The sequence below is a fragment of the Lissotriton vulgaris genome, chromosome 7 (assembly GCF_964263255.1).
Source record: "Lissotriton vulgaris chromosome 7, aLisVul1.2, whole genome shotgun sequence".
Classification (NCBI taxonomy): domain Eukaryota; kingdom Metazoa; phylum Chordata; class Amphibia; order Caudata; family Salamandridae; genus Lissotriton; species Lissotriton vulgaris.
In genome coordinates this window covers 664811457-664883545 of record NC_141695.1, presented here as the reverse complement: position 1 = coordinate 664883545, position 72089 = coordinate 664811457, and positions in this window count along the sequence as shown.

The following is a 72089-nucleotide window of genomic DNA, read 5'->3' as shown; positions in this document are numbered from 1 at the left end:
TATGAAATTGCCTTAAGAATGAATGGTGTGCCTGAACAGCATTGGGGGGTGGGCCTGTGGAAACATTTTGAGGCTTCTGGGAGGAGTGCTCTAGAACCCTAGAATTAGCAGGTGCCATGACCTGCCCCAATATGAAGGAGGCCATATGTCTAAGGTATGGACTTACTCCAGAGCCATAATGTTGGGGTTTAAGGGGGCCTGGGTCCTTCTGTCTAGTTCCCCGTTAGTGATTTATCCTTAAAAGTGCCAAGTGCATATGTGAATTTATGGACGCTCCCTAGGGCAAGCTTTAAAAGGGGGCTGCCAACAGGAAACAGGTGCTTGGTTTCTTTATTGGTCCCTTGCCGTGTGATTCCTGTTCCTGTGGTTCTACCTTGTTTCCCTTCCTTCGAGCTCCATTCCAGCGGTCTTTTCTAGTGCTGGGTTTTGACCCCGTTTTTTCCCTGCTCCCCTGTTTTCCTATGCCCTTGTGCATTACTGAACCCTTTTATTTGGGGACCTGTTTTTGATCTTTGGTGACGTTCTAGGATTCGCGGCTGCATTTCCTTGAGTTGTATCGTCCCGTAATTATCCCTTTTTTGTATCAAAACCCTCTTATCGGAACACATAAAGACTGCAGTTTAGAAATTCCAAGAAGAGAGAGTCTGAGACTTGGATGGAATGTGTGAATTTGTACTCACGTGAACTGGAAGGTTGGATGAAGGGCAGCAAGGTTACTGATTTTAAGGGGTTATTGCCTTTAATCAGTTGGGAGCACTTGAGTAGTCATTGTGTTTCAGAGCTGCGCCAGCATCTTTTAGACAGCAAGCTGACAGACCCCATTGAGCTTGCTAAGGAGGCGGACGGCTGGACCAGTACCAGGGTCCACAGAGGAACTGTGGGTACCACAGCCAAAGGTGGGCAGGGTCTCCAGCAGAAGAGTGGGGGGGGACAAGGGTAACCAAAAGGAGTTCTCTAAAGGGCCCCAAAATAGTTCCCAGGGAAAGGAGTCACACCCCCCAGACCTAGACAGCCATGGCCCCCTAGGGCCAGAAGGAATAACCAAGGGCCCTCTGCATGCTTTCACTGCAATGAGGTGGGCCACTTTTCATCCAGGTGTCCCAAGAAAAACCCAGCACCCTCTGGTGCTCCCGCTCCAGGGTTAGAAAGTGTAGCTTTGGGAGGGAATTTGGTTTCCAGTGGATGGGGAAGCTAGCAGTTATGACCCATGTCTCTTTAGGAGACCAAGAGGTGGTCCAAGAAACCTTACTGCCCCCTAACACTAAGAAATACGGGCAGAAGGTGACCTTCAATGGGAGGGAGATAGAGGCTTTGAGAGACACAGGAGCGAGCGTGACATCCGTGAGTTGCCAGTGGGTGTCTGAAGAGCAGTGTGTCCCCAATGTACTCCGCCCGGTAGTTGAATCTGATAGCTCAGTGCGCCTCTGCAAAAAGGCACATGTTCCCTTTGAGTGGGGGGGGGGGAGTCTCTGGTCTCTTGGAAGTTGTTGTCAGTGATGCCTTGCCTGTAGACTGTCTGCTAGGGAATGACCTGGAGAGTTCTCCATGGAAGGATGTAGAGCACCGAACTTATCTGGAGAAGTTAGATTTGCCTGCGTGGATCTGTGTGACCACGCGTGCTATGGCAGACAGTAGGGGTGATTCAGCAGAACTGGAGCCTGAAACAGTGGTCCAGAGACCTGTCAAGAACAAAGGAGGAAGGTGGCGGGGGAAACCCGCCCCATCGTTCCCACGGCCCAGGAGGAAGCAGAACTGGAGGGGGATGCCCTGGAGCCTACCGGGGAACAAGTGGCTGAACTGGGGGAACTGTCTGAGCTGACCCATTAAAACACACAAGATGATGGATGGAATGTTGCACAATGGCAAAACATTCACACGCAGGCACAGATATGGGTTTAATCCATCGTTATTTTTCTCACCAAGCCACCCAAGTTCAGACATGGCCATATGCAAATCAGTCTTGACCCTGTGCCTCATGGGAACAGTCCAGCCCGAACTGCCAAGCAATGTCTTCCCTGGACCAGAATCAAGCATCCTAGGACTGGTTTCTGGCTATCAGCTGTCTTCAGCCAGGATAGCTTGACTCCAGTGGCATAGTGAGCACGGGACCCACGTCTGGGTATAACCTTCCCACATAGGGTGAGCAGTAAAACACACATTGCAACAGGAAGGGGGCCCCTCCAGGGAGGAGTTCTGCAAGGTGCAGAAGGAGTGCCCTTCTCTTGTTGTATGCGGCAATAGGCCGCAGACCAGGCAGCAGGCCTAGGGGCCAAGGATCATTTCATTTACTGGGAAGATGATTTGCTTTATAGTGAGCCTAAGTTCTCTGAGCCTGTGTGCTGGTGGTACCCGAGTGCTTCAGGAACTTCCTAATGGGTCTGGCTCATGACGTGCATCTCGCAGGCCATCTGAGGCAAGAGAAGTCCCTACACAGGCTTGTCACCCACTTCCACTTGCCCCAGATGAGGAAGCATGTCAGGACATTCTGTAGGTCTTGCCGAACATGTCAGGCCAGTAGCAAGAGCGGAAGAAAGTGCAAGGCACCACTCCAACCCTTTCCTGTGGTGAGCACTCCTTTCGAGCGGATGGGCATCGACATCGTGGGGGCCCTGGCCCCCAAGACACCCTTAGTGTCATGCCTGCCGATCCACGGAAGCCGTGGTTGGCAAAGACATGGTTGGCGGAAGAGAAGGCATCAGGAAAGCGCATGCGCAAGCCTAGCGCATGCGCGTTATCGCTATATAGTTTCCCCTTTCCGTCTCGAAGACGCTTTGCGTTCCCTCCGGGTTTCCTGCATAGCTTCCGGGTCACGGTGGTGGCGTTTCGGGCTCCGATGGATTTCCTCTTGTCTCGGCGTTGGTCTTTGGTTCAGGACTCTCTTCTACTGATAAGATAAGTTAGAGAGTTGCTTATAGTTTCTAGAGTGAACACTCGTCAGTGTTTGCTACTCCGTGTTGTTTTACACGGTGACGTCTTTGTTTACAGACATTAGTTGCAGAGGTTATTGTTCTCGCTTTATTTTACCTCGGTGAGGTTTATCTCTTTGGTTTAACGGAGCATTTGATGTAAAATCCTGAAGTGATTACTAACTTCATTTGCATAGACAAAACAGGTACGAGCGATACCTTACAGATATATAGATGTATTAGACTTTGTAGAAGATTCCTGATAATATCCTTTATATTTACAGGGAATTACTTACTTGATGCGGGAGTTACTTTAGTGGAGAACAGGGAGTCAATATTCATAAAGGCACTGGAAATGTTAGGTACGCTCCATTACCTATACTTATACATATAAGCATTCTGTGGGCTCTCCCTTATTGATAACCAATGACCCCTATGTTATAGGAATATACATTGTTCATATATCACCCTACCTACCTTACTGTGAGGTCAACAGAAGGAAGATTGATTACAGGTAGAAGCACTGCAAGTAATCATCAGGTACCATACATCTCTGCGTTCTAGCATATACACTCACAGATAGAATTCATCATATTCCTAATCACTCTTTCTTTATCTACAGGAGGGGTTCAGAAGAGACAGTGAGTGTTGACCAGTTCTCTTTGCATCCTGGATTTCGGATTCCTGTGTCTTCCCCATCTTTCCTTGTTTTGTTTCCCTGTGTCCCTGACACTGGCATCTACTCTTTTCACCAAGTATATATATATCATTGGTGTAGAGTGAACCAGTGTGGGGGAGGTCAGGAAAGAGCTTCAACTTCATGGTGTTTCCGAGACATCCTCCTATCAGGCACGACACTTAGGCAACAGGTTAATCCTGGTCTTGGTGGACCATGCCACCCGGTACCTGGAAACAGTCCCTATCAGGACAATCACAGCACCCATGGTGGGCCGTGCATTGATGGGGATCTTTTCGCATGTGGGGTTCCCTAGAGAGGTGGTCTCCGACCAGGGTACCAACTTCATCTCTAGGTACATGAAGTCTCTGGGGGAGGAGTGTGGGGTAACTTATAAGTTCACCACTTCTTACCACCCCCAAGGAAATGGGTTGAGTTAAAGGTTCAACCGCATCCTGAAAGGTATGATTATGGGCCTAGTGGAGCCCATGAGACGGAAGTGGGACGTCTTGTTACCATGACATTTGTTTGCCTACAGGGAGGTGCCTCAGAAGTCCTTAGGGTTCAGTTCCTTTGAACTCCTAATGTAATGTAATGTAAATTGATACTTGTATAGCGCACTACTCACCCGCAAGGGTCTCAAGGCGCTTGTACGAATACCGCTGTGGAACCCATCCTGGCTTTCCCTGTGAGGCGTCCACTCCTGGGCACCCCCAAGGTGGAAGCCAGGCATCCTTAGCATTGTGGGGGCCGTTGTGGAGATTAAGCAAGCTATTGCCCAGAGTTGCAGAGTGGGACTCCATGATTGGAATAGGCACCGAGGCGAGAATTATCGAGTCCGTGGAATTTTGAGCCCAATACTCGCAGAGGCGGGGAATTGAACCCTGTTCCCGGGCTAGACCTCTGCATCAGGGTCTGCCGCTTTAACCATTGAGCCACACTTCTCCTGTATGGCCACCTTGTTAGAGGACCTCTCATTCTGGTGATGGAGGGATGGAAGAAGTCCTGTGGTAAAGCCCCCCAGGATGTGTTCAGATATGTGCTGGCCATCCGCAACCAAGCACAACCCTCCAGGAAGCTCGCTCAGGCGAACCTTGAAGCTAGCCAGGAAGAAATGAAAAGATGGTACGACAGGAATACCACTCTGGTGGAATTTCAACCTGGGCAGAAAGTGTGGGTGATGGCGCCAGTGGAGCCTTGTGCGTTCCAGAACAAGTGGACTGGGCCATATGAGGTGGTGGAGCGCAAGAGCGAAGTAACCTACCTGGTTAACTTGAGGACTCCCAGGCAGCCCCTAAGAGTCTTGCATGTGAAATCCCACTTTGAGAGGCCTGAAGTGACAATGCTTATGGCTACAGATGCTGGAATGGAAGAGGAAAGTAACCTCCTGGCAACCAAGGAGCAAGATGGGTCAGTGGATGGTGTGGTCCTCTCTCCCACCCTGACCCTATAACAGCAGAGGGACTGTCGCCAAGTGTTGGGTCAGTTTGCCCCCCTGTTCTCCCTGACCCTAGGTATCACTAACTGGTGCGTCCATGATGTGGACACTGGAGATAGTTTACCTGTGAAGGTCAGGGCCAGCATCAAGGAAGAAGTTTCCAAGATGTTGGCGCTAGGTGTGATTGAGCCCTCCAGCAGCCCCTGGGCTAGCCCAGTTGTCTTAGTACCAAAAGCTGCTGCGCCCGGTGCCACTCCAGAACTCTGGTTTTTGTGTGGACTACTGTGGGCTCAGTGCGGTCACGAAGACTGACACACACCCCATCCCCAGAGCTGATGAGCTTGTGGATCGGTTGGGAGCTGCCCAGTACCTCAGTACGTTTGATTTAACTTCTGGGTACTGGCAGATTGCCTTAGCTCATGGGGCCAAAGAGCGGTCTGCATTATCAATGCCAGAGGGGCACTTCCAGTTCCAAGTCATGCCCTTTGGGTTGAAGAATGCCCCAGCCACGTTCCAGAGACTGGTTAACCAGGTATGGACCGGGCTGGAGGAATTCAGCACCGCATACCCGGATGACATTGCTGTGTTCAGCCCCACGTGGGAAGAACACTTGCAACATCTCTGTGAAGTGCTGAAGGCTCTTCAAAGGTCAGGCCTCACTATCAAGGCCAGCAAGTGCCAGAAAGGGCAGGGATCTGTGGTGTACTCGGGACACCAGGTAGGGAGCAGCCAGGTGGCGCCACTACAGGCGAAGATTGATACCATTCTGATACCATTCTGACTAGGACCCCCGAAGAGCCAGACAGAGGTGAGAGCCTTTTTAGGTCTCACCGGGTATTACCGACGGTTTGTCAAGGGATATGGCGCTAACGTTGCCCCCTTGACAGAGCTGACTTCCAAGAAGCAGCCCAAGAAAGTGAATTGGACGGAAGCCTGCCAAACTGCTTTTGATGCCCTGAAGACTGCCATGTGCACAGCACCGGTGCTCAAGGTGCCTGACTTCTCCAGTGAGTTCATAGTGAAGTCAGACGCTTCAGAGCATGGTGTGGGAGCAGTACTCTCACTGATCACTGACAAGGGCTGAGACCAACCTATAGCTTTCATTAGCCGGAGGCTACTCCCAGGAAACAGTGGTGGAGTGCAATTGAAAGGGAATCTTTTGCTGTGGTCTGGGCTCTGAAGAAGCTAAGGCCCTACCTGTTTGGGACTCACTTCCGTGTTCAGACAGACCACAGGCCCATCAGATGGTTAATGCAGATGAGGGGTGAGGAACCAAAACTGTTGAGGTGGTCCATCTCCCTACAGGAAATGGACTTCACGGTGGAACACCACCCTGGTACAGAACACGCCAATGCTGATGGTCTGTCCAGGTTTTTCCGCCTTAGTGAAGAGAACTCCCAAGAGAGTGGGCAGTTCTCCTCACTTTCAGCTGGAGGGGACACGTGTTAGACCTGGCATCTTTGACGTGGCTGGTGCTTGCTTTTTGCCTCTACCTCCAGTATTTTTTATGCTGTGCTGGATTTCGTTTTTTCTGGTTTAGATGCTTTGGGCACTTTGCCACTGCTGTTCAGTGTCAAAGTGCAAGTGCTCTTTGTGTAAATTGTTATTATGGTTGGTTATACAGGATTGACATAGTTGTGTCACCAAGAAGTCTTTAGTAAAGTGCACTGAGTATGCCAGGGCTGGGGATAACAAATGCTACTAGTGGGCCTGCAGCACTGATTGTGCCACCCACATGAGTAGCCCCAAAAAGGTGTCTCAGGCCTGCTACCGCAGTGCCTGTGTGCAGTCTGTAAACTGCCATGTCCTCCTGGTCAGTGTCCCCACTGGCCAGGCCTAACCTTTCTGTACACATTGGTCACCCCTATGGAAGGCCCAAGGTACCCCCTAGGGCTGGGTGCAATGTATGTGAAAGGTAGAGCATGTACTTGTGCAGGTGACATGCTCTGGTAGTGAATTACAGCCATTTTAGTTTTTCACTATTGTAAGACTATCTTGCCCCATAGGCTTTCATGAGGAATGCTGGCTACAGTGGCTACCAGCATATCTTCCCAAAGGAGCAAGATAGGACATAAAAGTCTGGTATCCCTGAACTCAGAATTTAATAACACATCTTTTAGGAAACTTTGTTTTTAAATCCTGTGTTTGAGAACAGCACTTTTAGAAAGTTGCTGTTCTCTTGTCTGACCCTTCTGTGTGCCTTGGCCTGTTTGTGAATTGACTGTCTGTGTGAGAGGGGCAGGGGCAGGGTGGCTCCCAGAGTCTGAGTGGACCATCCCTGGGCTGAATAGCTCCATCGGCATCTAGAGTAGTGGAAGGGAATAGCACCTGGGCCTGAATAGGGCTGTGCCTGCCTTCCACAATGCTGGCTCCAGCTCCTGCTGGGTTGCTGATGACCCTGCCCCTCTCCCTGAAAGGAAAGGAGAAGCCAGAAAAACAAAGTGCTCAAGGAACACCCAGAACTGGTTCAGACCGGGCTCAGAGCCCTCCTGCACAAAGGGATCAAAGACTTTTAGGGGTATAAATACAGGACCCCTGACTACAGAAAATTAGATCATCCTGGAAACAAGAAGGAACCTCTGCCAAGGAGAAAGCTGGAAGACTGAAGAAGAAGGACTGCCCTGCAGTGTGATGCTGGACTGACCTGCAGTTGCTTCGCTGCCTAGGAGTGGGGAAGGACTTTGTTGTTGCTTTGTCCCCTTACTTTAAGGAATCTCCAAGGGTCTGTTGTTAGCTGGCTCCCTGTTTTGAAGTCCCAGGAAAAAAAGCACTTCACCCCCAGCTTCCCTGAGCTCTGCTGAGAGAGCTCTGTCCTTCCTAGAGTGCTTGGGCCAGTTGTGGTGCCTCTGGAAGTTGTACCTGTGCTGGGAAGCTGGAAACCAAGACTTTAGAGACTTTGCTACAGAACATTTATCTCATCGCTCGCTTGCGGAGCGCATCCCCGCCAGCGCAAGGAAATTCCTGCCGCTACTAAGACTGAGATCGTCACAGTGCCTGTTGCCGCTGCCGGATGCGTTGCATCCTTCGTTTACGGGAAGATCATCATCGCTGCTAGCATCGTCGCAGAGCCTGTCATCGCTGAGTGAGATCGCCGCACCGCCTCCTTGCGACTCACATCACGTCGCAGCGAACATCATCGCAGTGCCATCGCATCGAGGAGCTGCGAGAGGAAGATCGCCGCTGGATCACGCATTGTCGCCCAGTAGATTGTCGCACCCCCTACAGATCATCGCATCGTGCCTTTGCAAGACCAAACTTCCTACGGAACCGACGCACCGCAATCCATACAAGTCATCGCCTTCATCCCCATAAAGACCGGATTCGTCGCAACACGCCCACTGCTGCAGCAGGACTGTCGCCAACGCCTCCCCATAGTCTCAGGAGCAACGCGTCGCTTGTTTTCCACTGCACCAGCTTCTGCTTTGGAACTTTGTCGCACTTAAAGGTACTGTTGACTAAACGTGACGCACATACATTTTCATGCAACTGTGGATTATTTTTATTGCAACTTTAAGAACTCTTTCGCAACCATATTCTTGAACTGTGTATGTTGGATTTTTGTTGTTTTGGTCTTGTGTAGTTTAGATTAAATGCCTTTATTTTCCTAAACTGTTGTGGAGTCAGTTAGTGGTGTTTTCACTGTGTTACTGTGAGTGTTGGTACAAATACTTTACACATTGCTTTTGGATAAGCCTGACTGCTTGTGCCAAGCTACCAAGGGGGTGAGCAGAGGTTATCTAAAGAGTGTTTCCTCGTTACCCTGACTAGAAGCAGACAGTGGTACCTACCCCTGCCAACTTGAGACCCCCAGTTCTAACACTAGTCAACAACAGACATCTGACTCAGCTGCAGCTCTGGTATTTGTGCACTGCACACAAGCATTGTCTCGTCTTACAAATCATGCACCCATGATGCGCCCACGGATATCAGCCTCAACCTGGATGTATGTGCGAGGGGGGGTTGTGGGAGCAGGGTGAAGGTCTAATCTGCGTAGACCATATTAGGGTGAGACTGCACACAATAATGGCCAGTGCGCGTGTGTGAGAAAAGGATACTTTGAAGCTGCCCCCTCAGGAACAGATGCTCTTGCCCCAGAACCCCCACCGACCAAAGTCCAGAGACTGCCTTTTAGAGCTTGCAGTCCATAGAATTAGCCCGGGGGGAAAGGGGAAGTGGAAGACAAAACAAGAGAGACTGCTTCTCTTCTGGCACTGAGCCTGCCTCTGGACGAACCTGGCTACTCTCGCTCTGGAAAGGAATAGACAGTGATTAACTTCCCTACTTAACAGCCTACTCTCTCTTACCATGAATATTCTTTGGGTTTTTAATATCTTACCAGTGCGTGCAAGGAAGCTAGCTACTCTCCAAAATGTTTTGTCTGTTATGTATTGACAATCTGATTAACTGGAAGAAACCCTGGTGCTTGGTGTGTTAATCCTGCTTAACCTGACACTATAGTTCAAGTTCCTCTCTCAAAAGTCTTTTCCTCAAGGTGAAAAGATTGTCTTAGCTCAAGCCAAAATAGTTCTCTCAGTTTTTCTGAAAACAACGAGCTCTCACAACATCTCCTGGAATTTCTTGACAAGAAACTAACTCTGACACAAGTCTTTAGAAGTCTTGAAATTCTCTGAATAGATTACAGTCGTTTTCTCCGGTTATGACTGGCAGTACAAGAATAGTCTCAATAGGCTCGAGGCGTTGGATACTCTCAACTGTTCATATGAGAGCGAAGACGCCTCTGGGTCATAGTCTGAGACTCAACAAAAATTCTAAACACGCTTACTTGAGAATGTGGGGTCTTCTCTTAACTGAAGACGCCCCAGGAAAGTCTGCTCCTCCTCACCAGACTCTAGGAAGTGAAAACGCCAATAGAGCTTCTCTTCAACGATGAGTTCTGAGGAAAAAAGGTTTAATTAAGAAGCGCTTTTTAACATCTCACTAAAGCGCACTATTCTTACTTCCCTCTTAGTAGAAATTCTGAAGCCATAAACAAATATTCTGAAATGTATCGAATTCTTTGACAGAGAGCATGAGGGAAGCTCTCATTCAGGGAAAACGCCAGTTGAAGTGCGCAGCACGCAACGCGTGCATGCGCGAAGAAGGAACGCTCTTGAGGACCGAGGAAATCAGCTAGACTGCTGACTTCCACCGAGAACGGAACCACTTCAGCCTTCGTAAGATGGCAGAATGCTGCAATTCTGCCAACAGCTGCCGCAAGGAGGTCTTCCAACACGGTTACCTGCGCTTGCAAGGTTCTTTTAGGTAGCAACTTCGTTGAGAAGAAGGATGGATCCTGACAACGTGGCAGCCCGTGAATACAATGCACAATTTTTTTAGAATGGGCATGATGCATGTAGGCAATTTTGGGGAAAATTGTATTGTAATTGCATTTATATAGTGCTTTCAACCCCTGACGAGGCGTCAAAGCACTTTTTCGGCGAGTAGCAAGCTATTCTGGAACGCTACTCTGAACTGATTATTGGTGAATTAGTATAGTGAAATATGAAAGTAATATGAGTAGTGGATATGTTACCAGAGGAGATGATGGACGGAGCGCTTGAGCAAATCAAACACTCATCCCCAGTCAACTGATCTGGGTTTAATCCATCATCATTCTTTAGCTCACTCCACCACCCCAGTTCAGACATGGCCATAGGCAAATCAGTCTGACCCTGTGCCGCTTGGGAACAGCCTAACCCGAACTGCCAAGCCATGTCTTCCCTGGACCGGAAACAAGCATCCTGGGACCGGTTTCGGGTTCATAGGATGCATGATTCTGGTCCAGGGAAGACATGGCTTGGCGGTTCGGGCTGGACTGTTCCCATGAGGCACAGGGTCAAGACTGATTTGCATATAGCGGTACAAAAGGGGGTGGTGATGGACGGAACATCTGAATCAATCAAACACTCACACCCAGTCAAAAGATCTGGGTTTAATCCATCACTGTTCTTTAGCCCACTCTGCCACCCCAGAGGTGGCCTACTTGTAGCTATTCTATGAGCCTGCTGTGATGGTCAGAGCAGGGTCATACAATTGTTGCAACTAGCAACTGAACTCTGGAGGGGCCCCGGTCAGGAAGCACTACAGGGAATGGTTACTAATGATGAGTTTGAACTCTTGCACCTGCTGAGTGCTTTCAGTTTTGCAAAACTTGTTTTTCTGCAATTTTGTGGGATTCGCGGGGCGCGAACTTGCGCGAGATCGGATTCGGAAGACGCGAATTCGTGTGAATATGCGATTTGTTTTTTTGCGGCGTGTTAGTTCGCAAGGTTTTGTGCGTTTTAGCGAGCCGCTTGTAGCGCAAGGCGCGAAGTTACCCTCGTTGTCGTTCTAAGGCGGGGCCATCTTGTTTGCATGACGTATTTCCGTTTCCGGGCGCGAAGTGTAATCTCGCAAAGTGTGCGGCTCGCTAGTACAATTTTGCGGGTGTTCGCGAGGAAAATCTCGCGCGAACTTACCCGCGCGGTCGTGAACGGGCGCGCCCATCTTGTTTCTCATTCATTGCTATGGTTCTGGGCATGCTTTTGGTATCCTCTCTGTATCTCTGCCATCCTTTGCTTGTTTGAAGTTTTTTTTGATCTATTTTACTTATTATCTATCTCTCTATTTTTCTTGCTCTATATTTTTGTGTTTTCTGCTACTTTTGGTTAGTTTTAAACTACTTTTTTCAACTCTTTACTTTTCTTCTCTTACCTATTCTATTTTCTTTATTATTTAGCTTCCTTTCTGCCCAGACCATGGTGTAGGGAGCCGGGAAGCATCCCGAGAAGGGGAAGGGTCCCGCACCGCGTGCCTGGCTCCCGTGCAGGCGTTTGAGGGGGGAGCAGGTCGTGTCGGGGAGATCTTCAGCCCGGAGGAGGTGGCCGCACTAATTTTTTATGTTCAGCGCCGCCTCCACAGGACCATCATGGCAGACGACAGGATCGGTAGCGGGTACGGGATCCGGGAGCACCGGAAGCGGTGGGAGAAGGTGTGCCGGGCCATGTACCACCATTCTCGGGTCCGGCGCACCTACAACCAGGCCACCCACCGCTGGACGGATGTCCTGGACCGTGAACGCGATCTGCTCGACCTGCTTGGCCTTGAGATCACCGGGCTTGGTGAGTAGTAGTAGCTATTTCTTTACTACTCTGTTTTCTCCTGCTCTGTGTGTTATTATATTGCAAACTTTTTTTTTTTTACCAAGAGCAATAATGCTGCTCATTACATTGTAGGTAAATTATATTTCAAAATCTTCTGTGCATTTCAGGTGCACTGCTCTCCTTCTCAGTAGTGTTGCTACTATGCTTATTTGTTTTCGATTTTGTGTTCATTTCATTGGGCTGTGAAATTATGTATGAGTGTAGTTTAAAGAACTGCGTAATGCTAGACACTAAGGTTCAGATTTTTAATTACCGGCGCATCCCTGCAAAAGTAGCAGGGATGCGCCAGTAATTGTGCGCCACGCCACCATCACCCATGGTGTGCTGTATTTACAATTCGGCGCACCATGGGCCCAAAACGTCACCAAAGCGTTACGCATTTGTGCCGTAAAGGCGGCGCTTTGCTGGAGTTGCGTCGCAACGATGGCGCAGCTCCATCAATGCTCTGGGGTGCCCTATCTCCCCAATGCTGCGTCAAGCCGTACGTCTGCTTCAAGCAGGCGCAGGGTTTGAGTCACGTATCATTGTCCTTAAAATGACTGATTGAAATCTTGTAGATTTCCCTCAGCCACTTTTAGGATGCGTTCCTGCGCAGGAATGCCCTCCCTTGCGCCGGAACGCCCCCTGATGGCGCAGGGCTTTACAACGTGATGCATCTCCCATATGCGTCATGTTGTTAATATACGCCGCACCATTGCGCCTCTTTTGTTCTGCCGCTGCGTCACAAAAGTCACGCAATAATGGAGCAAAAGAGCCGCAAGGTGCTTCTAAATCAGCCCCTATAGACTCAAGTCCAGTCCTTCCTTTGTACACATGGCGATAAGAAGAAATAGTGGTGGTGGATTTGATAGTTTGAGTATTTTAATTACTGGTTAATGTAGTAGGAAACTTTAGTGTTGTCGCTGATCTGCAATCACGATGGACTTTGTCTGTCACTTCGCGTGCTGCGGACTGCTGCCTGTCAATCCTAGGCAAACCTTTTTAGTACTTTGTTTAGTGAGTTACATAAGAACTTTCCAATTCGACAGTCCGCAAATCAAGCAATACTAATAACGTAGTAGACCACATGAGATCGGTCAATATAGCCAGTGGAATAGTTGTCTATTTGCTATTTCGCCAAAATATGTTGTTATTGTTCTTTTGAAATGTTTGATTTGGTTGACAAATATCATCCATGTTTTCTGGTTTTTCTTTCTTTCATGTTGTACATCAACTCCCCCCAGGGGCAAGAGGACACAGGAGGAGGAGGAGGGTGCTGTTCAGGATGCAGGCCAGGATCGGGCAGGCGAGGGCTCCTTTGCTGGCCCCAGTAAGTTTTAATTTTAATATAGAGTACTTATTTTTTCCTAGCGTTCCTCATTCAATTTTTTCTAAATCGTCTTTGATCTTCTTGTAGACTGGATCTAAATTCTTATCCTGCCTCGACTATGACTCCCTGTGGTATTACTAGATTATTCTTATTAGTCTGTCTGTGTAGCTATTCAAACATCAAACATTTGGCAATTCCATTGGACTCCCATTCTAGTCAGCAATAGCTCTATGCACTGAGTGAAGTCCTCTGGGATTGTCCATAATGTCTTTTCAAGTCTTCTAAATGTTTATGCTTTGACAATTGCCAACAATAAAAACGTGAATGACCACCAAGAAAGAATAAGATACTACTTTACTTTTGGTTTGGATAGTAGGACAATCCATTCTACTACTGTTGCAGGGACAACTCTGCACAAACAGAACTATGGACACTAAATAATGCATTGCTTAGCTTATCAAGTATAATAGGTGCTGTTAGACTTTCCAGATACCTCAGTGATAACAGACTTTGTAGTTGAACCCCCAATCTCCTTACTGACTAGATAGTGTGGCAGAGTCATTTAGCTCCCAAAGTCACCGATGATTGATCCCCAATGATGTCAGAGGCACGGACTCATGCTTGCAAAAATTCCAAAACCTTTAGCTCATCTACTCTAGTCTGGAGGACCAAAAACCACAGAGTCTATTTAAGTTTAAAAGCTTTATTAAAAGTAAACACATTTATTAAAATCAAGTTTGTCATAAAAGTAAACGTTTAACTGAAAATGGAAAAGTGCTTAGTGCTGACGATTAATTGGACACATTTCTTGTGGTCGAGCCGAGCTCTCACCTGGTTTGAACTTGATCCTGCTCGTGTTCTTAGAAGTCAAGCTTCTGCCTGTTAGGAGAAAAAGTGGTGCGTGTTAAAAATAAAAAGCAAGCATTCATCAGTTGTGCCAAAAAGTGCAGCAAGACAACAGCCTTCCCTGGAAAAAGGGACATTTTTACTTTAGAGTAGACAGTCACAAAATATTACATTGTATTCTGTTTTTTTCACATTTCTTTCTTCCTCCTAGACCAAATATTATATAGTAGTGAGTGGTGTATTCTCTAACATTCTTAAATGTACTTTGTAGGTGGAACATCTGGAGGCGGGGCCAGTACGGAGGTGCTGGTATTGGACGAGGGGAACAACTCTGGGGAGGAGGCGGTGCAAGTGCCGGACAAGGACATGCCTGTGAGGGATAACGCGGTGGTGGCGGGCATAGGTAAGCTATATATTCCTTACTTATTGAGATTGAAGACTGCAGAGTGTGCTTTCTGCACGGGTGTATTATAAATCAACCAGGTAGTAGCCTCCTCTAAATGTACTTCGACTTAGCTGTGAAGTTTTTGGCGAGAAGAATCCCAATCAGATCTGAGATGAACTTGATGGATGGGATGAACGAAAAGCGAAAGAAGGGTGTAAGTAAGTGTGGAAGGACGAGAAATGTAATGATGACTGGCAAAGAAGAATGATATGTGTTTGCTTGGTCCCCGAGGTGGCTGGGAAGGAAAGAATATGGTATGGTGCATGTCTGGGTGAATGATGAAGCAAGGATGGGTGGAAGGAGAACAGCCTGGGTGGGTGAAACAGAAACTGTATGTGTGCATATACTTTGAATGGATGGATGCCTGGATCATGGTACTATCTGACTCTTAGATAGCATATGTGTATCTAGAGAGAGTAGACGGTCACTGGATGAACTAAGTGTTACTTTGAAGAGCATGTAACACCGCACCCGCACGTCCGTTCCAGTGTAGGAAAGGCGAGGAAAAGAAGTTGTAATTTTGTCCAAATACTACCATGAATAGTAGCAGTAGTTTGTATTGCAACTGCAAGCACAGCATATATCTGGTTATTACGGTGGACACTCCCTACCTCTCTTAATAACTTTGGTTTAGTAGTAGTACGTCATTCATGTGTGGGTGTATCACTGTTCACTCAATAATAAGCAAAGCACCTAAAGTCATCCCATATGTCATCAAATACATCCCATGTGAAGTGATAGATAATCAGATTATTTAGCTTCTTCATTTCCCTTTTCTAGTACTCATTTGCACTGTAGGGTGAAAGCTAAATTAATTAAGCAGTAGCCCTTTTAACAGAGTATTCTCAGTGCCACCCGTAATAGAAAAGTAAGAGCTTCACCACCTGCATGTACTGGACCGGTACAGTAATGCAAGTCTGTCTCACTCATCATGGTGTGCGTCTGTTTTTCTCCGATGCAAGTTCACTGCGCTGGCATTATGCCGGCTTGCATAAGATAACGTACCAATTTTCCTAAACAAGAGAGAAGAAGAAGAAGAAGACTGGTGTACTGTCTTAGTCGACTGTAATGGAAGTCCATAGTGCTCGTAGAATTTGTTCCTTAAACTCCCACTAATGTTAGAGCAAGGATGAAGAAGTAGGAGGTTACATAGATACTGTCCTCAATAGTTATGTACTGTGCTTTCAATTTGCTACTTGTACTGTGACATAACTTTCTGCTCAATCAGTTTGTGTTAATCTTAAGGAGCATTGGTTACAGACTATGTCTTTCTTTCTTCATATAGTTGCTCCTTCCAAATCAAACAGGCCATCAAAGAGGAGGGAGCTGGCTCGAATGGCCCGGCAACGGAGGCTGGATGCCACTGTCGCCGAATATCGGCGGCTGGTGGCCCTGGAGGAGGAGGACATGCAGTTTACTGGTACAACAACAACATCCACTGGGACAGCTGCATCCTCCTCCATGCCCCCACGGGCTGCCAGCCAGTGCAGTGCTCCAGCGGTAAAGTGCCGGGCTACCAAAGCCAACCTCCACCGCCGAGCAGCAAAGACAACAGCTGCCCCCCACAGGATTTGCAAGGCACGCCAGCGCCGCTTATGCCTCAGAGTGTCCTACCTGGAGCAGGAGGTCCTAACCTATAAGAACTTGGTGGAGGGCCTCCGCTTCGACCATGCCACCCTCCACAAGGAGCATGATGCCCTGGCCGCTAAAGTCAACAGCACCCTGCCGTAGTGTCCCTGGCCCCTTTTTTAGAGACTTTTGGGGGGTGAGAATTGGGAGTTGGGTTGTTTTTGGGACTTTTGAAGGACAATCGTTGGGGTTAGGGAGGGTCTTGCGGGAGATTATTTTGTTAGGGCTACAAAAATATACTTTTTGAAACTTTATCTGACCATACCTGTTTTTTACTGCTTTTGAGTCTGGTGGGTGGGGGTTTAACAGTAAGTTTGTTTTCCTGAATAGTCCTAGGACTTTAGTAGTACTACCATCAATCTCTCGTCTCTCCTAATACTCCATTATACTACCTCCAACCAAACGCTTATCTTACCTGTAATTTGTGTTTGAAAGTAGGGCTAGGCCTAGGGCTGGCTCCACGGGAAATGGCGATTAAGGTTGGCAATCCTGGGCGGATGAAATGTCCTCCTCATTGCGGTGGTACTAGTGGTGTGACACAGTGGCAGTTGCATGCCTATGGAAAAAAAGAAAATGAAACCTGCTTTGTCCTTACTGTAGCATTACAACGGTACGATAGAGAATATAGCAGGTGACAGTACACTAGAACAGTGCCACAATGTAGCCTAACAAATGGTAAAGTATTGAAAGTATAACTTGTACTTGTGTTGGATTTCTTTGACATTGGCTGCTACTACAAGAAATAGTACTGAAGCTGAGTAAGTTTAGAATATATCCTCGGATTCCTTCACCAGCCTGTTGCTATGACCTTATCCTCCCCAGCAAGTGTGTGGAATTATTGATGTCATTTAGTCACACATCAAGCAAAACCACACAGCCCGGGGGAAGAGGGCTAGGGTTTGGAAAATGGATGGGAATGGGGGTTTCTTTTTGGGTAGGTTTTGTTGAGAGAAGAAAAAAAAGCACAGCATGGACAAACAATAATTGAAGATAAAGAAATCTTTGGGTACAAAGCTAACCATAAATCTTTTAAGTGACATAAAGGAAGTGCATGCACTACTGCATGCATTGTTACTGAAAAGTAAGTAGTACTAGAATGCGACAGTACAGGGCTGCAGCGTTTTCACTTGCCTATCTCTGCACTCAGAGAAACACTTCTTACATTAAATTAGGTTTAAAAAATAGCCGTAGTAAAACCTATAGAATGGCTGTAGGGATCAATTTAGAAGCAGAGAGAGATCCAAGAAATGCAGTCACACTCATAGAAGAAAACAATGGATACTGTATCTGTATGTTGTTGTAGTGGTCCTGTTAAATTTGGTAAGTAAGTTGCATGCAGCAAACAATTCCTCTTATTAGCGGCACTCCTCCATTCCAGCTGACGCTTCGCCCATCAATGTTGGTGACCAGAAGACACCCTGTCCACTGCCTGCCTGGCGGATGCTGAATTGCGGCTCGCTAATGTGAAGCCTGACTCCATCTTTTTTTCCCCATTGCACAGACAGAAACCCGGCCTGTAATTATTGAACGAAAAACAGGAAGTGATATATTACAACACCACTGATAAATAAATATAAGGTATGTACGCTGTGTAGTGAAAAAAGTCACACTTTGATTTTCCTAATAGACAGTACAATATTTTTGAAAGTGCGTACTCTGTCTAAGTCACCTTTTGAAGGATAAATAAGTATGGGCAAATTAATTTAGCGGATCTTTCCCCTCAAGCTAGGTGTACTGTAAACTGTGTTTTAGAACAAAATTAGACCTTCCCAGCAGTGCTCCCACCCAGTCCCTTACTAAAGCCAGTCTCAAAAATGTAGAAGACCCCAATCAGATCTCAAAAAACGAGGCCTAGCAGAAAACTGGTGACAAAACGTACTTTGAAAGTAAAAGTAGGCCCAAATACCCCCTTACCCACCGTGGATTGTATTCAAACCACTTGCAAGCAAGCAAAAGTATCCACATCGCTCCAAGACTCGAAAACCCCCCCACCCAAACACATGCAATAGAAAAACTGCTAACCCTAACGAGCCCTAAGTTAAGAATAGTGGCAAAGGCTTTCTTTAACTATGCCAAATCCCCCCTTTCCCACCACGGACTTTCTTCAAATGACTTGCAACCAAAATTACACGTTCTCACGAGTGCTCTAAGACCCCAGAACTCAGTTGCAAAAATCTAGAACACCCCGAAACACATGCAATCCTGCTACTAGGGCTAACCCTAACGAACCCTAAGTTACAAAAAATGCCAAAAGCCTTTTCCTTATGGATTTTGTCCCAACCACTTCTATCCGGTATTAGACCTTTCCAGGAATGCCCCAAGACCCGCCAACCCACCCGCCAAAAAGCACAACACCCCCAAACAGCCAAAAAGGAAAATCTCATACTTACAATATTTCTCGGCCTTCGGTCCAAACGCGCTGTGCAGCTAGGTCATAACTTCAGTTTTCCACCACAAATTTCCTGAAAAGCAAATGCAATCATGATTAGACTGTCCCAGCAGTGCTCCCAGACCCCAAAACTCACCCACAAACACCGGAATCCCCCCAAAGAACACCTCAAAGGCAAGCAAGTCAGCAAAAACACACAAAAAATTCCGCCTCCGATTTGGTCGAAACCACTTTTATCCGGTATTAGAGCTTCCCAGCAATGGCCCCAGAGCCGTCAACCCAGGAGAAAACTGGTAGAAGACCCCCAAACAGCCAAAAAGCAAAAGTACAAAAATGGGGACTTAGTCATTTTCTTGCCAATTTCCAAAATCACTCCGCGCGCGCTCTGCAGCTAGGCCCTAACTCCCCTCTGCCACCATGGATTTGCTTCAAACCTCTTGCAAACTAAAGTATCCATAGCCAGCAGTGCTCCCAGACCCCGAAACCCACCCACAAACACCAGGAAGCCCCCCAAACAGGCCCACGAAAACGCGACATTGAGCAAAATGTCAGAAATAGCAACAAAAAAATTCTGCATGGATTTTGTCCCAACCACTTCTATCCGGTATTAGACCTTTCCAGGAATGCCCCAAGACCCGCCAACCCACCCGCCAAAAAGCACAACACCCCCAAACAGCCAAAAAGGAAAATCACATACTTACAATATTTCTCGGCCTTGGGTCCAAACGCGCTGTTCAGCTAGGTCATAACTCCCGTTTTCCACCACGGATTTCCTGAAAAGCAAATGCAATCAAGATTAGACTGTCCCAGCAGTGCTCCCTAACCCCAAAACTCACCCACAAACACCCAGAACCCCCCAAAGAGCACCTCAAAGGCAAGCAAGTCAGCAAAAACACAAAGAAATTTCCGCCTCCGATTTGGTCCAAACCACTTTTATCCGGTATTAGAGCTTCCCAGCAATGGCCCCAGAGCCGTCAACTCACCCGCAAAGAAGTAGAACACCCCCACAAGTGCTGAGTCTTTCTTCATTGGGCGTAATCCAGCCCTCTGCTTTGAGGGAAATAGGAGTCTGGAGGAGGAGGATAGAGGAGCATGTTCTTCTGAACTTGTGAACCTGAGGAATGCAGACTGCGGCACCTTCAAATCAATAAGCAAACAAGTGAAGACAGTTCTGCTGATGGGCTTGTTTTTGTGATTAGGTGATTACAGTTTTAATTATAATAACTGTGCACAACAAAGAAAGACAGACACACAGGAATAAAAGTGAATAAGGACAAAAAAGAAAGTTATTGATTCATTGTCTCATTTTCAGGGCTCGGTGTCAGGGAATAAGAATAAGGCTTCGTCATCATACTCTGCGAATTCAGGCAGGGTGAGCTCAGTGTCACCTAACAGAGAAGAAATTCCCTCATCTACGTTGCTGTCCACCTCGTCTCCATCCGGCGTGCTTTCTCGTACTTTGTAATCTGGTGGTATGAGGTGCTGATTCATCTTGATCATTGTTAACCTCTCCACTTTTTTGGGCGAGAGGCGGCTCCGTTTGGGAGTTACAATGCCACCAGCAGCACTGAAAACATGTTCAGAAGACACGCTTGCGAGTGGGCAAGACAAGTAGTTTAAAGCCAGGTTGGAGAGCTGTGGCCACAATTCTTTTTTCCCATGCCAATACGCCAATGGGTCAGCATTAACATAGACCTCTGTTGAGTCATTCAGATAGTCCTGCACCATCAACTCAAGGTCCTCCAAGGTTCCTCCACTTTGCTTAGCTTTTGCTGTGACCTTTTGAGAACCAAACCCAAGCCGAGTTAGCCAATCCTCTTCAGCATCCAATGTTACTGTTGTGTCTGGTGCAGATGATCCGGTTGCCGGTGTCTTTAACGGCTGAGAGGTCACTTGTGCCACAGCCACAGGTGCAGAAGTGGATTGTTTTGACTGGGGATGGCCTGCTGATGCTGATGTACTGCCTTTTCCTTCAATGAGCTGCCGTTCTCTTTCAAACCTCTTGGCTGACAAGGCTAGCCAACGTTTGTACTTTGTAACATCTTCATCAGCAAAAGGAAAGAATGCTCGGCCTGCCAGCGCCTTTTTGTAGCGTGGATCCAGAATAGTAGCACAATTGTAATGCTGTTCTGAGTGGATCATTTTAAGACGTTCATCACCTTGTAGGCCCTCTAATAATTTCTCCGCCAAAACAAAAGGGTCTTGGTTTTTTTCATCTTTTTGAAACACAGAAGACAGCGCCTTCAGTTGGTGCTCCAGCATGTACAACAATGGGATAGCTTTTCCCAAATTACAGTCCTCCTTGCTGACTGCACGCGTGAAGACCTCTAAAGGACGAAGCATGTCTGTCAGGCTTTTAACTATTTCCCATTGCGCCGCATCCATCCTCTGGTCCTTCTGAGCTGTACCCTGTTTTAAGAAATAGTGATCGAGTACCGTATACTGCTCATACAGACGCTCAAGCATGTAGAAGATTGAGTTCCAACGTGTTGCCACCTCCTGGATGAGTGATTTCACTGGCATTCGACGTTCATGCAGCAGGCTCCTCAGATGCTTCCGGGCCTTAAAAGAATGGCTAAAATGGTTGCACATTTTTCGGCAGGTGTCCACTACCACGCACGCTGGACCGTCTTTATCACTCAAGAATTTTTTAACAACCAGGTTTATACAGTGCGCCAAACACGGCACTCTGAAATAGTCACCCAGCTCCATGGCCTTAACTACATTGGCGCCATTATCTGTGGAAACATAACCAATCTGGCGTTTTTTGGGGGACAGCCAGTGAAGGACCTTTGTGTTAAACTCATCCAAAATGTTTTGTGCTGTGTGACGTTTCTCCAAGCCAAACATGGCTAGTGCTGCATGTTTCCGAGCAGCTTTAAAAACTTGGTCCGGGTCAACACCTGCATTTAGCTTTCCTTTAACCCCTGAAAAAGAGACCCAGTGTGCAGTGATGCACATGTAATCAGCGCCTGTGCCACTGGTCCACATGTCTGTTGTCAGATGTATAGTGTGAACAGCACTCTTCTGCAAAGCTGCCCCAATCACCTCCAGCACATCTTCATGTAGTGCTGGAACCGCAACTCTGGCAAAATAGAACCGGCTAGGAACCTTCCATTTAGGGCAGAGCGCTGCCACTAATTCTAGAAAACCAATCCCTTCTACAAAAGAAAAAGGGAGAAGGTCCAGAGCTAGCATTTTAGCCAGCTTAGTGTTATACAGACGCGTCAGTGGGTGGTTGCGTTCATATGGCGCTTCTGTAAACAACATGTTTCTAATGTTGCCCTGGACCAAGCATTTACGGGATGATGATGATGACTTCTTCGACCCAGTTACGCTCGCTGATGAACTTTTTCGCATTGGTGTGTCACTCTCTCCCACACTCTTAGTGTGGCTCACATGGTGTGTGCTGTTGACAGGGGTACTGGGTGTAAGTGAAGTGTTTGACACGTCTTCTTCCTCCTCGTCATCATCAGATGAAACATCAACGTTTTCTTGACTTGCAATTCGGGCTTCCTTGATCTCCTTTAGGTGCGCAAACCATTGGACAGCGTGCTGTCCCTCAAGATGACCTCTCTGGCCACCGGTACCATAGTTGGTACCAAACTTACCACGACTAACTGCATGCTTACAAATGCTACAAATGGCGAAGTTTTCCTTTTTTGGGCAAACGCTAAAGAAGTCCCAAACTGTGGACTTGAAATGTCTGTGGGGGCCGGAGGAGGCGGCGATACTGGTGGTGGTGGTCATGCTGCTAATGCCAGATGTAGTGGAGGATGTGGATTGCCGAACTTTAGTACGTTGTGCACTTTCACCACCACTAATTGAGGTCGAGGTGGATGGAGATCCCTTCTGGCGAGGAAGAAATATGGAAGCGGTACGTGTTGGTGTACTAGTTAACTCCAATGATTGTGGTGTTTCCATTGCCTCCTTGTCAACAACATCATCACGCTCAGCAGCTTCTCGGGCTAGGGTCAAAATGTCTGTTTGCTGCATGCCCGCTGGGGCTGCAGTGACCTTTATGATGACTGGGTCGTCGTCGTGACAGTCTTTATCAGCAGCAGTATCCGCAACTTCTTGTTGAGCCTCATCACACTCCATAACTATGAGTTTTTCGACGACCTCCCTTTTACGCTTAACTACCTTTGTCAGATCATGGTGTGCCTCACTCTCAGACGGCAGTGGTGGGTCCCAAGTTTGATCCATATTATCAGAAGGAGGTGGGCTTGAAGAAGATGTAGACACCATCCTTGATCTTTTCCTTGCTAGGGATGTGGAAGACAATGAATGATCAGGAGTGGCTTCCTCAAATGATACCTCGGCTTGAATGTCGATTCCCTGATTTGCCCCTATTTAGGGAGGAACAACTATTGTGGGCACTTGTGCCCCTCCATGAACCTCTGCTTGCGCATCTCCTTGCGCTGCCTCTCCTTCCACATGTACTTGGGCTTGTACTTGCACATGTGGTTGTTGTTGCGGCTGTGGTTGTTCAACACTCGTCAGATGAGTTACAACAACCTGTGTTGATTGAGGGACATTGCTGCTACTTTCTTGCGATGAGCCAACATCACTGGTCGATGGTGATTGAACAACTAGACTAAGTGCCTCTGCAGCACTCAAGGGCTTGGACTTATGTTGGCGTGGTGGTGGTGGTGGCCCTGAGCCCAAGGGAGCGGGGGTGCTGCTCCCAGCTTGGTCCCCAGCAGAACCCGCTGCTGCTGCAGGCGTACTTTTTTTTTTACTCCCAAAAAAGGTGGCGGGCGGCACACCAGTCTCCTTGGTAACTTGCTTCTTCTGCTCCTTACTGGCAACTTTCTTGCTAGAGGAGCTACGGGGAACTTTTTTGGGGGCCATCTTCTTCAGAGCAGGTCAGAACAGCAGGCCGCAGTTGCACGAGTTGCAGAGTTGTCTGTGGCCAGATGTGACGTCGCGTGACGTTATGCTGCACACACACACCGCTGCAGGACTTCTTCCTGGCACTGGTGGTTCTCTTGAGTCTTGTGCACCTAAAAGCAATGGAAGACAGAGGAACACCAGTTCAGTTATACACCCCAAAAAAACGAAAATCACAGTAAAATCAGCACAATCCCAACCCAACCATGATGTTTGAATTCAAGACACCCCACAGAAAGACTAGGCCTATGCACCACTCACTACCCCTGGGCATAAAGGTTGAAAGCTAGGCAAAATGATTGCAGACCTAAGAACACTGCCTGCATTCAAAATGGCCCCCTGCCTCCCAGCACATGGCCAGGGCCTGCCTGTAGCAGCACTCAAAATGGCCCCCACCCACATGGCCTGTCCCCATGAACACCCCAAAAAATCGAAAAACACAGAAAAATCAGCACAATCCCATGCCATCCAGGCCCTCCATGATGTTTAAATTCAAGACACCTCACAGAAAGACTAGGCACATGCACCACTCACTACCCGTGGTGAAAAGGCCACAACAACAGCCCAAAAAAACGAAAATCACAGAAAAATCAGCACAATCCCAAGCCCTCCATGATGTTTAAATTCAAGACACCCCACAGGAAGACTAGGCCTATGCACCACTCACTACCCCGGGGCATAAAGGTTGAAAGCTAGGCAAAATGGAGACCTAAGAACACTGCCTGCATTCAAAATGGCCCCCTGCCTCCCAGCACATGGCCAGGGCCTGCCTGTAGCAGCACTCAAAATGGCCCCCACCCACATGGCCTGTCCCCATGAACACCCCAAAAAATCGAAAAACACAGAAAAATCAGCACAATCCCATGCCATCCAGGCCCTCCATGATGTTTAAATTCAAGACACCCCACAGAAAGACTAGGCACATGCACCACTCACTACCCCTGGTGAAAAGGCCACAACAACAGCCCAAAAAAACGAAAATCACAGAAAAATCAGCACAATCCCAAGCCCTCCATGATGTTTAAATTCAAGACACCCCACAGAAAGACTAGGCCTATGCACCACTCACTACCCCTGGGCATAAAGGTTGAAAGCTAGGCAAAATGGTTGCAGACCTAAGAACACTGCCTGCATTAAAAATGCCCCCCTCCCTTCCAGCACATGGCCAGGGCCTGTAGCAGCACTCAAAATGGCCCCCACCCACTTGTCTGTCCCCATGAACACCCAAAAAAATCGAAAAACACAGAAAAATCAGCACAATCCCATGCCATCCAGGCCCTCTATGATGTTTAAATTCAAGACACACCACAGAAAGACTAGGCACATGCACCACTCACTACCCCTGGTGAAAAGGCCACAACAACAGCCCAAAAAAACGAAAATCACAGAAAAATCAGCACAATCCCAAGCCCTCCATGATGTTTAAATTCAAGACACCCCACAGAAAGACTAGGCCTATGCACCACTCACTACCCCTGGGCATAAAGGTTGAAAGCTAGGCAAAATGGTTGCAGACCTAAGAACACTGCCTGCATTCAAAATGGCCCCCTCCCTCCCAGCACATGGCCAGGGCCTGTAGCAGCACTCAAAATGGCCCCCACCCACATGACCTGTCCCCATGAACACCCCAAAAAATCGAAAAACACAGAAAAATCAGCACAATCCCATGCCATCCAGGCCTTACATGATGTTTAAATTCAAGACACCCCACAGAAAGACTAGGCACATGCACCACTCACTACCCCTGGTGAAAAGGCCACAACAACAGCCCAAAAAAACGGAAATCACAGAAAAATCAGCACAATCCCAAGCCATCCATGATGTTTAAATTCAAGACACCCCACAGGAAGACTAGGCCTATGCACCACTCACTACCCCGGGGCATAAAGGTTGAAAGCTAGGCAAAATGGTTGCAGACCTAAGAACACTGCCTGCATTCAAAATGGCCCCCTGCCTCCCAGCACATGGCCAGGGCCTGCCTGTAGCAGCACTCAAAATGGCCCCCACCCACATGGCCTGTCCCCATGAACACCCCAAAAAATCGAAAAACACAGAAAAATCAGCACAATCCCATGCCATCCAGGCCCTCCATGATGTTTAAATTCAAGACACCCCACAGAAAGACTAGGCACATGCACCACTCACTACCCCTGGTGAAAAGGCCACAACAACAGCCCAAAAAAACGAAAATCACAGAAAAATCAGCACAATCCCAAGCCCTCCATGATGTTTAAATTCAAGACACCCCACAGGAAGACTAGGCCTATGCACCACTCACTACCCCGGGGCATAAAAGTTGAAAGCTAGGCAAAATGGTTGCAGACATAAGAACACTGCCTGCATTCAAAATGGCCCCCTCCCTCCCAGCACATGGCCAGGGCCTGTAGCAGCACTCAAAATGGCCCCCACCCACATGGCCTGTCACCATGAACACCCCAAAAAATCGAAAAACACAGAAAAATCAGCACAATCCCATGCCATCCAGACCCTCCATGATGTTTAAATTAAAGACACCACCACAGAAAGACTAGGCACATGCACCACTCACTACCCCTGGTGAAAAGGCCACAACAACAGTACCAAGAAAACGAAAATCACAGAAAAATCAGCACAATCCCAAGCCCTCCATGATGTTTAAATTCAAGACACCCCACAGGAAGACTAGGCCTATGCACCACTCACTACCCCGGGGCATAAAAGTTGAAAGCTAGGCAAAATGGTTGCAGACATAAGAACACTGCCTGCATTCAAAATGGTCCCCTCCCTCCCAGCACATGGCCAGGGCCTGTAGCAGCACTCAAAATGGCCCCCACCCACATGGCCTGTCACCATGAACACCCCAAAAAATCGAAAAACACAGAAAAATAAGCACAATCCCATGCCATCCAGGCCCTCCATGATGTTTAAATTCAAGACACCCCACAGAAAGACTAGGCACATGCACCACTCACTACCCCTGGTGAAAAGGCCACAACAACAGTACCAAAAAAATGAAAATCTCAGAAAAATCAGCACAATCCCAAGCCATCCAGGCCCTCCATGATGTTTTTATTAAAGAGACCCCACAGAAAGACTCAGTCCACCCACCACTGAGTAACCCTGGGCAAAAGGCCCCAACAACAGCCCAAAAATCGAAAATTACAAAATTCGTAGTTCCAGCAACTGTAATGCCCCAAACAAACTTACTTGTGAAATTTCTAATCCAAAAGTGATCCAAAGAAAGTCAAAAAGGTCTCAAATCCAAATATCCAGAAGCATCCACAAAAAGTAATCCTTCCAGGTGAAGAATCCGAATGAAAGTGACCAGCACATGAAGAAAGCACTGGGAGGAGTCTGCTGGACAAGAACAGGAAGTTGGAGACTGTGGGGCACTTCCTTCCTCCCCCCCCCCAGAAATGGACTCCTTGCAAAAAAAAGTGCAGGCAAATGTCAACTTGAGGAGTTATTATGATTAAAATCATCATTTTCAGAAGGTTTATGCTGCTTGCTGGTGGATTTCTTGTGCAGAATTGCAAATTTTGTATTTTCGCGAGTGCGAGATTGTTGCTGCCCGCCGCATGTACGGGTTCGCAATTGCGAACACCCGCGATACGTGATCACGGCGTACTCGCGTTGACAAACTCTCGCTGTGCAAGGTGGCGGGCGCGATGACGTAATCGCGGTCGCCAAACTCCTGTGGGATCTCGCAGCAAGATCCAAAATGGCGCAGCACTCGCAAAATATCGAGAAAAACAACTCGGCAAACGCAGAATGACGGTAAGTGAACACCGTGCGCCGCAAAATTGTATCACCAAGAAAAAAAAATCTGCTGCGTGCGAATTTGCGGATTTTCGGTAAATTCGCGAGCGTTTGCGGATTGCGAATTTACCGAAAATCCGCAAAATCCGCGAGCGGAACGGATTTTCCGCCCATGCTTAGCAGTGGACTCTCTCATCGGGTACGCTGAGACTACAGAATATAAATATTGGATCTTTCCCCAACAAGGGGAGAAGGAGTGCTTAGTCAAAGGCAACAAAGGACAGGGTGCTAGGCAGATTAGCAGGCAAGGTGAGAGATTCAGGGGAGAGTGGATAGGAGCTATGGAGGCAGACAAAGGGAGAAAGAATACTAAATGGGAACAAATTTAATAAATGAGTAATTATGTAGCGCTGGCTAGACCCGATGGAATCAGAGCACTTTACATGAGGGACAATAAGGTTGCAAATTACATCAGTTAAAAGTTACATAGGTATCAAGAAAAGCATTGAAAGAGCATAGGGGACAAGGTGAATGGAGCAGGAAGGGTAAGGGGATAAGGGGATAGGGTAAAGGGGTAGGAGGAAGACAGGATGTAGAGACGAGGGGAACATTTGCCCAAGTTCCGGCTGGGTAGGTGACGACAGGGAGGGGGAGTCCACAACCCATCTTCTCTTTGGCTATATGGCTATATGATAGTTCCACCCGGCATCAGCCAAATCGCTAGGTCTCCACAGTCTGGGGTAAGTTCCGGACGTTCCAAGTCCTGATGTGTAGGCAGGTTAGGGGATAGGTTACCTGAGGAAATGGGAGGATAGATACATACCACAAATGTTATGTACTGTGCTTGCTAGTGCTACTGTGCCACTATGTGTAGAATTAATTTGTCTTACTGTTTTGCTAAGAGTATATATTGTTACAATAGGCTTTTTTCTTCTTGATATAGCTACTCCTTCCCAACCATAATCGAAACTGGAGAGGAAGGATTTGGCAGCCATGGATAGGCGCCGAAAGCTGGAGGCCATTCTCACCGAATACCGGTGGCTGGTGGCTCTGGCAAGGGAGGAGGGGGCAGCAGCTTCCTACAATGCCCCAGGCCCCAGCAAGGCTCCTCTAGTGGTACAGCACTGCGGTCTTGCAGCCACCCGCTGCCACACTTCATCCAACACTGCTGTGGGAGCAATTGTAGAGGATTCAAGCACCGCATGCTCCTCCGAGAGATGCGCCTAGAGGAGCGGATAATGGTCCGGGAGAAGCGAGCCCGCCGATAAGAGATCCTTTTAGATTGCCCCTTTTTTATTCCTTTTTTTGGTGGGTGGGAATTGGGAGTTGGGGTTTATTATTATGGACAATTCACCAGACATTGGTTGGACTCTATCTTCTTTATCTTTTTGGACATTGGTTGAGGTTAGGGAGAGGGGTGGGTCAGGTGTGGTGGGTTTTAGTTTATTTTGTTAGGGGATTAAATTGTATTCTATACTTTACATACAATGTTACTGTTTTGTAGGGAGGTTACTCTTTTACGTCACACAGTTTCCTTCCTTTGCTGCTGCAGGGCCGCAGCCAGTTTTTTATTTAAATAAGCTGCCAATTTTGTAACACACGAACAGATAGATGCGGTACCCTCACTGAGTGACTTGTCCTACTAATTCTGTCAGTTTATCCTCCTAGTCTATGCAGTTTGCAACTGGACTCAACGGTGTGTGAATTAATGAATCAAATAATTTCCATTATTAAATATACCTTCCCTAAACTTTTCTTACCTGTGATTGGTGTTTAAACGTAGGCACAGCGATGGCTGCATGGTGATAATGGTCTGGTTTCCCAATATGCCATGGTTTTGGTGGTAGTAGTTCAATAACAACAACACACAGTCGTAATGATTGAAGAGAAAAAATTAATCAAATTATTTAAAAGATGACAATACTAAAGTTACCGTATGTTATCCGGGTCAAATTGGGCAGTTGCATCTCAGCATTCCTCTTGGTCCTCCTGTCAATGAATGCGGTGTCCGTCAGTCTTGGGTGCCACTGCCTGTAAGTCGGTTGCAGATTTGTAGGTGAGTATGAGTTGTTTTTGTCTGTTTTACACTGGGTAAAGGCCGGCCTGTAAGTGTAGATGGAAAAAAAAACTGTATATGGAAAAATCAAGGAGAAAAAAGCATGATTTACGGAGCAGTGCAAACACTTTCGGAGGCGGCATGGCTAAATCATGTCTACTCTGTTGTATGTATCCAGCATTAACCTACAACAGCAAGAAGACACAGCAGGTCCTCAGCGCTGACCCAACCTCGGCTTAGCTTAGGTTTTGACTCAGACAGTCACAGAGCAGACATACAGCAGCATAGTAAGTAGTAGTAAGTAAGTAAATCAATGCATGGCTGTCAGTCATACCACTACAACAGAGTCATGACTACTCAACTCCACCACTACTACACACACATGTAGGTCTGTTGTTGTTGACTTGTTTACCTTTTATGCCACTTCGTAAATTGTAACCCCATGAGTTATTCCATCAATCATCTCCGATCCAACTGACTGACTGCGAAGATACTATGTGGTCATCCTCATGGTGTTGTCCAACTCAGTCTGTAGTCTACCGAGTGAGTCCAGATTCCATATTCAGAAATGCAATGGATTGACCTGCATTAGAGGTACAATTTTGTTATTAAACAACCAGAAGGGAAACATTTACTTTTTTTTTTGTAAACCTTTTTATTGGATTTCAATCTTATACATGTCATACATGAGACAAACCGTACTCGTCTGTTACAGCATTACAATCGAAATTATCATTGTCATTTCAAATAGCATTGTGGGCAGTCTTCGAGTAGGCATGGAGGACGACTGACTCTGCAGTGCAATCTCCCACTAACTCTACGGGGGATGCTGGGAATCAGCGTGGGCGCAGTCGCTGGCAAGGTTGCCATCATTCCCCTCCTGTATGACAGTCTCTAGCCCGAAGTCACCTGCAAAGGGTAGCGGTAAGTGGAAATCTGTTAACGTAACAGAACTTTGGGAAGTGAAAGGGGTCATGAGGGAAGTGGGGTGCGGGGCGCAAACGTTAAGGACAAATGCAGTGGAGCTCCGTAACATGCTATCAAAAGCATGCAGACTATTCTAGTTTGTGCATTGACGCATGGTTCTGGGGAGAGGACCGGGTGGGTACATTGGTGTAGCCGGGGGCGGGGAAAGAGTAAACAGGTGGCTCAGACTGCACTTGGTCCAGGCATCGCTTGCGTGTCCTGTGGGGGATCCGAGCCATCTGTTTGTGCTTGCTTACAGTCATGCAGGAGCATCACACATTCTAAGAAGATAGGACTAGGCATGAGCGGATTTTGCGGATTGGCAATCCGCGAATTTGCGGATTTGCAAACTCGCAATCCGCAAAATCCGCGAATTCCCGCGAATATGCGGATTTTTTTTTTTTTTGTGTTCGCCCGTGTTTCTGCCAGTTCGCGAGGGGTTTTTACAATTTCGCAATTTGCGAACTTACCTGTCGGGTCGCAAGTTTTGCGAACTTGTTGTTTCTACGTGTCCAACCTGTTTGGGACACTCTTCTTCATCACTGCCACTCTCTGTCACCACTGCCACTCTCTGACTACTCATGCCACCCTCTGGCCCACCCATGCCACCCTCTGTTTCATCACCACACCCTCTGGTTGTCCAGTGTACATTATTTTCGGCAAAGCAAAGCACACCTTCCCTGCCTCAAGTGACCTGAATTAATTTGGGGCTGATTAATGTGTCACAGAATATTTTTTTAGCTGGCACCTGCTTCCTTAGTGCGCCCTGATTAGTGATCTTTTGCACTTGCTAAGTGCTTTCATTGTTGCAAAATTAGTTACAACACCTGCCCTGCCCCAACTGACAATAATGAATTAGGGGCTGATTAATGGATTTTAACTTCCAGCCTGGCTCCTGCTTGTCTCCCTTAGCTGTAATTCAGGACCTTTGTGGCATATGTGTAACTATTCTGAGGTTCAGAGCAGGGTCACATAATAGTTGCAACTGGCAACTGAACTCTGGAGGGGCCCCTCAGGAAGCACTACAGGAAATGGCTACTAATGATGTGCCTGAACTTTTGAACCTGGTAAGTAGTTACTTTCAGTTTTGCTTAGATCGTATTTCTGCAATTTCGCACTTATTCGCGGGGTGCGAACTCACGCGAACAGTGCGAGCAGTGCGAGCAAAATCCGCTGCTCGCGGATTTGCGGATTTTGCAGGAAATTCGCAAATCTCGCGGATTGCGGATTTCCCGAAAATCCGCAAAATCCGCGAGCGGAACGGATTTTCCGCCCATGCCTAGATAGGACGCTTCCTTTTGCCTCGAGCTTCCTCCTGGCGAATAAGGGCTTCTTCCACCACTGCCCACTTCTTTACCGCCCCCCACCAGGCCGCTATTGGTGGACCCTCTGCTGTGCGCCAGTGCATAGCAATACTACCTTTGGCTAGTAGGATGGCCAGCAGGGCAAATTTGGTCTCTGCCTGCTTGCGTTTCTGGCACCTAAAGATGCCTAACGCGCATGCTTCCCATGTGTGGAAGTCGGTAAGACCTGTGACTGTTTGGAGCGTGGTGTGTACCGTGACCCATAGGGATTGTATTACCCGGCACGTCCAGAACATGTGTATAAAAGGGGCATCTGGTGCACAACAACAGGGGCATTCGAAGTGGGAGGTCGGGAAAAAATTCTTAAGCTATGCTGGTGTGAGATACGTGCGGTGTAGCACATTAAAATGGACATTTTTGAATCGTTGGTTGCGGGACACCTTCTTGTGATGCTCTAAGGCTCGTGACCACTCTCTGTCATGGAAATAGCGGCCAAAGTCTTCCTCCCAGTGGAGCCGTAAGTGTGTCAGTGGTACATGTGTTAGTTCCATGATGGATTTGTATATCCACGTGATATGGTGCCTGCCCGCCCCCATACGTAGCAGTGTGTGCAGTACCGGATGAGTCTTGGGGTCCCCATCCTCTAGGTTCCAGATCTGTCTGCAGTCTGCCACCAGCTGCCGGTGGAATAGGAATTGACCGGCTGGAAGCTCGCTGCTCTCGGTCAAGCCTGCGAACGAGAGCAATTGACCATCGGAGAACAGAGCCTCTGTTTCGGTGAGCTGGTGTTCAGTCCAGATCCTGAGATACCCCGCTGAGTAGAACTCTCGGCCTTTAGGGAGTCCCACCAGTGGCAATAAAGGGGAATACAGCAGGGAAACCCCTGGACATGCGGTGGATCTGCATGATACAGGCCCTGGCCGCTTTGACCAGTAATGGTGAGTCGGGTTAGGGGTGGAACCTGGAAGGAGCATTCGAGTCAGCTACGGGACTGTTATCTGACTTGCTGGGGCTTCTGCTTCCACCAGGTTCTGGTGCGCCGTTCAGCGTGACATCCACTGCAGCTGTGCCGCTAATAAATAGGCCTCAAAGGACGGGGTGCCCATCCCTCCTATATCACGAGGCAGTTGCAAGGCCGAGAGGGCCACCCTGCAACGTCCCTTCCCCCAGATCAGGGAGATTAGTAATGAGTTTAGCTCTTGGGAAAAGGACCGTGGGGGCCAAACCGGAATATTAGCGAAATAGTAAAGCAGACAGGACACCATTATCATTTTGGATAAGGCCACCCTCCCGTTGGGAGCCAAAAATAGGGTTCACCAGAAACTAACTTGGCTTTTAAGTCCATGGAGGGCTCGGTAGTGGTTGCCTTCCAGGAGGTCCCGGGGTTCATTGTAGAGTCTGATACCCAAGTACTGCGGGGCGTCACCCGTCCATGCCAGTGATGCCTCTCTGATTCAGTCAGTCAGTCGAATTTCCCTTTGTGGGGAATTCAGGTGCAAGGGATAGATAGGGGATTTTCCCCAATTCACACGCAACCCTGCGGCCCTCTCAAAATCTGTGAGTGTGGACCATAGGTAGGAGAGGTCTGCCGTGATGTCTCTAACATAGATGAGAAGATCATCCGCATAAAGGGAGACACAATGGGTGCGACCTCCCAGTGGGATGCCCCAATGTACGCTCACCTCCCGTAGTTGCACAGCCAGCAGTTCCATGGCGATGGCAAAGATAACTGGGGACATGGGCCACCCCTGGCGTGTGCTGCACATGATCGAGATGGGAGAGGACATGTGGCGGCCTATTCTGACCCTTGTCAAAATGGTGGTGTATAATAGCTGAGTATATGCTATAAATTGGGGTCCAATGCCCACCCGCCGAAGTGTTTCAAAGAGGTACTGCCACGCCAGGGTGTTGAATGCCTTCCAGAAGTTCAGCACGAGGCACGCCGCGTGAGGGAATCTGTCCCGGATCCCGTCCTGGACCTGAAACAGGCGGCGTATATTTTGGGAGCTGTTCCTCCCAGGGACAATCTGCTCTGGTCCATGAGTACCAGTCTAGGCAGTCTAGGCACCATCTCTGTAAGTCTATCTGCCAGGAGCCTCCGACATCAGGAAAGTGATAGGGCGGTAGGAGGATAGGAGTAGAGGATCCTGATCGGGTTTTGGAAACGTTACCAGCAAGTATTCACGCATGGATTGGGGGAGTTGTCCCACCTCCACCACCTCCTGAAAGTTTTTGTCTCGCTGTTGAACCAGCTGCTGAGAGAATGCAGAATATAGTTCTATTGGGAATCCGTCATGTCCCGGCACCTTGTTTTTGGCTAGGTGGCGAATGGAGGATTTGAGTTCCGACGGTGTGAGAGGATTGTCCAATGTTTTGCGTTCCTCTTCCGTGATTTGGACTATAGCTTCCGTGGCTAATATGTGTTGGATGTGTTCTCCCCGGTCCGGGGTCGGTTCCTGGTAAAGCTCAGCTTAATAGTCATGGAAGGTCGATAAAAAGTCGGCCTGCACGTATACTACATCCCCCAAGGTGTTACAGATGCCTGTAATCGATTGTGTTTGTGTTTCTTGGTGAATGAGCCAAGCTAGTAGGGTGCTGGCGTGATTCCCTTCCTTGTGAACTCTAGTGGTGTATGTGCGAAAATTATAGTGTCGGAGATAAGCACATGCCTCCTGGTACATGGTTTTGGACTCCGTCAGCTGCGCCGGGGGAAGAACCTGTTGATCCTCCTCTTTAGATAACTGTGCTAGTCGTTGCTCTGTCCTGAGTACCGCCCTCTCTAGTGCCTGTGTTTTCAGCAAAGTAGTTTTGAATAGTGTCTGATTGCTCTGATAGTCAGTCCCTGGGGAGGCGCCAAGTGGGGATCGGTGGGACGGGTGGCCACCATGTGAGGGAAACCCTATGTGCGTCGTGATCTGAGATGACCCTGCCCAGGTAGTCCGAGAGTCTGATGCGTGGAAGGCGAGATTGAGTGCACTTGAAGCGGTCCGAACGGACCCGTAAGTTGTGAGGGATCGAGTGGGAGGAGTAGATTTTGGTGGTCGGATGTATGTGTCACCACGCATCTGCTAGAGACCAGTGTGCTGTCCAGGTGTGGAACGTGGCCGCGTGGGCTGGGGAGTGGGTGGTTGGAGGGTAGGACCTATCCAGTGCAAGGTCTAGTGAGCAAATTTAGTCTCCTCCTCGTAACCATGGGAAGCTTGTGAATCTCGCCACTTTATTCGTCAGTGTTTCCCAAAATGGTGCTTGATCTATGTTAGGGTCGTAGATACTGCAGACAAGGATTGGTTGGCCATCCAATAACCCCTCCAGGAGCGCATAACAACCCTCTGAGTCCACACACCTCCCGGTCTCGCGGAAGGGCACCCAGGGCCGGATCCAGATCAGTACTCCCCTCCCGAAGACCGAGTAGGTTGTGGCACAGAAGTGTCCGCACCATTTGTTCTGCAGTTTGCCTAATTCCTCCTTAGTGAGGTGGGTCTCTTGAAGAGATATGATTTGTGCCTTCTGCCGCTTAATATATGCATACATTGCATAACGTTTCCTGGCTGTGTGCATCCCCCGAACATTTAGGGTTAAAAATTGAAAGTCTGCATGCGCCATACTGGATATGATATTATGTCCCGATCGCTCTGGGACCCTGGGAGGGTGGTTCCCCCACCTCAAGCTGGTGGATGCTGCGTGCGAAGCTGTGTGGAATCGTAAGTGTGCGCCCCTGCCCTGCAGATGGGAGACAAGGAAAGAACATGGTGTATGGAGTGGGTGTACGATGAACTGGGGTCAGCGAACCTTCCCAATACCGGGGACCTATCGCCGAGGCGATACATCCAAACTAACGCTCTGGAGAAGGGAGAGCATGAACAAGCTGTTAACAACAATGGGGTGGCGGTATGTGCATGCGAGGACAGTCCAGGGGTGGGTTGTGAAGGATTAGTGTGTGTTATCTGGTCCTCGGTCGATACGGGACATTTGTACTTCATGTCGTCTTGATCGGCCTCTAACTTATGAGATCCGCTGTTTGGGGGTTGACTTGCGGTAGGGTGATCGAGTCTCCCCTGGATAATGCTTTGTTGCTATCATCCTCGCCTGCCGAGGAAAAACAGCCGTGGGGGTCTGTCCAGGTCATCTGAATGCTGCGAGGTTTGTAAGGCTGTCACAGCCCACAGGGCGTCACAGCACTCTTGCATGATTTGCTCCAGATCTGGGGAGCCTTGCGTGGGGCTCTGCGATGAAGTGTTCTTGCCGTTGCCTTTGTTTGGAAGACTTTTCCTGGGTCTTGGCGCCCTGTGTCTCTGTCTCCGCTCAGTTCCTGATACGGGTAGTTGCGGCCAGTGCAGGTCTGCCCGGTCCCTGGCTTCCTCCGCACATGTGAAAAATAAAGTAGAGTCCTTGTAGATGATTCTAAGTCTGGCGGGGAATAGTAGGGAATATTGGATGTCATTGGCCCAGAGTCAACGCTTCCCTTCTAGGAAGAGCGATCTCTGCTGTTGCACCGCTCGGGCATAATCCAGAAAGACCAACACCTGCTTGTCCTCGACTCAGAGGGGTCCCGCACGTCCGGCCGCTATGAGAACTGCATCCCGATCTCTGAAGTGAGGAATTTTGCAAGCATCGGCCAGGGGGCTCTCCTGGTTGGGGTCTGTGCGCCGGAACTCTATGGGCACGCTCAATGGAGACAAAGGGCGACCGGTCGGTGGTTGAAGTGAAGTATTTCACTCATGTTTCCATGTGACCCACTGGATCTTGCCCTTCAATCCCTTCTGGCAGTCCGAGCACCCGAATGTTACAGTGCTTTGAGCGCCCCTCTAGGTCAACCAGTCGCTCCTCCACGGGGGATAGGTGGGACAGGACCTCTCACATCATCTTTTGTTGGTCCTTGACTATAGGTTGCAGGTCTGCCATGATCTTTTCTCCATCGTGGACCTTATCAGCCGAATTCCGATGATCATCCTTGATGAGGCTGATGTCACTCATTAGAGTGCCTAGTCTCTCCTCCATAAATGTTCTGGAGAGCTTGATGGCCACCAAAACGTGGTCTAATTTGTCCGAAATGGATATATCGGATGGGTCGCTGCCAACTTGATCCCCAACTTGGGTTAAGGCATATTTTCTGGCACAGTCTCTGGCACCGTGGTGTGTTGCAGGGCCCTGGGCTTCCCCATCGCGCGTCCTGGGATGTCTTACCGCCCTCCGCTCTTGGGTCCGGGTGTGTAGGTGCTGGCGTCAGCGGTCTCCCTGTAAAGCCCAGTCACCTCTATCGCTGTATCAGGGTGGGCACCTTCTCCTGTCAGTGCTATTGGGTTGGGTGGGCGACTCCAGTGTCCGTTTGGGGGTGATTAACCCAACCCATGCCCTGTGGGGAGCACCGTAAGGGTCACTCAGCGGGGCCCGGCCGCCTTGGGTGCAGGAGCCCCCTCTGCCGCGCCCGCGCCCGCGCCCGCAGTCCACATCTGGAAGTGGCATGAGCAGCCAGAGGGGGCCCAGAGCAGTGTGACACCCCCAAGATCTGTGGGCCAATGGGTGCGTACTGTATGTCCCTGTCCGTGGGCCCCTGGCTGGTGAGAACTGAGCATGTCTCAAGGATCCAGGCGACCTAAAAGTCCGCGATCTTAGGGTCAGGCAAGTGTCTAAGAATGTTTCGGCGTGGCCGCAGTCCTCCGATAGCCTGCATCACAGGGGGGACCCCGATCGATGCTCCAGTCCAGCGCTGCCTCTCTCCCTCACGGTCTCCGCCGGCCGCTGTACTCCGGGAGGTTAGCACAGCCGTCTCCGCCCGCTTCAGTGTGAATTGCAGGGACACAGGGACCCAAGTCACTTGCGAGTTGTACACTGCGGCACCGAATGTGTCGGGAACCGCTGCCAGGCACCCTGGCGGTTCTAATTAGTCCCGGTCCAGCCTCTCCGAGCTCATAAGAGGCCCTGCGGGGTGCGACTTGTGGTGTGCAAGCACCTCAGAAGGTGGAGAGAAACTCGGGCGGTCGCCATCTTTGCTGCCTGGTGCTGGGGCTCACAGCTGCAGGGCTCAACTCGTTGTCCTGGTTCTCTTCTGCGGGGGCCCTCCACACCAGCAGAGGCCGCGAGTATTCCAGAGCTTGGACGCTCGTTTCTGCACCGGGGCCGACACTAGAAGGCAGCCAACCGTTGCGCCCGGTACAGAGCCTCAGCAAGGCACGACCGCCATTGTAGCCTGACTGGCCACGCCCCGCAAGGGAAACAGTGACTTGAGTCACTTTTAGTGTGTAGATTAAATACCTGTACACTTTGACTTCACTTCATGCACAACAAACAACAACACACAAACACCAATCACCCAGAGTCAGCGTCCAATGCATGCTATCATCATTACCTGTTCCTTCTCATCGGGACAGTCTCTCTCGGCTCAGAAAGGAGGATAGCTATAGTCATCATGTCCCACTTCTTTTGGCGGGACTCAAGGAGGCAACAGTTTGTGTACTGTAATCTCCATCCAATTATCTAGCTTGAGGGAAATGGATTGAGGGCGAGCCAGGAGGATGGAACAGGACTTGGAGGAGTGGACTGAAATGCACACAGCTGCAACTCCTATATGGCAATAAAAAGAGAAGATGGTGGTGATGGATTTGTTTTGATTTGAACCAGAAAGACAGAGACACACACAAATAATAAAATATGGAAGAAAGCATGTTGAAAGCCTAGTTGTTGTCATGGAAGTATAGCTCATCCTCAAACTCTGGTGGTTCAACCAGAAGTAGGCTATCATGTAACTACTTCCGTCACCTAAGTCAATGTCCCCCTCTTCCTGCAGTGATTCATGTATTTTGTAATTAGGTGGTGTAAAGTGCTGATTCGTTTTGACCATGGTTAACCTCTCCACGTTTTTGGGTGAGATACTGATCTTTTTCACTGTTACAATGGCACCAGCAGCACTGAAAACACGCTCAGAAGAGACACTTGCGACAGGGCAAGCCAGATAGTTTATCGCCAGCCTGCTGAGCACTGGCCAGTGGCGCAATTTCCCATACCAATACACCAATGGGTTTTGCTCAATGTAGACCTCTGTTGGGTCATCCAGATAGGCCTGGACCATCCACTCAATGGTCAGGGGTGCTCCTCTTGGCTGGGCCTCTTTTGCCTTTGCATCAGCACTGGACCTAACAAGCCCTTGCTGTAGATAGATACCAATTCTGTGCCGATTTAACTGGGGCTTATCATCCGGGTCTTGCTGTTGTTGATAGCTGTTGTTGGTGACTGCTGTGAGCCAAACGCACTGCCCTCAGGCTTGAAGCTGAACTTGACGCCCGATGCCCTGCTTCAGTACTTGTGATGGTTTGGAGTAACAGGCCTTTCCCTTTCATTACCAGCTGTTCCTTTTCAAAGTCATTGGCTGCATCAGCTATCCAAGTTTTGTACTTGGCAACATCCACTTCTGAAAAAGGAATTAATGTCTTAGTGGTCACTGCTGATTTGTACTGTGGATCCAGAATTGCGGCACAAATCTAATGTTTCGTGGACACAATCCTAGTATGCACCCTTGTATTTTGAGCTAAGTGAAAGGCTAAGCTCTGCACCAACTCATATGCTTCTTGTTTTCCCTCCACACCTGCGTATAAATCAGACACCTCCTTCAGCTGTTGCTCTGGCATGTGCAACAATGGTATAGCTTGGCCCAAGTACAGTCCTCCTTGCTGACTTCACATGTGAAGAGCTCGAAAGGATGTAGCATCTCTGTCAGGCATTTAACTAGGACCCATTGGTCCATCTGAACGGTCATGCCTTTCACAGTTGCATCCCCTCTTTGCATAACATATTCAATGATAGGTCTGTGCTGCTCAAACAGACTTTGAATCATGTAATAAGTTGAGTTTCAACGTGTTTGCACCTCTTGGATTAGTGCTTTGACTGGAATTTTATGCTTACATTGAATGATGCATAGCTGCTTCCGGGCTTTAAAAGAATGGCTGAAATGTGTGCATATTCTTCTACAGGTGGTCAGTAAGTTGCTGACTCAGGCTTCTTTGTTCAGAAAGTCTTGAACAATGATGTTAAAGCTGTGCGCCAAACACAGGCCCCTGAAATAGCCACTAATTTACGTTATGTTATGTTATGTTATTTATTATTTGTTAAGCGCGCATACGCCCTGGGGCTTCTTGGCGCTGGTGAGAGAATCAAACATAACAGTGCATAAAAGAAATACAATTATTTTTTACAGTAGGCCTGGGAAAAAAGAAGAGTTTTAAATGCCTTCCTAAAAGCAAGGAGATCCTTGCTATGTCGCAGGGTCAAGGGGAGGGAATTCCACAGTGAGGAGGCTAAGAATTGAAAACTGCTGCCCCCTTGACGTTTCTTTTTGAAACGAGGGCTATAACATGGCTATAACTATATTACTGCCATTATCCATGGCAACAAAACCAATGTTAAGCCCAAACCCAAAACCAATGTTAAGCCCTCTTGAGTGCAGCCACTCAAAGACCTTGCTCTTAAACTCTTCCAAAATGTTTTCCGCAGTATGAGATTTCTCCATGGAGAACATGGCTACAGTTGCTTGTTTACGAGTAGCATTAAAAATCTTGGAGATGTCAACAACTCTTGCTCTGCACTACTGGGGGTCAGGGCTAGTTTGTGTACATGAGAAAATGTCTCCCTCTTGTTCACCTTCCACCGTGATTGGATCTTCTTCGTCTTCTACTCCTTTATCCCCACCAACAATGGGTGCATTTTTTTACTATGCCGCTAAGAAGCTCCTCCCACTGGATCAAGTGTTTTTTCAAATGGGTTGCTTGGCCTCCAGTACCATAGTTTGCACCAAGCTTACCCCAGCTAACACAATGTTTACAAATGGAGCATATAGCAATTTTCACCTCCTTACTGCTATCCGAAAAGAAGTTCCAAATAGGGGAGCTCAAGTGTTTGCTGGAGGTGCCAATTGCAATGCCGGATGAAGTGGAGGATGTGTGTGTAATTTGACTCTGTGCAGTACCACTACTACCTACATCTACTGAAGTGGTGGTTGTGCTGGGTGTAGGTCACGGCTGGGCCTTTGCAAATATGGAAGCTGGAGGTGGTGTGTTATTCGTGCCACATCCCTCACAGCAATTTGGGATGGAGTAATGTTGGTCTCCACTGGGGCAAGACTAATGTCCATGATGACTGGATCTTCATCATCCTCTTCTTGTACATCTACCTCCATAACTCTAAGGCTTTCTGGAACCTTCCTTTTCCCTAGCCTTCTCTCGTGGCGTGTCTCACCTTCAGACTGAGCTGGTGGCTTCCAAGTGGCAACTAGATCATGAGACGGGGGTTTGAAAGAGAAGCTAATGGACTAACCCTCCTTTTCCTTGCTGGTGTTCTGGAAGACAATGGATCTTCTGAAAGAGTGACTTGCTCTTCTTGTTTGTCTGCAGGAAGCTCGATTTCCTGAACTACCCCTACTTCGGGAGGAACAACTGCTAGCCGCATCCAGTTTAAGGTCCTCACTCTCACCTACCGAGCCGTCAACAATTTCGGTCCCACTTATTTGAAAAATCGGGTCTCGATATCCCGCTCCACCAGATCCCTCAGATCCAATGACCTCCGCCTCCTGATCTCTCCCCGTTTCAGACTGTCCAGAACCGGTGGCAGAGGTTTCAGTGTCATTGCTGCCCGACTTTGGAACTCCCTTCCACTTGAGCTGAGGTTCTGCCCCTCTGAAACCATTTTCCGAGCCAAACTTAAAACCTGGCTCTTCTCCGAACTCTAGTCTCCCCCAATTTTCCTTCTTTTTCACTTCCCCTTTCACTTGGGAACCCCTGGATTTTAGCGCCGGGACACCCCTTCGGGGGTAGCTGCGCGCTCTACAAACTCCATAAAATAAAAATAAATAAATAACTACTATTGTGGGCTATTGTTGCAGCTGTTGTTGTGGCTGTTGTTGCAGCTGTTGTTGCGGTTGTTGTTGCCCACATATCTGCTGAGTTTCTTCCTGCATTAATTGGGTACTACTTTGCGATAATGATAAGCCAATTTCAGCATCACTGCTCGTTGGCGTTTTTGAGATTAGACTGGCTACCTCTGCGACACTCATGGGCTTGGGCCTAGGTTGTTGGGCTTGGCCCACTGATGCGGAGGGGCTGCTCCCAGCTTGATCCCCAGACACCGCTGCTGAAGGTGCAATTTTTGGTTTCCCCAAAAAGATATTGGGCATACCAGAAGTGGTGAGTGGCACTTCCTTCTTCTTCTCACTGGCAACTTTCTTGGTACTGGAGGACCTGGTAGCTTTCTTTGGGGCCATCTTCTTCTTCAGATTTCAGTAGCACTCAGTGGCACAAGTTGAAGAGATGTCTGTGGTCACACGTCACGTCGGGCGCAGAAGGACTTCTGCCAAGCAGTATAATTTGTGTTGACGCCTCCTCCTCTTTTGTGCGCCTAAAGGCAAAGGAGCAAGAAGCAGTGAAATGTGGCCTTAATATTGTGTGGTTCAATTTATTACTAGTACAAACAAACACATACAATATATTACTTAGTGTGTGGTCACACTTTTTTAGTGCTATTCTTATTAATATTATTAGATTTGATTAACTCAGTTATTCAAAAAACATAACAGTGTAGCCATTTGTGAGACTTTGACAGCAAGGGCTGTCAAGGTATACAGGTGTACTGTGTATACTCAGGAAGGATGGGAAAGAACAAAATCAAAAATACAAATGTAGTGGAACCTGTTGGGCATTAATTTGTGCATCACATGGGATGGATGCAGCATTAAGGGAGCTGCAGCTGCCAATGGGGATGTAAGTTGTAAGCCAAGAGGTAAAAAGGAAAGACATGCAGGCCTATATAGCAACAGCAGCACACTACTAAACTACCACCACAAAATGGCTACCAGCCACATGGTCACTCACAGTCACAACAAGCAACAGGCCTGGAAAACAATGAACTCAAGCAGGCCTTTATGGCCAGACAAAGGAGGCATGCTAAGCAACACAGCTTTAATGCAAAAATGCAAAAACGAAACTCCACAGGGCTACCAAATGTTGGAAAGTTACACAACAACCACAACACACACATCTAACAAAGGCATTTATGTAACACACCAAATAAGTGAAATACCCTCCAAAAACACATTTTGCAATTCAATCCAATTCCATCCATGCCCTAAATGATGTTTAATTCAACAGACACCACAGAAACAGTAACCCCTGTGCACCCATGATGACTAGCTCTGGGTCTACTGGCAGAAAGGCCTATTGATAGACTAGGCCACAAGCTTGCAGGCCTATGGCAAAAACACACTGCCTGGCTCACCAAAATGGCCACCAGCCACATGGCCAGGCAGCCCACAACAACAAGAAAGGGAAGACAGACAAAGCAGGCCTATGGCAAAAGCACAGTGCCTGGCTCTACAAATGGCTGCCAGCCACACGGCCAGGCAGCCCACAACAACCAGAAAGGGAAGAAAGACAATGAAGGCCTATGCAAAAGCACATTGCCTGGCTCCTCAAAATGGCCACCAGCCACACGGCCAGGCAGCTCACAACAACAAGAAAGGGAAGACAGACAATAAAGCCCTATGGCAAAGCACACTGCTTGGCTCCACAAAATGGCCCCCAGCCACATGGCCAGGTAGCCCGCAACAACAAGAAAGGAAAGAAAGACAATGCAGGACTATGGCAAAGGCACACTGCCTGGCCGCTCAAAATGGCCGCCAGCCACATGCAGCCACGGCACGTGGAGGGAATTCTGGTGGGGCAGAAAGGTGAGGCGGGGAGGGACAGGGTGGGGGTTGCTAAACACCGGAATATGGATAATTGGAGGTAAGTAAACAATTTAATAAATAAAACAAATTTCGTACCACACCTAGCATCGCAAAATGCCATGCAGCGCGCGGTACGAAATTAGTTTTATTTATTAAATTGTTTACTTACCTCCAATTATCCATATTCTGGTTCTTAGCATCCCCCACCCTGCCCCTCCCCTGCCCCACCTCTCTGCCCCACAGAACTCCCTCCACGGGCCGCGGCTGGCCACATGGTCAGGCAGCCCACAACAAAAAGAAAGGGAAGACAGACAATGCAGGCCTATGGCAAAGCACACTGCCTGGCTCCTCAAAATGGCCACCAGCCACACGGCCAGGCAGCCCACAACAACACAATAGGGAAGGCAGACAAAGCAGGCCTATGGCAAAAGCACAGGCATGAGAGAGAAGACTGTTCAATAAATACTTTTATTGAAAACGCTGGTCTCTCTATTTCTCTGCACATCTGGTGAAATGAAGCAGGCACGAATGACTGAGTAAAATATCTATCTATTGTTTCCACGACTCTGAAGATCAGTTTTATCTTGGCAAACAAAGTTGTCATGTTTATGCGGTTGTCAGAAACTAAATCCCTTCTTGTGAATTCAAGCAAGTTTCTAGTGACCTCTGAGCTAGCTGGCACTCATAATTAAGTCTAATATATTCGATAGCGGCCTAGTAGACATAAGTCTTATGTCACATCTATAGGATATATTATTCCAATGTGCAGAGCCTATTGGGAATATAGGAACTACACTACAATCCAATGCCATCCATGCTCTCAGTAATGTTTAAATTCAACAGACACCACAGAAACAGTTGTTTCGTGCACCCATGAGTACCTCTGGCCTACTGGCTGAAAGGCCTGTGGCAGATTACCGGGCTAGTGAATAAAATAAATATTGCAAATTGATTACAAAATTTGGAGAAAATGTAGTGAACTTTGCAACATGTTTCCTTTATAAAACAAAACTAGTAGAAAAATTACATATAAAGAAAAACAACAACTAGGCCCCTACTGAAACTACAGGCCACCCACAACAATACCTTCAAAAAAATGATGAAAAGTACAAATAAATGTAGGTGCAATGCCCCAATCAAACAAACAGCACCAATTCTCCAAATTACTTGTAAAATGACTAAAATCTCAAATCTAAAAATCCAATGATAATGATGCAGCAGGCACAAAGAGTGTTCCTTCAAGCTCCAAATCCAAATGAAAAGCAAACAGGACGAGGACAAAGCACTGGGAGAAGCCTGCTGGACAGGCACAGGAAGTTGGAGAGTCTGGGGCACTCCCTTCCTCTTAAAAAAAAAAGTTAAAAAAGAAAAAGGACTCCTTGCATAAAAAAGTACAGCCAAATGTCAATTTGACTATTCTTTTTCATCCAAATCATCATTTTCGAGAAGCTCTAGAGATATTCTTCTCCAGATTGCAAATTCTGCGTGTTCGGCGTTGCGATCTTCACAGAACCTCCGCCGGATATCCATTGACGCATCCAAATACTCTTGCGAGACTTTGCAGTCGGCTAACAAATCTTGCGCGCACGCAAACTGATAGGAAATCTTGTCGGTGAACTCAGGAATCCCGGTAAGTTGCTGCTGCATGCGAAAACACATTTTTATAGCAAAGGCAAGCAAAAAATGTTTTCGGTAACTCTGTGTTCTACGCGGAATGCGGAGTTGCCAAAACTCCGCAAACTCCGCAAGCGGAGGGGAGTTTTACACCCAGGGTTAGGTATAAGGTGGCAAGGGTTATTCTAGGGTTTATGGTAGGTATGGGTTTGAAGGGTTGTGGGTGTTAAAGCTGGATTATAAAAATATATCTATTTAAAAAAATATATATATCCTCCGTTATATCATCCGTTATAACCAGCCCTACTTTGCCTGCATCATTAGGTCTCTCCACTCCCATTATTTATTTACCACATCTATATTTGTAACTGCATCCATATCTGCACCTGGGATCCTCCTTCTCCTGTTAAGCCCTGAGCAGATAACCCTTCAAGAATGACATAAGCTGTGCATCTATTTGGAAGAACCAGGCAGTGTTGACATTTGATAATTTACTCTAAAATAAAAGTCCATAGCTAGAGTATTCAGTTTGTGTAGCTCAATATTAGGAAACACATTTGAAGTGAAAGGTTACTTTTATCAGAAGCTGATTTCGCCAGTGCAAAAGGCTAAGAGTAAGACAAACAAACTTGAGGGTGATAACACCTTCACTGTGGCATCTTTTGGGGCACATCCATCAATTGCTACAGTGGTGTCTCTGTCCTTAGATACACCTGAGCAATCAAGTGAAAGTTAGACATCAAGCATGCTGCTAAAGGCGATAAATCCTTCTCCTGGCATATTGGAGGCCTATCACTACAAATGACTAGCAAGAACACAACGACAAGAAAGGAGATCAGTTAAATCTGACTTGCACATGCAAAACACTTTACCAGCTTGACTGAACAAGTGACTGTTCTGGGCTTCCGACTCAATAAAATGGGGGAGAGAATGGATGATTAAAAGGAAAGACAAAGTGGTTTGGACTATAACTTAAAGGAACACCAAACGGGGCTATTCCATCATTCTGAAGCAATTTCCTCTTCAAAAAGAAAGACTGAGGATCTTGAGTACGGCTGTCAAAGTTCTAATCTGAAATGTTTTGCATTTTCTAAGAAGACAGGGTAAACATCCCGAGGGTTTAGGGCAAAATTGATATGAAAATTATTCACCGAGCTTGCAGTCGGTGACTTTGACAGTTAGACCAGCTCCCTTTGAAAGTAAATCGTCCAGCACTATTGAATATCAAGGTTGTTGAAGGCTAAAGCTGCATAGTCTTGATTCTACGTGTGCCTCTTTAATCCACCACCTAACACTCCCTGCCTCTTTATGTCAGTCTTGCAGGTTCTTTTTCATCTCCACTTATCCCATTCATCACTGTTTTTTCTTACCTACTTTTGTACTTTTCTCTCTTTTGCTCTGGAACAAAGTTTGTGGAGGGTATATAAGCGCTGGTTCCCAACAATAACTGTTTGTATGCCCCGCCTGCATCCTCTGGCTCAAATTATCAACTACCCCAGATAGAAGAGTCTGAACCTTTCCTTACTTATATGGGATATCAGACCTGGCTCTTTTTGCAAGTTTATCCTCAAACCTTTTGCCTCCCCCTTTTCTAACACTGTTCCTGTTGGCTATTATATTCTGAGCACTTTACCACTACTGATCAGCGCTAAAGCGCATAGGCTCCCTGTGTAAATTGTGATTATTATTCCTTATCCATGAATGGCATATTTGATTTACTGGTTAAGTCCCTAGTAAAGTGCACTGAGTGTGTCAGGGCCTCTACATCAAACACTACTAGTGGGTCTTGCAGCACTGGTTGTTCCACCCCCAGGAGTAGCCCTGCAAACGTGTCTCAGACCTGCCACTGCAGTGCCTGCGGACACAGTTTTAAACTGCCATGTCGACCTGACTAGTGCACCCACTTGCCAGGCCCTAACCTTTGCCTTTCTTACTTATAAAGCACCACTCAGGTAGGCCCAAGGTACCCCCATGGGCAGGGAGTTTGTGAAAGGTAGGACATGTACTTTTGTGTGTTACATGTCCTGATAGTGAAATACTGTGCATTTTGATTTTTACTGTTGAAAGGCTAACATCGGAGCTGCCTTGTAACATCTTACAAGCGTAACTTTCCATTAGGACAAAATAGAGAAATGGCATTTTGGTTCTTTGAACCCAGAATATATTGAGATACCTTTTAGTGGAGGTGATTTTTAAATTTTGTATTTGAAAATGCCACTCTACCTGTGTGAGTATTCACCATCTTGTTTTGGAGTGACAGGAGCTGGGACTGTACATTCCCTCTAGACAGTCACAAGGGGGGGTTGAGGTGTGTCCTGCCTAGTCTGGGTGACTCATCGCTTGGCTGAATACACCTGGTCTGCATTTAAAGTGGTGGGAGAAGTTTTAATAGTGAGTATATCATAACAACAAAATCTCAAGCAAGCAGAAGCGTGACGTTATCAAGGAATCACTGATACAGTTCAATATAAAAACTCAAGTTCATTTAATAAATGTTCATAGTAAAAACAAAATATATCACTGTCAATATTACATAACAATCAATAAAATACACAAAAAGTGACAAATTCCACAACAATAACATAAAATAATCATATATTAAAAAAAGACCAAAAATGTGTTTCCAGAGAAGTTTTAATTGCACCTGAATAGGCTGCGTCACCTTTGCACAATGCTGTCTCCACTCCATGTGGTCAAGCTTGACCAGGAAGGACATAACTAGTTTGTACCAGGGGTGGTTTCTCCATTAGGGCTGTGGGGCTGCGCCCCTCAGAAATTCCTACACATTTACATAACAACATATATTAAATAGATCGATTTATTTAGAAATACAATCAATCAATCAATCAATTTCTCTTTTTTTTATCAGTCGTATCTCTGAGTAAATTGATGTATTTAAGTCTGGGCTGTCTGTTTCAGGCAGCCTGCCTTGGTTTGCTCTGAAGCAGGACACGGAAGCCAGGCAGTAAATCAACTTTCGGAACTGTGATGATGGATGAAGGGCTTTCTGTTTAAAAGCCCTTCATTACTATTCGGTCTTTGGTAGCATGCTCTCTGTGGGCCAGTAATGCAATTAGCGTCATGGTTTTGGGTGTGGGAGACTTCATCTCTGCGTGACTTCAGTTGTCTGTCATTCAAAAGCGTAGATCCCCCCCTTTCATCATATGTGAGAGTGAATGCAAGCATGTCTGATCCAGTGCCTTGTTCTCGGTAATGGTAAGTGTCTGCAAGCTAATGCTGTGTTCTGTATATTGTGTTGCGACTCCTCATCAGTCTAACATCCCCCCACTGTAACACCCAGGCCTTGACTGCACGTTTCTGGCCCGTTAAAAGTGGAGCTGCGGCATTTGTTCCACCTCGAAATGGATCAAAATAACGAGCAGGGTTCCCTCTTGTTCCCTTGCGAAGTTGATGCAAATATCCGAGTCAAGCAAGGCAAGAAATATGTGCTTACAGTGGACAGTTCTCTGATGTGTGACATTAAAACTGCCCATGGCTTCATGCCCCTAAGTTAACACTGATGCCAAAACCATGGATTGACTTGCAAACAATGATTGGTAAAAACGTTGAGGCAATACATTTCAGTGATTTAGTTCCTCTCTTATTTCTCATACTTTACTTAATCTTGCATTCCCCAAGAATTAGATATTTTATAACGTTGTTTATCTGTATTTTTTCTGAGCATAGTTTGAGACTGGAGACAAGCCATGTGTTTATGAGGGTCTTTGATTAAGCGCGTAGGCGCTAAGGCTGAAGCCAAACAAAGTGCATGTCAGTGGGTTGGCCTCTCTGCAGAGCACCTAGAACAATATTTATGTATTCCATTTGCAACTGCAATTCTGTGAATGTGTGTGTAAAGGGGTACACAGATGTAAGCATATTTGTGAGGCAAAAGTCAGAGAAAATAACGTGCTTAAATTTGGGGAAGTGCAGTGTATGCTTGGAGGCAGTGGAGTGACTGAGATGCAAGGAAGTGCATTCAGGAAAGAGTGAAAAGAGGATGTTGAAGAGGAAAGAGAGGTGGTTGAAGATGTGCAGATGGAGAGATATACAGAAAAAAGAGGGTACATATCTGACGTAAAGCACACATAACTGAAGGCCAAAACTCTTTCCACAGGCCTTAATGCTATTTAATTCACAGACTGACTATTTTAGAATTGAAACATTTTGAATGTAGCGAGCATTACTCCTTTGCATGGTCAAAGGGAGCCGATGAGCTCTTTGTATTTGGCAGTCCCAGTCCCAATCCGATAAATCAGGAAAAGCTCTCTGTAATAGCTGTACCACATAGGCTCGGGATCTGCATTTTCCGTTCTGTTTCGTCTTTGTCTATTTTCCAAGTCTCCAATCTTGGCATGGCAAGCTTATAGCTGCTCCTCATGTATTTGAAGGGTCTGCATACCTGTAGTAACAGTCTCTTCTGTTTCCGCCACCCTGCTTTGCAGCTCTGTAACATCCTGTGTAATGTTAGCAACTGTACTCATCGCTTCATCAAGTGTAACCTTGATACTTTGGTAATCCGCCCTAATCTGCCCGTGATGAGCGAGGGCATCCACCCGCTGTTCCTGCATTACTTGTAATATTAGCGAATGGGAAGGCTCCTCCCTTATGCCTGAATCCGGGCCACTTTCTGCGTTCTGTAAGATCGATGTATTATTGTCCCGTTCCATATCAACATAAGTGGGCTATCAGCACTGTTCATTGCAGGAAGCCGAGGAATATCTCACCCAAGACCAGCCTCTGAAGTTTTATCCAGAGTCGCCCTCTCTGCATTTTGATTTTTAGCCGGATTAGTGGCAGAGAGACGTGAGATCATGGCTCTGACCTCTCCCTTAGCCTGTACCCATTTCCGCAATGGGCTATTCTCTACTCCTCGGCAGGAGCTCAAAGTGTTATCAATAGTTCCAGGTTGTGGGTTGCGGCTGTTAGATTTAGGGTCTTTCCCTTTCCACCCCCTTTTGATTTTTACCGGAGTTTTATGGGTATTTTGTGAGGCAGCATGCTGATTTAGTGACTGTAGCCTCCCCAGAGTTGTTCTGCTCCTGCTAAGTAGCTGCTTTCTGGTTTTCATCATGTGCTCCATTTGGTTCATTTTGTTTAGTCCCTGTGTCATCATTAGACTGTCTGACTGCGGGGCTAAAAACCTCTGAAGTAGGGGAAACAACAGAGGAGCTATCTATCCCATTATCACTGCAGCTGCCAGACTGTACATTCAAAGTCTCAATAGCATCATTTATCTTTTGTGAATTAGAGCCACTTGCTAACTTTGATGGTTTTCAGTCACTTCAAGAGTATTCTCAATAGTTCTAGGCGTTGCAGCTTCATTTACAACTGGGCTACAGAGTAGCGAAGCAAGAACAATTGTATCAGCAACGTGGAGCTCTCCCTCCAAAATCAGCTCCGCTGCTTTACCTGGTTCAATGAGCCGTGAGACTGCCTTGCCAGATTTCGTCCCTGTGGTTTCCCATCGCTCCCCGCATTTTCTTCCCCTTGCACATTCAGCTGCACTCCCGCAAGGCGAGCTGCCCTAGCTGCTTTTGCCATGTTTTTTGGAGGAGCCATGTTTGAGATTGACCGATTCTCCCTTGGAACCAGTCCGGAGCAATAGACACCCAAATCCACTAGGTGGCAGCAAAGTGCAGGTCGACAGCCCAGCCAGCAAGCCTTCCTCAAGACTCGCCAACGTGTACCACAGTGGACCAGAAGCATCCGCAATCGCAGTTATCGTGGGAGAAAGTCTCAGCCTTCAATTCACAAAAAAGTAAGTAAATGCAGTTCAATCCACCGTCTCCATTCGCAGAATTAATCCCTTTTTAAGAAGTGGTTCCCCACCAGTCAAAGTTAATGCTGCATGCAGTGCGAGACAGTGGGCAAGCATACATTTTAAAGTGCGAAAGTTGTGACGCTGTAAAATTTACACATTACATTAACAGCTCAACATATTAATGAAGTAAGATATGGGGCAGTTTCTAATGTGTTTAATATTTCAAGACTTAACTTGCCAACTGCTTTATAAGCCTTGCTTTATCTCTACATGCTTTGAAATGTGCCACTTGCCAATATTTTTTTCATTTCTTTCTCAGAAGAGGGACCCACCCTGGATCCCAGGTTTATCCATTAAAACTCTTCATGTTGCTCGTTATATAAAAGTTATGCCCAATGTTTACGCTCACCACTTTCAAATGTAATGATTTGCACTGCATTGCATTACTCCAGATTTATCAAGCCTTGCGTGGCTTGATAAAGCTAACTTAGCAGGTGAGTCACCCTTGTGACCAATAGTGGAGCACAAGGGTGACGTAATTCAATTATAAATGTGCCCCCTGGTGTCTTACAATACTGGATCTTCCGATTTTACAGACTTTTCCTCCCTTCAGAAAATTGACACATAGATTGATATTTTTTCCAGTTTCTGGGGACCTGTCAAATGTTACCATTCCAGAGATATCCAGTATTAGACCTGGCGTCTTTGGCTGTCTTTTTTGCTTCTGACCTCCTGTTTTTGACTGTCTGTGAATTTTGTTGTTGCTGGTTTTAGAACTCTGGGCACATTACCACTGTTGATCAGTGCTAAAGTGCAAGTGCAAGTGCTCCCTGTATAACTTGTGAATATGATTGGTTATACATGAGTGGCATATTTGATTTTCTGGTAAGTCTCTAGTAAAGTGCACTGTGTGTGCCTAGGGCCTGTAATCAAAATGCTACTAGTGGGCCTGCAGCACTGATTGTGCCACCCACACGAGTAGCCCTGCAACCCTGTCTCAGACATGCCACGTATGGGCAGTTTTAAACTGCCATTTCGACCTGGCAAGTGCACTTGCCAGGCTCAAACCTTCCATTTTACTAGATGTTAGGCACCCCTAAGGTAGGTCCAAGGTAGCCCCAGCCCCATGGGCAGAGTGAGGGTATTTGAAAGGTAGGACATGTCCTGGTGTGTTTTACATGCAAATTATTGCTAATTTCGAATTTTTACTATTGACTATCTCTGCCATAAGTTATTATTGGAGCTGCCTTGTAGCCTCTTACAAGTGTAACTTGAAATTGGGAGAGATGCAGATTTGGAATTTGAGGTCCCTGAACTCACAATTCAAATTGCGTGTTTGAAAATTACACTATTAGAAGGTAGGCATTTTCTTTCTTTCCCATTCTGTGCTTCTGCCTGCCTGTGGAGTCCACGTCTGAGCGAGGGTGGCAGTTAGGCTGTGTGTGCCTTCACTCTAAACAGTCACAGAAAGGGAGCTGAGGTGTGGCCTGCATAGCCTGATGGCACATCTCCAGGCTGATGGGTCTTCCTGAGCTAGAGTGGTGTGAGGAGTTGTCACTGGTGCCTGAATAGGGCTGTGCCTTTCCACACACAAAGCTGTTTCCACCCCCCTGTAGGGTGTCTGGAGCCAGGTCAGGACAAGGCAGTGTCCTGTGCACTACAGAGACTTTTCTTGGAAGTTTGCCTACTTCAAAGGTAGAAAGTGGTATAAGTACTGAATCTGTGACACCATATCATCAGAATACTTCTGGACTAAGAGGAGATTCTGCCAGGAAGAAGAGCTGGATGCTCTGCTGGGTGGATGCTTGTAGCTTTGCGGTGCTGGACTTCTTGAGCGACCCTTGACCCTGCTCCAGGCAGGTCGCTCCCCACGCCGCGTCAGCACCACCTGGCTGGCCGTTGTTCTACTACTCTTTATTGCTCGTTTTTGCTTAACTGTTCTGTACTGCTAGTTCTGTTATACTGTGCGCTTCCCCTCCCCTTGGTTTGTGCACTGTTAACTCTGTGACCAGTGCCCTCTTTTGCCTCTGCTCCCTCGCCGCTCCTGACCCACTTTTTCCCCGCCGCTGTGCCCCCTGCAGCCCCACCCCTGCTTGCATTGTACTGCCTTTGTTCTTCATTTTAACTTGCTCGTTTTTCATTGAATCTGTTCTTCATTTTAAGTTGCTTGTTTTTCCTCCTCCCCCTTGGATTCTGTGCCCCCTTTGCCTTCTTTTCCCTCGCTGCTCCTGAACCGTTTTTTTCCGACGCTGTGCCCCCTGTGGCCCTGCCCCCACACTCACCCATTTGTCCACTCCTTTCTCCCAACTGCTCCTCACACCCACCTCCCCTTCTTATGGCGGCCGCTGCACGGCCGCTCATCGGTTTTGCCGCTGGCGTGCCCAAAGCTAACCCGTCTGCGCATGTCTGCGCCTGGACCACGCCCAGCGCGAACCCCACAACACCAGTCTCCGATACGAGGCCAGCACCCTCCTTGTACTCACTACTGGCCGATCACACACCTGCTTCCTGGCCACCCCGAAGCACACCCAAGGACCCTTCACCTGCCAGAACTGCCGCTTCACCAGCATCCGCCCTGCCAAGTCAGCCACCGTGAAGGAACGCAACCACCTCAGATGCATTATTCTCAACACTCGCTCCGCTCAACTCAACCTCCCCAGACGTCACCTTCCTGACGGGGACCTGGCTGAACCCCTCCTTAGCACTCAACATCGCCATAGCCATCCCGGAAGGCTACAAGATCACCCGCTGGGACCGCACCAACGGAGAAGGAGGAGGAATCGTCATCATCCACAGGAACACTCTCAGAGTCTCGACCAACACCGACGATACCCTCAGCACCTCCGAATACCTGCACTTCCAGATTCACAGCGACCCCAACACCACCCTCAGAGGAACTCCCATGAACAAACCCCTCGGACCCCAACCGCAGTTCAGCACACACGCCCTTGCCTCCATGGACTAAATCCTCCTCTCTGACCTGAACTTCCACCTCGAGAACAATAACGACACCAACTCCACCACCCTGATCGACAACCTCAGACTCAGACAACTCGTTACAACACCCACCCACTTCGCCGGCCACACGCTTGACCTTATCTTCTCCGCAAGCCCCCACGTCTCCTTCAACAACACCACTGAACTCCACTGGACCGACCATAGCAGCATCCACTTTACCTTCCAGAAACCTACCACGCACCAACGCACCCAAGAGATGTCTCGCCGCTGCTGGAGCAAAGTCACCGAAGACCAGCTAACCACCACACTCGCCCAGAACCCACGCGCCGACCTCACCGACCCTGACACCGGTGCCTGCAACCTCAGAGAGTGGATCGACGAATGCGCCAACAGCCTCGCCCTGTTCACGAAACCCTCCAACATTCACACCAGCAAGAAAGACAGCTGGTTCACTGAACACGTCCAGGCCTCCAAGCAAACCTGCCGAAAGCTGGAGAAGAACTGGTTCCATGAACGAACACCGGACAGCTGCGCAGCCCAATAAGAACGCCACCCGCAGACACCATCACCTCATCAGATCCACCAAAATGGCCTCCTTCAAAGACCGCCTAGACAACAACGCACACAACAGCAAAGACTCTTCAGCATCATGAAGGAACTCTCCAACACCAATGATATCCCACCCTTGCAAGCCCTGTGTGACTCGCTGGCAACCTTCTTCCATCGCAAGATTGCTGACATCCACAACAGTTTCAATGTCACGACCGCCACGACAACCACTGAGACCTCCGACCCCATGACCCCCACCCGCACCAACCACCTACTCTCCTGGACAAATACCAATGAAAACAAGACCATTAAGATAATGAACACCATCCACTCCGGATCTCCGTCAGACCCATGCCCACACCACATCTTCAACAAAGCCAGCACCACCATCGCTCCCCATCTCTGGAAAGCCATCAACATCTCCTTCGAGATAGCCACCTTCCTGCAGAGCTGGAAGCACATTGAGATCAACGCCTTACTCAAGAAACCCAATGCGGACCCAAGCGACCTCAAGAACTTCCGGCCCATCTCCCTGCTCCCGTTCCCGGCGAAGGTCATCGAGAAGACCGTCAACAAACAACTGACCTGCTACCTCGAGAACAGCATACTGGTCCTGTCCCAATCCGGGTTCTGCAGCAACCACAGCACCGAAACCGCCCTCATCGCTGCCACCGATGACATCAGGACCCTGCTAGACAATGGAGAAACCGCGGCCCTCATCCTCCTGGACCTTTCAGCCGCCTTTGACACAGTCCGCCACCGAAACACTACGGACATGCCTCCACGACAGCAGAATCCAAGAGATGGCCCTTGACTGGACTACCTTATTCCTCTCTGGCAGAACACAGAGCATTCACCTCCCCCCTTCCACTCCGAAGCCACAGAGATCATCTGCAGCATACCCCAGGGCTCATCCCTCAGCCCAACACAGTTTAACATGTACATGGCATCGCTCGCCCACGTCGCCTGACTGTACGACCTCAACATCATCTCTTACGCTGATGACAACCAGCTGATCCTCTCCCTCACCAAAGACCCCCACACCTCCAAAACCAACCTCTATGAAGGAATGAAGGCCGTCGCAGAATGGATGAGGAACAGCCAACTGAAGCTAAACTCGGACAATACGGAGGTCTTCATCTTCGGCTCCACCCCTTCGGCCTGGTACGACTCCTGGTGGCCGACCGCACTGGGAACAGCTCCAACACCCACCAACCACTCACGCAACCTAGGGGTCATCCTCGATTTCACCCTCTCCATGACTAAGCAGGTCAACACCATCTCCTCTGCCTGTTTCAACACCCTCTCCATGCTCCACAAGATCTACAAGTGGATCCCCACCAAAACGAGAAGAACGGTCACCCATGCCCTCGTTAGCAGCAGGAGCCTTGGCCAAACTCCTAGGTCGGCTTTAACGCATCCAGAACACTTCTACACGCCTGATCCTCGACATCCCTCGTCTCAGCCATATCACATCCCACCTGAGAGATCTGCACTGGCTCCCCGTCAACAAGAAGATAACCTTCAAGCTCCTCACCCACGCACACAAGGCACTCCACAACACCGGACCCGCATCCCTCAACAGACGACTCAGCTTCTACACCCCCAGCTCCGCTCCGCCGACCTCGCTACAGTCCCCCACATCCGAAGAACAACCTCCGGTGGTAGATCATTCTCCCACCTTGCTGCAAAGATCTGGAACACCCTACCCATCCACCTACGGCAGACCCAAGACCTGCTGACCTTCAGAAGACTCTTCAAGACCTGGCTTTTTGAGCAGTAGTGGCATTCACCACCCCAGCGCCTTGAGACCCTCACGGGTAAGAAGTGCACTTTACACATGCTATGATTGATTGATTGATTGACTTCTGCTTGCTGCATCGGTCTTTGAAGTGAAAGAACTTGACTTTGCTTTCTACATCGTGCTTGCCAAGGTTCTCTAAGGGCTGGTGTGTGCTTGCCTCCTGTTCAGAAGTCTCAGGGACAGCAAAGACTTCATCTGCTCCCACCGAACTCCTCTGCTTGGAGTTCAGACCTGCCAAGTGGTGCCACTTCCAGTTGGTGGCCATTGGAGCTGGCTTTTACTGCAAAGAACTGAGAAAATCCGCTCATCGACCTCCAACACCTGTTTTCCTGATGCAGCACCGTTGTGCGCTTAAAAAAAACCCAACACACAGGTGCAGTTCAGCTGAAGAATCGATGCATTGCTTGTTGTGCGACTGAAACATCACCATAGCCTGAGTCCTGAGCACCGTGTGTCCGACGTCCGAGGCACCCATTCTGACTCCGATGCAGGCCCTGCTGTTTGGATGAAGAAATCGATGCATCAACTACATTGCGGCTGGATAATTGACCCAGGGAATGTTCAGCCACCACCGCATCGATCTAGGTTGTCTGGATTTTTGATGCTTTGCACCTGTGTGTCAAATTCTTCATCAATGTTACCCAGCAGTAAGGAACCGAGGCTGCATGTCCTGAGATCAATGCTTCACCTCAACTGGCACTAAGGAACCCATGCATCACCTCCCCTGTGTTGCAGCAAAGAACTGACGCATCACCTCTGTCATGTAGTTCCCATAAACCTATATAGGATCTGCACATTTAGACAACATATACTGGGGGATTGGTGTCCAGACTAATTCCAGACACCCCCACCGGCTATGTTTGCCTGTATACCAGCTAGCTCACAGTGCCACTGTAAACTCCTCTTACCAAGGAGAGAATAGTTCTTGGCAACTATCGAACATGATAACTCTGTCCCATCAGGGATCGTGGAAACAGTACAGTACTTTTTGCTCAGTCACTCCTGCTCACTTTGTCTCAGAGAGATACACAGAATAAACGGTGTAGACGTTTTTCAATAAGCATTTATTGAACCAGCGTCATCCTAATGTAAAATGCATCAATTTCTAACGATAATGGCATTACTCCTAGTCCTACTCCCTCCCCTTCCTTCAGTACAACTGAGGCCCGCCTCCCACCTAAACCCACCCTCAGCATAAAAACTCTGCCCGCTCCCACCTCCACCTGTACATAAACAAGGCAAGCTAGCACTAAGTTGGACAGCACCGGGAGGGAGGGTCCTCGAAGGAAGGCGAGGGAGTAGGACTAGGATTAATGCCATTACCATTAAAAATGGATGCATTACCTCTAGTCCCTCCCTCGCCTTCCTTCAGTACAATTGAGGACATAGCAAGCAGAAGAAAACAGAGATGGACATCTGAGTGACAAAGAACACAAAACAGTGCCGCAAACACAGCAGATCAACATCCCTGGCCTCGCAAAGAGGACAAGACTCCGTGGCCCGAACCCACACAGGAGGAACCACCCCCACAAATGGAAAAGCCACCAAGACCGCAGACCGAAACCAACAACCCCATGGAGCGGAGGAAGACAAACAACACAAGAGTCGGACCAAAGCGAACAAACAAAGAGGCCCCCACCCAGAAGGACAAGACAGGGCACACAACAATCTCAAGCACCCGCAGGGGTGGCAGCAACCAAAAAACATGCTCCAAAAGTCAAGAGTCGCCACCCAAGACCCCAAGGTGCTCAAAGGTAGGACCGGACAGGACATCCAACACCAGCACCAAAGACCCCGAAGAAAAGGACCCGACAGGGCGGGGAAACAAACACACCAGAGACAACTCGCAATGAAGCCAGGAGTACCAGGAAGCTGGAAAGCCACCCACTGCACCCGCAGAGGAGCCACAGACAAGCCCAGAAGAGCCCCAGCCGGAAGGAACCACCACACCAAAAAGAGGCCAGCACCAAGGGAACAACACCCAGAGCAGAACAACAGGCCGAAAAGGCCAGCAAACACATGCACAGGACAGCCGGGAGGAGGACAGGAAGCCCGAAATTCACCACCAACCGGACAGGAACCCCCAACCCAGTAAGGCCCAGCCAAACAACCGCCAGTTAGCAGGCGTAACCCCGGTACAGAACCCAGGGAAAGGGCTCAAAACTCCAAAGGGCACGGAACCACCAGAAGGAACCTCTACCGAGCGCAACACATCCCGGACAGGAGAGGAAAACAAGGAACCCCAGGCCAACAGGGAGCAACCAACAACCCCGAGCACAGACCCACTGGACCCGTACCAGAAAGGCCCGGAGCAGCAGAAAGGTGTGGTGGGGGGGCACACAGAAGACCCAGAGGCCCCGGAGAGTGCCATCAGCCAACCCCCTCAAGTCCCAGGACCCCGGTCCACAGACCAGAACCAGGCCAGCCTGGCCGACACCGTGGCCGCAAACAGGAACCACCACAGGGAGGCCCCAATGACGCACCAACAGGCCAGACACAGGGAAGGAGAGAGAAAACCGAAGACGAAGGAAGGACCCAGCACAACAGAACTGCCATCACACCCACCGAAGGCAGAGAGCCGACAGCCCCATCACCCAAACCTGAGTCCACAGAAACAGGATGCAGGCAACCAAGGAACAAGGAGTAGAACCTGGACCCACCCTGGCCGTGGCAGAGGACCATGCCACCAGAACGACAGAGGGAGCCAATACCCACGGACCCCGCAGAGAGCCCCAAAAGAGCAGCAGGGCAAGCCCTAACGCCACAACATCTGCCAGCAAAATTGACCCCCAGAAGAGCAGCAGGAACCAGAACTGGAACACAAACCGAACCCAGCCAAGCCCCGAACAGGCTGGTGACTGAAGCCGCAACAAGTGGAGCCGGAGGAGCCAGCGAACACCCAGCCAGATGGCAACGGCGGTTGAGCCACCAGGAGAGCCCCCCTGGAGATGGACTGACAAGGGCAGCAGGGACAACAGACCCCGGAGACCAACCCAATGGGAGCCAGACGGATAGGCGAAGAAGAAAACAAGCCCAGGGAATCAGAAACACCACAGAAGCCAGGTGCCCCTACACCTGCAGCCACAGAACAGCCTGAAGAGCCCCCGGGACCACAAGGCCCAAACCCACAAAGGAAGAGAGACCAGGCACCCGCTGAACAAGGGGAGGAGGCCGAGCACAGTCATAAGACAAGCCCCGACAAACACCTTGCCCCTAGAGGGGACCAGAGAAGACACTCCCCGGGACACCAAAAATCCTGATCTCCAGAAGAACCACCAAGGACCTCCCAAACAGACCGAGCAAAAAGACAATCCAGCTGGATGAGGTCGACCACAGAAGGAGGAAGGAAAACCCTCACCCCATGAAAGACAGCCACACAAGCGTCTGGACATGCAGGAAGACCCAGGGAGAGGGCCTGAGGCCGAAGGGGAATAACGCAACACAGAAAACGGGTGTCCCCCACAGTGAACCGCAGGAAACTGAGAAAAGAAGCAGTGAATGGGATGCAGGGAGAGGCGTCCCGAGACCCCCGGCATGCCAAAAAGCCACCAGGCAGGACCAGCGGAAAGAAGGCCCGAAGGGCCAACACACGGAAGGAAACGGGCCGAATCCGGTAGCAGACCCCCAGGAGAACCATGATGGGCCAAAAGCCATCGAACACCCCAGCCCCAGAATGGAGCGGGCCCCAGACCTGAGCCCCCCTGACAGGAACCCAGCAGATGGATCACATGGCAAGCAAACAGGACATCCAGTCCAGCAGAGCCACTCAGCGGGAACCAGAGACAGGCACCGGAGGCAGCTGAACCACCGAACCGGGGGAACCTGAACCAAGACGACCTCGCACCCATGACCCACAATACACAGGACCCAGCCAACAGAAACATCCCTATGCCACTGAGAAGGAAATGCTAAAGACAACCACCTACCGTCAAGGAACCAACAGACAGCAGTGACAGGGACCCAACAGGCCAGGGCTCTCAGGCAAGCAGGCAGTAAGCCAGGGCGATAAAAACAGCCAAAATCGCACCCACCCGAAAGACGGAGGAGACACCCACATCGGGGACAACAAAGAGGACACCCCATACAAGGCAAAGCATGCAGAGGGCCCAAGGTGATGGCACACAGCCACCCTGAACTGCCGCCGCCAACTCCACAAAACCCTACACCTGAGAGGGTGCCGAAGAAGCCGAGAACAGGCCAGACCCCAGTGCCACAGCAGCAGCCAAGCAGAACAGCAGACCCACCAAGCAGAGTGGCCAGGACAGAGTCCAACAGCACAATGGGAGGAAAGGGGCGACCCCCCCAAGAAGCAAAGCCACCGGAGGAAGAGAGTGACCCGCAGCACCGAAGTGAAATCCCCTGATGTAAAGTGAGGGTGTAGAGAAACCTGAAACCATTCAGGACCAACACAATGCAGAAGGAATACAGAGGGCTGAGGAGAGACCGCACACAGCAGACTCCACAGCCAACCGACAAACAACCGTCAGCTGGGCATTACCACAGTGGACAAAGCCACAAGCACAATGCACACAACAGTGGACACAGCAGAAATACAACAAGTACGAGCAATGTACGCCACTTCCACAGCACCAACCCCCACACTGGGACCAAGGGCCAGCCCAACAGGGAGGGCCGGGAACACCAAGGGAAGAAACCCACAGTTCCCACCCAACAGGAAAGTGGAAAACCCTGTCGACCAGCACAGGAGTCCAGCGACCCACGTCCCAAAGGCCCACCAACCTGCAGCCACAAGCAGCGTCAGATGCGGGAGAAGGACCCACAACATCCAAGAACCCAGACGGGAACCTGTCGCCCACAGGAACTGCCGGATGAGGAGGGGACGTAGAAAGCACCAACTGAACCCCAGAGCACAGGACAGAGCAGCCTCAATCAAGTCTCGCACCATCCTCAGACATGAGAGGCAGAACACCTGCCACGGAGCCCAGGTGACCAGAGTGCCCCAGGGGGACCGGAGACCCAGTCGCAGAGGAAGAGGACACCAGCACGCCCCCAACAACCCCATGCGACACAGTGGTAGACAACCGCCAAGGTCACCACCGAAGGAATCACGGAGCAGAGGCAGGATACGAACCCCAACCAGCGAAACCTAGTGCCACCAAAGGCACAAGAATATTCGCCGAAGTACTGCACCAAGACTGTTAACGCAGGGCAAGAGAACCGCCCAAGCAGAAAGGGGAAAACAAACAAAAAACGGGCACAAACCCGTCCAACCTGGCCTCCAGGAAGACAGCATACCAGGAGAAGGCAGCCACGTAGCTCGACACGGAAACACAACCCCAGCCACAGGAGGACCACCTGACACAGCAGCGGATTCCCGAGCCACCCCTCTGCCCCCATACCCCGAGGGAGATGAGGAGAGGAGGCACCGCCAGGAGAACACTGCCGAGGGCACCGCCGTCATAGAGAACCAACACAAAGACTCCCCAGCACCACCACAGGGAGGAACTGAAGGTAAGTCCCACTAAGGAGACAGAAAAAAACAGGTGGAGGTGGGGGGCGGGCAGAGTTTTTATGCTGGGGGTTGGACTGGGTGGGAGGCGGGCCTCAATTGTCCTGAAGGAGAGCGAGGGAGGGACGGGAGGTTATAGGTGTTCTGAAACAACCATAAGGCAGAAACCGATATAAATGATTGTAAGCACCAATAGTGCTAAAACAATGAATACTGGCAGGTATAAAAATACATGACAATAAAATGCATACTCCTATGATGCAACCCTAACTAGATGTACCCAAGTGTAACTAGCATGTATGTAGGTGTAGAGCCAAGAATTCCTCTAGAATAATTCCAACCCCATTACCTGAAGTGAGAGACTGTGGGACCCTGTTGTTGTATAGCGTTTTAGGACCCTAGTGTAATTTACAGATTCATGCCCTTATATAGGTATAATTCACCTTGCCCTTATATAGGCATAGAAATCGTAACCATATTTAGTCATAACTCATCCAGTCTAAATACAGGCATGGCTACTTCCACTAGTTCAAAAAAGCCAGAACAATTTCTTGGAAAACTCGGCTTCAGCAGTCAGGGACATCCCCTTTCTTGAATATTGATTTGTCCTAGAAATCATGGCGTTTTCCAAAGAACTACCATTCCCTTGGGGTTTTTTTGGGTGATGTTATTATGTCCGACTTTACGTCAAACCAGGCACATTCAAGGTATAAATATGCCCACACTTGCCCTAGTAAACACACAGTGGTTTGGAGCACTTCGACTATCTACATGCCCAACGCTGTTCGCTACAGCAAGTGCCGAAGGTACCGACCCACCAGCTAATGCACTGACAGAGAGGCTGCCTTTCTCTCGCTGAGAATCCAGCTCCAGTGTTTCTAAGCTCCCTTGTGGGGTATTGGAAAATTGAGTCCCGAGACAGAGTTACCAGACCTCCTTCATTCTAAAACTAAGGCACGGAGCTGATTAGACCCTAAGAGAAATCTTGGCTGGATTCTTGGCAAAGAAACTAAACCTATGCTACACCTCACTTACTTCTTCCCTCGTACTAGACTTAGGTTAGGTACATTGGGGTAGGCGTATTTTAGAAGCACCAGTTGAGTACTTTTAGTCTTTGTTATTTATGTATGTATTTTATTGCTTAGAAACCATACCATGCTTTTACAGTATTATTTTATAATACTCTTCTTGCTGTACGCATTATACTTTACAGCCAGTATTATGATTGTAGCAGTTCATTTCTACTGCATGAGAAAGAAGACTGTTCAATAAATACTTTTATTGCAAACGCCCATCTCTCTATTTCTCTGCACCTCTGATGAAACGAAGCTTGCACGATTGACTGAGTGAAATATCTGTCTATTGTTTCCATGACTCTGAAAATACATTTTATCTTGGGGAAACAAAGTTGTCATGTTCATGCGGTTGTCAGAAACGAATCCCTTCTTGTATATACGAGAACATTTCTAGTGGCCTCTAAGCTAGCTGGCACTCACAATTAAGTCTAATATATTCAATAGAAACCCAGTCGACCTACGTCCTGCGCCACATCTATAGGATATATTATTCCAATGCGCAGAGCCTATTGGGAATATAGGAACTAAACTACACTGTCTTGGTCTAGAGCGGGACAGCCCGCGAGGGAAGGAAGACCACTGCGAGCTGGAGTGTCTGCGTGCAGGGACCTCAGCGTCTCGCATCAGTGTGTCAGCATAGAAGTCCTTTTTCTCCTCTCCCTGCCTCAGCAAAGATATGGTGTTTATATACCCAAAGTTGTACCCTCAGGGGATCTACGTTGCTGTGTCATGTCGGACTAGGATGACGGAATAAATTACCCTTATACAAAGCTATAATGCAGGAGGTGGTAGTCCTGCAGAGATTCCATGCATGATGAATGAGGCTAATTTTTGAAGAAAACCCCATGTCATTTAAGCAGTACTGTAACTAGGTAAAAGGTCAGTACCAAGAGCTGTTATATAGTGTAATGACAGGGGAAATATAGGTGAAAGGTCTGATTACTGGCAGTAAGGAACCAACATATGTCCTCCCCTGGGTGTAAGGAACTGACGCATCGCTTTTCAGGCACCTCATCTCTCCTGCTCGTGTTTTCATCCTTGATTTTGATCGTCCCAGGTACTTTGTGATAAAAGTGATGCCTCCATAGCTTGGTATGGACTGAACTATTTTTAACATTTAAAAGTGATATCTTTACTTGTGTATGTGGAATTTTTGTCGTTTCGGTCTTGTTTTATTCAGATAAATATTAGTTATGTTTTCAAACTGGTGTGGTGTCCTTTTGAATTGTTTTTACTGTGTTAATGTGTGTTTATGTACAAATGCTTTACACATTGCCTCTGAGATAAGCCTGACAGCTCGTGCCAAGCTACCAACGGGTTGAGCAGGGGTTATTTTAGCTGTGTAATTCCCTTACCCTGACTAGAATGAGGGTCCCTATTTGGACAAGGTGCGAAACACTGCCAGCTAGAGACCCCCATTTCTAACATTCAGTATTACTGACCATGCTATAATTTCTCTCTTGATTCACTTTTGCATCTGATCCATTACATTTGATCATCATCTCCTAGCAGAATGGTATATAGTACTGGGCACTTTAAAAACCTATATACAAGTTTTCTACACTCACTACTGTAATAATAAGTAAAGTTTCAAGAAAGAGTTACATATTTATACAAGATACTCATTGAAACACTCTTATCTCAGGAGTTCAAGTTCAAGTTTATTTATTTATGTTTTGGAACTCATAACAGAGGTCCACATAAGATCACCAAACAATTAAATTTATACAATGTTCAGCAAATATAGCAACAAATAAAAAGAAAGTGATACAGAAAAGGAAACTAATATATATCTAAGAAACTTTTAAAAAAGTAAAAAATTGTACAACAAAACCTCTCATTTGGCGGATTACAAATAGCATCTAGGAAAGCAGGGGCAGACAAGATACTTAGTCTTAAACAAGTAGGTCTCAACCATTTGGTGTTGTTTTAAAGCCGGACATACAAATAATACATGTTTAACATCCTGTTTTGAGTAATTATAAAAATTGCACATTACCGATGAGCCATACCATCTTGACAATAAATTATTTAAAGGGAGTAGATCCTGCCTCAGAAGGAACAAAAAACGACGTACCCCAAAGGTAAGATTCCAGGAAACATAAGGTTGAATAATCCAAATTTGATAGGAATTAATAACTGGTAGGAGACCTCTCTTTACAATGAGAGCCTCCCTATCCATTACAAAGCTTAGTTTCCATGAAGCCAGTATTAAGGTCGATTTTAACTGGTATGCAGATAGAGAAAAAAGAGTGGATTCATCTAATTTCAAGAGATTAACTGCTAATCTAAAATTCTTTATAATTAAGGAGTACTCTTTTAGGGTTCCACAAAGTTCTTTTTGGATCAAATATCTTAAAGTGCCTGGTTCACCTTTGCCAAACTGGAAACCCACTGTACTACCCCAGCAAGGCCCGGGACCCAAGCACTTCGTACGCCAAATTCCAGCCTAAGAGCCGCTATATTACAAGCAGTATTAACCATGCACAAGTTCCGTAAAATTTTTCCTTCTGTGGTGTTCAGGAAACCCCATTTCCCCACTTCAAGTAATTCTATACCATAAAGTAGGGAGGCCGGGACTTTAGCTCTAAAGACCTCCAACAAATAAGCAAAATGTCTCTGGCCAGTAGATCTATAAAGGGTGTTTAGACAATTCCCATGAGCCATTGCCTTCTGAATGTTATTAGCTATATGGGCCTTGTCACTTAACATACTAGAAATTATTTTCCCCAGAAAAACATAGGATTGAACCACTTCTAATCCATAATCCGCTATATTCCAGGAGAAACTCTCATATTTTGGCTTTTTCCTTCCTACAATGCTCATAACTTTACTCTTGGATACATTTATCCTTAGATGGTGTGTCTCTGCAAATCCGTGGAGTGCTTGCAAACGATTATTCAATCCACTAGGGGTCAAGTCCAAAATTAGTATATCATCTGGATATAACAGACATACTATCAGTTTGCCCCCCAGTACTGGGTCAATACCATCACTTGACGATAAAGTCTGGGGAAGATCTGATAGGTATAAGGAAAACAGTAATGGGGCCAACAGGCGGCCTTGTTTCAACCCATTACTGTTATACCTTGACGGGATAGCTTGAGAGAGGCCTCTTTCCCTCCCAAAAGCACTCTACACCATGTATCGGAATGAAGCTCTCAGACCAAGTCCAAAAGCTCAGCTGGCATAACTAGGTCTGATAGTTTTCTCCACAGCAGGGGACGATCAACTTTGTCAAATGTTGTGGAGAAATCTATGAATGCTGCATAAATTCTCCCTCCCAGGATCCTGAAGTATTTCTCCGGTAAAACTTGCAAGGCGGTCAAATTGTCCATGGTGCCATGCCTTTGCCGAAACCCCGTCTTCTCAAGGGGCAGTATATTATTCTCCACTACCCAATCATTAATTAATTGCAAAAGGCATTTAGCAAAAACTTTGCCAATAGTATCTAAAAGGGCAATATGACGGTAATTTTGGGGAGCATTTCTGTCTCCCTTCTTATACAGTGGGACCAGTATGTTACCCTTCCAGGAGGGAAGAACTATGTTGTGCAAAAAACAAAACTTAAACACTGGGAAGAGAATCTTACTCCAGGTAACACTATTTTGTTTTAAAAGAGAGATAGGTAACTCGTCCGGGCCCATAGCTCCAGACGAACGCATGCCCTTAATAGCCAGTTCAATATTCCGTTCGGAAGGCGGGACAAGGCCGGAATTATTCTCTTTCGTTCTATCGCGAACGACTACCATTCCATTACCGGCATACAAAGTCAAGATGTATTCTACCCATTTTTGTTCTTCAATCGGGACTGGTAAGGATCTAGATCTTACACCACTACCTTCCCCAATGACCAGAATATTCTAGCTTGGCCGCTGAAGGCAGCCTCCCGTAGTTTAATCTATACTGAGTCCTCGCTTTCCTTTTTTAATTTGATTTTCAGCCTTTTCCTCCTCCTTTTTAATAAAGCCAATCTATGGTATCTTAGAGGACAGTGACTCAGATATTGTTCTCTTACAAGTTTATTTATTTCTAAATTGAGCAACCGGAGGGAACTAGAAAGTTTTTTAGTTTGTTCTTTTTTTAACGTTTTTTTTGCAACCAATAACACCTTGCTCAAGAAATCAGCAAAGCATATAAACTCAGAACCCTTCCAATTGATCAGATCATTCACTGCGATATCTAGGAGGCTCTCAATACCCCTAATTGCCTTAAAATTCCAAAAACATCTTCCGGTTTGAACTCCAAAGCTGACCAGATTACTGTCCAAGGACCAATGATCCGTGGGAGGAGGATTTACATCTATAAAGAGTGTTATTATTTTATGGTCACTGTAAGTTGTATGAGTGACCAAGAGGTCTTTAAGAAGGGAAAAAGTTGGAATATCCACCTCCTCGTAATCTAAAATAGATTCACCATTATTAGACTTATGCGTAAAATTTGCGGGAGTATCGGAGGGAAGCCTACCATTTACTATGAATCCATCAGTTTCAGAAAGATTTTCAAGTAGCATTTTCCCTCTCTTAGTTGTCTTAATATTCCCAGGAAAATGGGTTTGGGGAATCTGTAAAGATTCCTCTTTATGTTTATTTCGAAAAATCTCTTATCTCAGGAGATTGCACCCTGGTGGAGCACTTTTTCAGAAATGTATTGCAATTGATAATTAAAATAGGACCCAAATTCTCTGAGAAGGAATGCCACAATTGTTACGCCACTCGTAATGAATCTTATGAACACTATTGATAATCTGACTTCATATAGGCTTTTATGGCCCAAGGTGGGAAATCATAGTTTCAAATTATTCTTATTAAGAATGAGAATTGGGCCCTTCATTCAGTTCTAATAAAAATAAAAGAAATCTTCATTCAATATTACTCCAGTCTATAAAAAAGGGGAGGGCTGTAGTGTTCAACTCAGCTTGAAGCACTTTGCTCTACCAGCTAATGTAAACTTACCTACTCACGTCCGATCTCTGTACTCTAGTTACGTGTCAGAATTCACAGATGCAATATGCTTATTATGGGTGATGATGGCATTACGGTGGAGTTTTTCCCGTTATTTCAGGTATTGTATCCACTGGTTTATTGCTACACATTCAACATTGTTTCAATCCTGCAGTCATCGAAGCATCCTGATTGTGCAGTAATATTGCCATCTTGCAAAAATAAAGACCCTACCCTACACTAATTATTTAGACCTAGTTCTCTCTTAAATACGATGGAAACGCGTATGTGAAGATACTGGTTAATCACATAAATTCATCATTCCAGACATTGCAGACAGTGAGTGTACCACAGGATAGGAAAGAAGCGGAATGTTTGTCGGAGGTAGTGTTGGACACCACTTGCCCATAACAACTGTTGTTGCTTGTTCGCTCTGTTAGCATTGTTGCATTTCTTACTGCGCTACAGAGAGATTTGCTGTACTCCTAACTGCGCCACTGAGAGGTTACATGACCGCAGAGGGTTCTGACATTTCTGATGCTGCAAAAACATTTCACAGGGTTTCTTGGACAGTTTTGTGTTTGGTGATGTAAATATATACACGTCATTTCCATTTCATAAGATTCGTCAAGCTTCTTTACTAACACCATGTTGCAGCTCTTTGAATCTGCTACTCTCGCATATTTTTATTATTGAACCGTGCGCTTTTCAAGGCTGTATGTTATATTATATCTTTTCTAAGGATATGACGTTTTTCATTAGAGTACGGTCCCATAATTGTATGCAAAATTAGACAACTTGCATTACCGATTCGCGATCTGTGGCTTTTTTAAACATGATACTATCCGAACAAGGATATTGTAGGGATCCACAGAAGGGTGTGGCAGCAGTGTAATGGCTATGTCCCATAGTGTCAAAGAAGTCAAGGAGTGGGAGCTGAGGGAAGGGCACAGGACCTGGCTCTAGCTATTATCTTTGCCTTGTGCCCAATTCTCGTAGAAACGTACCACCATTACTGTAGTGTACGAGACTTTGGCACCATATCCCACCATAAATGGTGAAAATATATTGTAAAGCTGTTTTGAAATCTTATTTAAGACATCCTTTCAGCATTGGTTTCAAAGCTCATTTTCTAGAGGAATTACTCTATGCCTATGAGTTGTTTCCCTTTATTTGTGGGAATTACAATAGCCGCATCAGTTACATATTTCAGTCAACCAGAAGGGAACAGCACTCAGCAATATGATGTAATTTTTTTTAAATGTGAATTGTCCTATTACAAAAACTTGAATGTAAAAATACTTAACAGATAACACATTATGAGGTTCTGCTGACGTTACTGCAGACTAACAGCTGTACAAGACAAGGTGTCAGCAAACCTGACACAAGGGCACATGTAATGAGGCCCCACATCTACCATTTAGCATGTTGTTATTTGCCCACATCCCCTATATGCATATCCTGGTAATATTTGTGATTATCCTGAAAATGTAACAGTGATCCATCCATTCTTCACTTGTTGGGTTCACCTACTGTATATCAAAAACAAGCAATTATAATTACAAACATTCAGAGGCTAGGTACATGTTCCATTAATCATACTCTTCTCATAATAGGCGCACAGGTTTCCTGTGCTTGTAGTCTGTTACCTGGAGGAGGGCAAAGAACTGGACATTATATGTGAGCTGAGTGTCTCAGTTTTGGGAATCAGCCTCTAAATATTGGTTATCCTCCAGTAAGACAGCTTTGGATACATTGGTTTACTCCTGGGTATACAATAGTTTAGCCTTTGCATATGGAGATTGCACGTGCATTTTTAAGGCTGGATTTAACCATTTGAAGCTATGCAAAGGACTGTTATGGTTGATCCGAGGGAAATGGAGATTGTGGTTTGGAAATTATGGTGGTGTCTTGGCATCTGAGTCTTTGCCTGAGCATGAAGCTCTGCTTGTGAGTATGGTAATTGTAGCTGGCCTATAATGGCTGCGATCCTGGTAAACACTAGCTGTGCTTCTTGCCTTTTGTAACAGAAGCTCAGGTATATCATGGCAGAACCATAGTTGATACATGGTTGGTAATGGAAATACTTTGTTATCAAATGTATCTTTATTTGTTCTTCACATCAATACATATGATATGTTGTTTCCCTTGATGATGCCACCAACTCTCACAAGGGTCAAGAATCAAGTGACATTACTGTGATGTTCTCTTCCTTTCCCCTTTAAGACCTATGAGTCTTCACCTGTGTTCTTAGATTTCAGAACCTTACTCATGTATTCCTCATAAGAATTCTGGTAGTTGTCAGTTGCTCTTGGCTGTTTATGGATGAAGTTTATTAAACCCACCTTGCTACTTTTCAATGTCTTTAATCTTCATTTTATCATATTTCAACAACTTTATATTGGCGACGATCGGAAACGACCTGAACTGAACAACAAAGCAAAGAAATCTGACCTTGTCTCTCCTCCAGCGGCTGCATATCTATCTTTCAAGCGAAGCGTTGACTTCACAGCGGCTGAAATCGGATTAATATTGTGGTGAGGAGAGCGGGAGGCATATTTAGAGTAAAAGATACTGGGACTAATTAAAATAGTGTACTTTTAAATTGAAGAAGGGACTTTGGACTCTGCGCGTAAAATAAACGTTCTTTTGCATGCGCGCGATTGCTGTCACATACGCTGCGTTTCAAGCTGTACAACGTCCCGTTCTCTGCAATTGTTCTCACCACTCGTTCGTATTTCGAACGCTACTCAGCAAGTACACAATTGGGACAATGCGCAATTATTAAACCAGGAGTATTTCTTCTATTAGAAGGCTAGCTTTAAGAAGTATTTCACTAAAAGACTAACATAATAAAAAAAAAGGAGAAAATTATTTTTATAAAACAAAGAGAAACACACTCTATAAAGAAGAAGTTAATACTGAATCCAAGCATATTTATTTTTAAAAAAAGGGGAATAATATAAACATAATAAGAAAGAGAAAGGACTTATTTTTTTTTACTTACCTTTTTTTTAAAAAAAAAAGCAAAATGTAACTCAGCCTGCATTTTTTCTTACGAGTCCAGGGGAACCAAATGTAAAATGGAAAAAGTGGAATTTTTTTTTGCAAATTATGCAAGAGTTTGTGGAACAAATTTGAGTGCGGAAAGAAAACATTCACTCCTCCTACATTGTCTTGGAGGTGAAGGACAAGATGTTCTTGAACATTTACCAGATTTATCGGCTGCCGAGCAAAGAAACTTAAATGAATATGAGATAGCCATCCTACAACTTGATGGGCGCTACTTACCTAGACTCAGTACTCTTATGGAAAGATACCATTTTGGATTGAGAGAACAAAAGAAAGAAGAGACAGTAGAGGAATATGTATCTTCTTTAAGGAAGCTCGCATCATCTTGTAACTTTGGACAAACTCTTGATGAAAGGATTTGAGATCAATTTGTTTTAAGGTGTGCACATGATGATATTAGAAAAGAACTTTGGTTGAAGGATGAACCCCCTCTCGAAGAAGTCCTAGTAATAGCAAAACAAGTTGAACATATGACCAGATGTGTTGGAGAACTTAAAAAAGAGACAGAGAAACCATCTACTTCAGAGTCAAAAGACGAAGTAAAAGTGGATGAGACTGTTTATCAATTGAAGAAACTAGAAAGTGTAAACTCTGAAGAAAAGCAGATTATGTTATCAAACCCATCTTTCTCTACTTCAAATAACAAATTTTCTTGTTTTAGATGTGGCCAAGTTAGTCATTTAGCTAATTCACCTATTTGTCCTGCTTTGAAAGTAACGTGTAATTTATGTAATAAAAAAGGCCATTATGCTAAATTTTGCAGGACAAAAACTTACAAAGGAGATAACTCCAGGAGAAGATGGCCACAACCTCAAGTAAGATCTATTTGTTTTGAGGTAAATGATGACAAATCAGATCATCCATCTTACATGGTCAGAGTAGAAGATTCAATGGTCAATTTTAAATTTGATTCTTGCTCTAAGATAACGATAATTGATGAAAAACTGTTTAATGATTTATTTTCAAAAAAAGTGAAAATGTTGAAATGTGATATCTTTCCATTAGGTTATAGTGAGAAACCAATTACTATGTTAGGATATTTCATGGCTGAGATAGAACTGGGTTCTCATATTATTGTGGGAAAAGTTTATGTTTCAAAAAAAGGTGATGCGTTATTAGGATGGTTACATCAACATCAATTAGGTGTAAAACTTGATCCTAATGCCTCTACCCAGGTTCAGATTCAAGAGGTGTTTAATTCTGTATGTAACAAGAGTGATGATAACTTGTCATTTAGTTTGGCAAAACAATTCCCTAATGTTTTTAAAGAAGATTTGGGATGTTTGCGTGGTTACAAACATCATATAAAATTGAAAGAAAATGCTCTCCCTGTTGTGGCAAAAGTTAGGAGGATTCCTCTTATGGAGCAAGTAAAGGTTCAGGAAGAGCTAGATA